At 40.2% G+C, this 72089-nt stretch overlaps 1 protein-coding gene across 4 annotated transcripts; it reads right to left on the bottom strand.

The window, feature by feature from the left end:
• Positions 1 to 29380: 29380 nt before the first annotated feature.
• OLIG3 (oligodendrocyte transcription factor 3) lies at positions 29381 to 35623 on the bottom strand. Of its 4 annotated transcripts, none has more exons than XM_064487113.1 (3): positions 35307 to 35623; positions 33749 to 33885; positions 29381 to 31270 (listed from the first exon to the last, which is right to left on the bottom strand). In XM_064487113.1, the coding sequence occupies exon 3, from the start codon at positions 31249 to 31251 to the stop codon at positions 30481 to 30483; it is 771 nt and encodes a 256-aa protein (XP_064343183.1). In that variant the 5' UTR covers positions 31252 to 31270; positions 33749 to 33885; positions 35307 to 35623; the 3' UTR covers positions 29381 to 30480. The 4 variants fall into 4 exon arrangements, with proteins under 4 accessions (XP_064343183.1, XP_031312281.1, XP_031312280.1 ...); XM_031456421.2 differs by having other exon boundaries at positions 29381 to 31267; XM_031456420.2 differs by lacking the exon at positions 33749 to 33885.
• Positions 35624 to 72089: the final 36466 nt, after the last annotated feature.

Genomic DNA, 72089 nt, shown 5'->3' with positions numbered 1-72089 from the left:
CTTGATAAAAAATAGTTCTGAAATGTCACTGCATCTGATAACTTCTTAGATATTACTGCTTAGTGAAACCAACCCATTTGTTTTTCAATCTGACCTCTTCCATAGGTTGATAGAAAGAATAAATTCTAAACACTAGTAGAGCACAAGTGAACATTTTGAGAGAAAAGTGACCGAGGAGAATAAAACTGTTGTGAAGGTGAGAGCAGTTGAAAAATACGCAGGAATTGGTGGCTCATGGAAGACCTGTGTTCCTGAAAAACTGTCAAAACCTTAGGTGGATTAAGATGACAATCTCAGAAACATATTCCTCCTGAAGGTTTTGGGGTCCTGACAGGTGATAAGTACTTGAAAATGACCACTCAAACCTCAGAGTCAGAAGTGGAAGGCCTTGAAATTATCCAGTGCAAGCTTCTACTTGCCTGTGAGTCTCCTGGATGACATTCCCAGATAAGGGAATTGTTGGATTCTGCGTCAGTGCCTCCACACATGGGTTCTGCTGTTCTGGAGAGCTGCCCTCCTCTGTGTGGTCAGTTCTGACAAGGAGATATTCGTGACGCTGCGCTGAAATCTGCCCCCTGTGAAACTCCCCCTCACTGACTATAGCGACCTGGTCTGTGTAGGTAAGTCGATCCTTCTTAAGAATTTTGAAGACAGCTTTATGCTCCCTGCTCAGATGCTCCTTCTCTCAGCACAACACCTGCAGTGGTTTCTGGTCCTTCATCTGGGGGTCTTTGGTTAGTTACCCATCCTCTCAAAGTGCGATTCCCAGAACTGAGAACTGTCTCCTAGAGTGTCTGACATATGTGCTGGGAGTGGGATTCTACCTGATTCTGGACCACACCTGGTCCAGATGATGTGATCTCAGGTCATGTTGACTCTCTCAACTTCATTGCTCTGTAGACTTACATTGGTCTAAAATCCTTAGGATTTTTTACACGTTTCTTTTATTCAGTTCTCATCACTCTGGATTTGTCCTGTCATTCCATTGTATGTTTATCCCTGTTACACGTTAACATCAGTCCATTTTAGTTTGTGGGTTAAGAACTGATTCTATGCCTTTGACTTTCTGTGGTCTCCCAATTTGACAAGGATGGCATCATTGTTTCATCTAAGTTTTTGATTAAAATGATGAAAAGGACAAAATAAAGCGAGTAGCAGAAAGTCACCTAGGTTTCTAAAATCGTAATAACTACTACTGCTGTGAATTGGACAATTCTACTTGCTAGGCATTACACTAAGTACTTTGTGCAGCTCCCATTTAGTATGCAGAAAACTCTACTTAGTATTATTAGCACCAGATTATAGATGAGAAAATTGAGACTAGGCACCTCAGAAAATAATTATGTGAAGTGAGAACTTCAACCAAGGACTAACAGATGCCTGAGCCCAACTTATTAAGCCCTTTCCTGTGTTCACTACTTCATACCTGTAAGAAAAAGGAGTCAGACCACAGGCAAAGTCTGTGACAGAAATGAGAAAGGAAATTTTCAGAACCCTTTGCCACTTAAGCCATGTTTGTTAGTTTACCACACATGCCCCTCAGGCATCAAGGGTTGAATTCATCATACTCTTCAAGTCACATTATCGTCATCTTAGGGCTCCCTCAACATTTAACTTACTTATTCTTTGAAGGAATAAAATTGCTGAGTAATATAGCAAGTGTATATTTAAACATTGTCAGAGTTTTCAATTGTAGCCATTCTAATGGGTATGTAGTGGTAACTTACGGTGGTTTTAATTTGAATTTGTCTGAAGACTAGCGATTTGGAGGTTTTTTTTTTTCATGTGATCAGTCATATATATTCTTTGTGAAATGCTTTTCAAACTCTTGCCTACTAAGAAAATTCAGTTGTTTGTCTTCTAAATTCAGTTGTTTGTCTTCTTGTAACAGAGTAGTAATAATTCTTTACATATTATGGAAATAAATACGGATATGTATTTTGTAAATATTTTCTCCCAGTATTTGGTTTGTCTTTTTGCTTTCTTAATTGTGTCTTTAGAAGAACAAATGTTTTAAATTTTGACATAGTCTAATTTATCAATGTTTTCTTTTATGATCCATGCTTTTTGTGTCCTAGCTGAGGAATAATTTAAATGAGAGATACATCGAGACCATAGACTGGAAAACTAAATATTATTAAGTGCTGATTCTGCCCAAAGTGACCAATTTCTTCATCTTTTTTTTTAAAACAAATTTATTTTTCTTTCATGTGTGTATGTACGTATGTGTGTTGTGTCTTTGGCTTAAAATAACAAACATTACGTCATTTTCTGTGAATCAGAAATTTGAGAGCTAGGTGGTCTGGCTCAGGGTCTTTCATACGTTGCAGTCAAGCTGTCAGGAGACTGCAGTCATCAGAAGGCTTGACTGGATGTAACGGAGCCTCTTCCAAACTCACTTTACATGACTATTGGAACATCAGTTTCTTACTGACTGTTAGCCAGAGGCTTTCATTCTTTCCTACATGAAGAGATTAGACTTGTAACCTAGCAGCTACATTCCCCTTGAGCAAGCAATCCAAAAGAGCAGTTTGCTTCTTTTTGAAAGATATTTTTGTTTGTATAGAATTCTAGAATGGCAAGGTTTTTCCTGTTGGCACTTTAAAGAGGTCTTTCCATTGTCTCCAGACTTCCAGAGTTCCTGATGAAGAGTCTGCATTGTCTTACTTTGCAAACTGAAGGTAATGTACCTTTTGATGCTCTGTTTATAAGATTTTCTTTTTGACGATGGTGTGCCTGTGTGTGTGTGTTTTTAAATTCATTCAGTTTGGTGCTTGTAAGCTGTTTTGTATCTGTGCATTCACTTCTTCTATCAATTTTGGAAACATCTCAGCCATTTTTTTCTTTAACTATTTCTTTGGTCCCATTCTCCCTCTTCTTTTTTATTGGAACTCCAATTACACATGTTAGACATTTTTAGCATCTCTCATGTTCCTTACACTATTTCATTTTGTTCTGTTAATTTTGTTAATGCTTTAGGTGCATAATTTCTGTTGACTATGTTCTAGTCCTTTCTGCCCTCAACTTTCTCCAGTCTACTGTTAAAGCCAAACAAAATGGTCTTCATTATAAATATTGTATTTTACATTTTGGAATGTTCATTTGATTTTTAATATCTTTAAATTTTCTATTGAAATTCTCCAACTTATTTATTTTGTCCATATTTTACTCTATTTCCTTTAACATATTAATAATAGCTATTTTGCTGTCCTTCTCTGCTAACTCCAATATCTTAATAGTGTCTGTGTCTACTCCTATTGATTTACTTTATGTCTTCATTAGTGGTAAAATTTTCTTTTCTTTACATTTTTGTATTTTTTAAATTGTATGCTAGGCAACTTGGATGATACATTGTAGAGATCTTAGATTATTTAATCTTCCTCTAAGGAGTATTAGGTTTCTTTTTTCTATTAGGTAATTAAATTGTTATTACCTTGACCTGCCAGATCTTGCTGTTAGACTTTACAAGGATGAGTCTACCTTAGTTTTACTCTCTTCCCTAGGGTGTAGCCCTTATGCTTAGAATAGGGTGTTTACCCAGGTCTCTTTCTTCTGACTGAGCCCAAATTCCAGTGTCTCCCTGCAATTCTGAAGCTTCTAAAGTTTTTGCAAAGTGCTCCAGCCTCCCATAGCTATGCTCTGCAAGGTCTCCTAGAATCTTGTTCTGGTCAAGTGCAACTTATGAGTCAGCTAAAGAAGATTTTTAGGGCATATTCTGGGACTCCTTATCCACAGTTCCCTCCTCTAAGGTACTCTGGCCCTAAATCCTAGCAGCAGCCTTGGCAACCCTGGATTCTGCTCTCTGTTTCCTCCATCCAGTGAGACTGTCACCCTATGTAGACTGTTTCCTCCACCATAGCTTGGAAACTACTCTTAGGGAGAAAGCCGGGATAAATGCTCAGCTGGCTTCAATTGTTCTCTTTCTCAAACATGGAAGCCCTGGATTCATTGCTACCAGTGCTTGCAAATAATCTATGTGATAGAATTATGAAATAATTTGTGTTAATGTTAAGAAAATCTAACTTTATAATGATAATTGACTCATCAAGTAACAAACATTATTAAAATGCAAATGCATTTAACATCAGAACGCCCATTCACAAGATTGAAGAAGGAAGACAACATTTATAGGTGTAGAGAAAACCGTTTGATAAATTTAATGTCTATACATAATTGTTAAAAATGGCAAATATTTTTCTAGATGTGAAATATTTGAAGCATTTAAAATCAGCATTAGGAAAATGATGTCTGATATCACCATTTTCATTCAACATTGAACCTTAGGTCATAGATGACATAAGAAAAAAAGTAAAAAGATATAAAGATGTGTAAAGAAAAGGTTAAGTTGTCTTAACTCACTGAATTCTATATGAATAAAGCAGTATAACCCATAGACAAATTATAAGAATTAACAGGTTAATTTAATACGAGGACTATAAGATCAATATACAAAAACCAATTGCATTTTTATGATCAGCAAAAAATAATTAGAAAATAAATTTCCAAAAATGATCCTTTTGTTATATGCATTGTGTGCACAGAGCTTTGGAAACGTTTATCAAAATGGTAATCGTGATTTTCTTTGGAATCTTGCCTGATATTTTGCTTTGTTTTAAAGAGATTTCTGTATAGCTCAATTTTCTAAATGAATGAACTTCATTTTCAGAGCTTTAAAATATTATATGTAATCAATTTTTAAAGTCACATTTTACTTCAACTATTTAGAGCTGAAGAATAAAATGTGAGCATGTATCTAGTGGTTAATGTTCATATCTATTACTGCTGAAGCTTCTAGTTGGTGGGAAAAAAGAGTCAGAATAATTACTTAATGTCATAAACTCAAACTATTGGATCAGTGATTTAATATTCAATTTTAAAAAGCTTTTTGAACTTCTTAGAATATTAGATATTCATCTAGTTATCCAATAAATGTTTGCTGATAGTCTCAATAACTTACACAAAAATAGACTTTTCATTCCTCGATTGAAATGACTAAAAGGAAAGATGGGTTTAGTCTAAGGATTTAAGCTAGCAGTTGCTTAGGAAGTATGTTTTGAGATCACTTAAGACATCGAGTGGAGTTTTATTCCCATATTTGCTTTCTTATCAGTGTTTCTCTAATGTCTACTTGTGTGTCTACTTGTATGTTTTAATTTTTAATGTTAGTATTCTAAGACCTTTTATTTCCCAATAAACAAACTGACTGATTTACATTTAAGATGGTTACTAACTCAATACTCCAACCTCAAGAATCACTTGATTGTTCTTCCTGGTATTGAACTTCTGTGAATAAGCATAACTTGAAATGCTTATAAGCAGCCAAGAACATCTGGCTTATATTCTCATAAAATAAACTTTAAGTTAAATTTTTTTTTCATGGATGCCCAGAAAAATTTAGCTTCATATGGGCCCACTTTTCTCCCCACTTATAAAAATGAAATAATTATAGGTAGGAAATTTAACTAGTTTTAAAAATTAAATACAAAAATATCCTATTTATTACAAAAAAAATATGAGAAACTAGATTAATGTAAATGGATCAGTCTAAATTTCATAGCAATGGCTTAAACTAATCAACCCTCATTTACATGAACAAGTTTTTTAATAGCTCTGTATGCTCTGCTCTGAGAATCATTCTGACTCATTATTTTCTTTCATCGGATGCTATTAAGTATCAATACTTATGCTCTTTGGCATTGCCATCAGTTTTATATCAGTCTAATTAGTATCCTTATATGTACTCATGTTAATTAGGAAGGATATCAAATCTCAAAGATGAAAGTTTTATTCTCCTTCATAGCATTTGTCCAAAGAATTGCAAATAATTATGGATAAGTGCCAAAATCTGAATTCATTCTGCTAAGAGAAGCAAATATTGGGAGGAAGCTAGTTTCTCGCAGGAGACTTTATCACTTTCTGTGTTTGAGACACACAAAATGAGGGAAATTGTGGTTGTTTTTTATTTATGTGAACAATGGATTAACTAAACCATGTAGTCCTGTCCCTAAAGTCAAGGTATGCTCTTTAACCTCAAAATATCTATGGTGTGTATTTTAAAATGAAATCAACTAAATGATTTCTGGATCTCTCCATTTGTTTTTTGTTGCACATTCATTGTTTTGTTAACTCATTCATTAGTGGATTATGGATTGATTCATTCATTTGATGACTAAATCTATAATGAATATTTACTAGAGGGATGATATTTTGAAATGGTTAAGAACATGCTCCTTTGAACCAGGCAGTCTTGGTTTACTTTCTGCCTCTACCACTTAGTAGCTTTTGCCTTGATTTTCTCATCTGTAAAATGAGTATAATAATGGGGAAAATAATAGTACTATTATCGATGAATTATTATATGTTAAGTACTTAGCCTGCCATAGCTTATCATTGTCAGCCTGTCATATTGTAAGTAATAAAATAAATATTAGCTATTATTACAAGTGCTAAATACTTTAGTTTCAGACAGTACTTTGTACTCAGTACAACAGCAATTCAAAGTTTAAAAGCTACTTTTCAGCTGCCTTGTACACCATAAACTCTATAAATATGTTACTCATTATTAATCATTCTCATGTTGTATTTCCTACATAAATTTATCTCTGAATGCACCAATATGCATGGATTTGATTTACATGATAATTTTGTTCATCATTCTTTTCTACTAGATTACAAATATCCTGAAAACAGGGAGTTTTTAAAATTCTTGAGTTAATGAAATAGATGTCTTAATCCTCTCTGTGATGTAAATGAGTAAACCAAAAATGATTTCTCAAGCCATAGGCCTAGGCTGCTGAAAGTTTGCGTCTCCTGACAGAATGGACCTTCTTTATCGCAATACAAGTATGAGGAGGCTGGAGTGACATCCCCTGCCTCAAAGGTAAGGAAGTCACCACAGGCTGTGTTGCTCTATTACACATAATTTTTAAAATTCCAGGCAGTAATTATCCACCTCTGGAACTCAGAGGTGCTCCCAGTGATAAAAATGAATGAAAAACTAGCGCCATGCAGCAAAACCATTCTGAGTTCAGATGCCTCATGAATGCAGGCCTGCATCACCACCTGGGTACAGAATCTTGCCTAGGCAGAATATTTACTGTGCACCAAAATCGTGGAATGAAGAGATCACACCAGTAAGTAGAAACAAGTCCATAAAACAATAAGATTCATGGCTCAAATAATATGCAACTGCAAGGAACCAACAGAGCTGAAACAGAGCAGCACTCTTCAAAGTGTGTTCTCCAGCCCCAAGCAGATCCATGAATGGGTGTTACCACTCTGCAAGAAAAGTATGGAAACTGAGAGTTACTGCTTGGAAACTTGTATAGCAACTTAACAGAATAACTTTACTGTTGAATTTAGAATTTTTTTTAATGAAAAGAAAAAAATAATGGACTGAGTAGTTGAAAAAGAAAGTACAAACACCAACCATGACCTTTGATATTTTGCAGAAATGAAGACTGTGGTATCTGACATTTTTCTTGCTGTGTCTGTATCAATATTTATTAATATGTATATAAATTTGATTATTTTCCTTTTCCTTCACTTTTTAACTCGATTTTATTTCTTCGTATGTTAACACTCATGAAATGTATGCAGTACATTTTTGTAGTTGACATCTCAGAAATTTGACTGCATCTTACAACTAATGGCATGTTATGGTTTAATGACAGTGTTTCTTATTTTGTTTAAGTGGAACAGCATTAATAATGATGCGTTTTACAAGTGATCAATGTCTTATATTTTCTTCAAATTCAAAAATAGGGTGCGTTGGCAGTGGTTAATCTAGTATTAAAAATTACAGAAAATTAAGATGAGATTGTGACTGTTACAGAGGTATAAACATCAGCCAGAAATACTGGAAATGGTAGATCATGAGACTAAATCTTGCCAGTTTAGAAAGAATGTGATGGAACTCTCACTTTTGAGGGATGGTTGTGCTGTATCAGGCTGGAGTGTGTAGTTGCTACTATTATTGTTTGGACGACTAAGTATAGAAGAGGAATATATGTTGTTAACAATCAACAGGTGGCCCACACTGGACATCAGTCGTATATAGCTGCCTAAAATCATCTGCCTTTACAATCACTGTGGATTCTGCCTTCTTCAGTTGAAACACCAAAACTACATTTCCCAGGCACTTGAGAGTAGACAGGTAGAAAGTACACTTTCACAAAGCAGATAAACCCAAGAGACACAGAGGCTGGAGGACAGAAAAGAAAATTTAACCAATTCATGTGGTGAGGTAGAAATACTGTAAACTACATGCAGGAAGACTTGTGTAATTGCCAAAGTCATGCTAAAGAATATAAATCCCATTTCTTCCAATGTAGGGTCATCTCAATGATCCCTTGCTTGGAATTCACATCATGGAGGCATATGATAAGGATTATTCCAAGCTGGAGGTTAATGAGATGGGAACGGCAGAAAGTCAGTAAGACAAGTCTAGGGCTTCAGGAAAGAAGTTTAAAGTATTTACTTGTAAGATCTAAGATAAAGCAATGAACTAGACAGAAATGGAATGGTGAGGTACTTAGGATAATAAGGAAACACTGAGGAAAAAAGAACAAATAGAACAAAAGCTACACACACAGAAATACAAATACTTTACAAACAGCTTGTTTTAATGACACCCCAATATTAGGAATTACCCTTTCATTACTTGTCCATCTTTGTTGCTGCTATCAGTAGGTCCTGAAAGCCACACACTCAGGGCAGGTCAGTCCTGGGAATGAAGAGAAGAAATCCAATGGCAAAATTTTCCCTTGCATTCTCATTTTCGGACTTTTCTTGTTCCTGAGGGAAAATTTTTGCCCATTGTTTTCTCATCTTTTTAAGCATTACAGTTTGAATTGAATGAAGTATCTAGAGAACATGTCCCTTATAGTAGCTGGGTTCAGCTAACAGATTCCTAGAAAAGCCCCTGAGAATCCATGTTCCAAGCTTTTGTGGTATTTACACTGAACTTAGCACTGTAAAACAGCTGAAGTACAAAGTTGTTTAAGTTAACAGAATGCCTTCCTAGAATAAGGTCAGAACAAAGCACAAAGATCTCTCGTAATTAATTTCTGCCTCCAACTGCTTTTATTCAACTGAAGTGTGGCCAGTTAAAGACAAAAAGATGCAAAGTCTTTGACACTCCTCCCATTGAGAGCTGAGGTCTTGGTCTTATTCCCTTGTATCTAAGTGGGTCGCCACTTCTTCGACCAACAAAATACAGTGGAAGTGGCAATTCGCGGCCCAAGCCTTCAGAGACTGACAGCTCTCATTTGTCTCTCTTGGAACACTTGCTCTTGGCCCCTCTTGGTCATCTGAGCCTCCAGGGAAGAAGTTCTGGTACTCTACTGGAGAAACTACATGACAAGGTCCTGACACAACATGGTGAGGGACCTCAAAGCGCCCAGTTTCCCATCCTTTTTTGGTCAAGACTCCAAGTAAGCCCGTCTTTAACCCTCTAGACAGCCCAAGCCACCAGCTAAGTGACAAAGAAAGGCCCTTAGTCAATGCCACATGGAGCAGAAGTGCCCAACCAATTAACAAATACACACTTCTATATATAAAATAGATAAGAAGACAAGGACAGTATGGTATCACTTAAAAGTGGAATCTAGAAAAATGGACACAAATGAGCTTATTTACAAAACAGAAGCAGACTCACGGAGAAAACAAACTTATGGTTACCCGGGGAGAAAAGGGGTGGGAGGGGATAAATTAAGAGTTCAAGACCTACAGACACATTCCTGTATATAAAATAGATAAACAACAAGACCTACTGTATAGCACAGGGAATTATATTCAGTATCTTGTAATAACCTATAATCCTATATAGAAGTAAGTCAGAAAAAGAATATAAATATATATATACACATATATATAACTGAATCACTTTGCTATATATCTGAAACATTATAAATCAAGTATACTTCAAATAAAAATAAATAGATAGATAGATAGATAGATAGATAGATAGATAGATAGATAGATAAAATAGAAAAAAAGTGGCGGAAAAAAGTGCCCAAACATGTTCTTCCCAAATGCCTGATATACAAAACCATGGGATATAATTAAATGGTTGTTACGTTAAGCCACCAGATTTGGGGATAGGTTGTTACTCAGTCGTAGATAGTCTGAAAAAGAAGTATGACTGCATGAAAAAGCTGCACAGAAAGAGAACTTTCAGAAGTCTCCCATAGATTTCTCCACAATTTACTTCATAATTTAGAGCTGCCTTCTGTTCTTTTTAGTGAGTGCTTTAAGTTTAAGAGCTGTTGTCCCTAAGCCCCTCTCTTCAGGAATGAATGACTTGCAAACATAAGCTTATGCTCACTTGGAAGTTCTATACTTAAAGAAGTGGTAAAATGAGTAAGTTTTTAATAAAGCACAGATCTTCCTCTTTTCTCTTGTTCTCACTCTGCTTTTAAATACTAAGCAAAACATGTAAGGAAAGCATTTACATTCCTACGTTTTATAGTTACATATATTATATATATATATATATATATACATATACACACTTATATATATATTTTTTTTTACACATTTTTAAGATAGGAGGGTAATACTCCCCACGGTGGCTGTGTTCCAAGCTTACTCTGCCAAACGCCTACAGGCAGAGTGGGTGAAGATATTTGCAGATCTGTAAAGCATTTGGGATCCTCCTGGGTGAAATGTGGTGTTGGAATTATAAAACCATTATCATTAACAATTGGCAGGAGGTTCCCCTCATTTCTCCTGGAGAGATTACAGGGGTTGAAGGATGTTCCCCTTAATCACTGTGCTGACCGCACCTGACGGGAGCTGGTGCCATTGGAAAGGCAGCCCGTTCCCCTGCTGCCTGGGGCCGGAGCACCCCCTCACCCAGAGCCACAGGGGCACAGTCTAAGGTGAAGAAACCTTTGCCAGACAAAACGGTTACGGCAGTTGGTGGCCATTACCCAGAATATTGCTTCAGAGGGAGTTAAATGTCATAGAAGAAAAAAAAGCTACATTTAGGGCTGCCTTGTCAAGCTACGTACACACCCCAGATATTCCAGTATAATGTCTATAGCCCACGTTAGAGTTGACACTTACAGTTACACAATATAAACCATTGTTTGGTTATTAAGTAAAATAACTACAGTTACAGAATACCTATTATGTGCTAGACACTCTATAAGCCTTTCTCATTTAGTCAAAATTGTTCCATAAATTGGTAAGCATTTTTCATTATATAAACGAGTGTGTTTAGTAATCTGCCTAGGATTACACAGCTAAGAATTGGCGTCCATAGGACTCAGCCTCTTTCTGATAAAAAAGTTGCTGTTTTTTTCCACACCTATACACAAAATTGATAATACAGCCTTAGTATTTTGATTTATCTGCTTAAAAAACAGACAAGAAAATAAGCAGGAGCCTGAAATGTAAGAGCATTGAAAAAAATATTTTGCTACAGAGAGGATTCTAAAAAGATTATTTACCAATTCTAAAAAGATGATTTACCAAACACTAAAATAAATACTTGAAAAACACAAAAGCAATAAAGAATAAAAACAAACACTAGTAGAGTGCTTATTACAGTCTAAGTACTGCTCCAAGTTCTTGTATATTAACATATTTCTTACTCTACAATGACTTGACGAGATAGGTATGAATAGCCCCACCTTACAAATGGGGAAACTGAGGCAGTGAGCAGTTAAGGAAGTTGCCCAAGTTTACACAGCCTATAGGTAACAAAGCTAGGTTTTAAGTCAGGAACCCAGCCCTAGAGTCTAGTCTCTTAACCTCCAATGCATTGGCCAGATTTGGAATGTTGGTTCTGTCACATTCTAGTTTTGTGGCCACAGGGAAGTTTGTCACATCCTTTCCTCATCTCTAGAGTAAGGATGATGGTACTCAATTTACGAATTTGCTTGGAGGATTACACATGTGATGCATCTCCAGCAGCAGCCTATGCCTGGCCCATAACAGATTCTCAACAAATATTAGTTTCTTCCCAATATTTGGCTAGCTCCCTTCTTGCTTCTCCCCCTCCTTTCTCTCTCATTCTTGTTTTTTTCTCTTCCCTTGTCCTCTCCTGCTTTGGTTCATCAGTGGCTGCCTCCTGGACTCTGCAGGGCTGTTTGCATCAACAAAGGCATTCAGGCGGGCACCGTGCCTTCCAGCTGGGAGTGGTGCCCAGACCCTTTACCACTCTCTGTTCTTCCTCCTGCTTCATCAGAGGTCATGCCACTCAAGGTCACAGCCCTCTGAAGTCTGACTGAAGCCCTGGAGTGAGAAAATACCTGCTGCTCTAAAGATGAGAATTAGCCCAGTGGAGAGTTCCAGCCAGTCGCTGCAGGAAATGCTGGTACCAGAACTGGGGTTGCTCCAACACCAGCTATTGGTGGCAACACCATTGTCACACAGTCTGCTTTTGGACTTGACTGCGTTGGATCCATAGAACCAGAGTGGAGGAAGCATCAGCTGGGCTGGCACAGCCCTTTTTCTTTCATATCCCCCTTGTCTACAGTTTGAAAGTGAGATGGCTAATTTTGTGCCTGACAAGAAAGGACAGATCATTTTCTCAGATGCTGTTATCAGCAGAGTCAGAGCTGGTACACTCTCCCAGGGAGTCCCTGAACCACAGGTTACTGGCAGGCAGACAAACACTCGCTGACAGCCATTTGTGACCAACTATGAAACACCATCTGCTGTGGTCGGGGGAGGAAGGGCTCCAGCAAGTGAGAGCCACTGTCGAACCCCTCCCTGTGTCAACTGAGGGTAGCCTGTAGGTAGCTCTAAAGGAAAACCAGTTTCGTATTCCTGGGTAGTACGTCTCATCCAGATTCAGACGCACATAAATTATGGAACATGGATGTTTTGCTAAAGGTGAAAAAATTTGAATCTATCTTTCTATGAAAATGCAAACATTAAGCCACTGACTCCAGCAAAACAATATTGTGAGATAAATACAGCCCAGAACTGAATAAAGTTCCTTTGGAGATTTGAGCCAGCTTATGCATAGACATCATTGAAAGGACAGCAGTGACCGAATTGATACGTCTTTGATGTTTTATTCTGGGATTTTAAAAAAATTTTATTATTCTTGCATGTTGGGGAAGGAGAGGGTGCTGACCATTTCTGGGCTGTATTCTACTTTACAATTCAAGATATAGGTCAAAAAAAGTATAGTTATTTATAATGAGTAATGGAACCCTTAGTAAGAAGAAGATGATACTTTACTGAGAGGAAAGTTTTCAGTTCTTTAAGACACTTAGAAAAAGAGTCTTGCTCATTAACCTTAATAAGGCACACAGCCAAAGGCATATGCCAACGCTCTCCCTCTCTGGTTGGAAGTCTGGATTTTTTTAGGAGTCTTAATAGTCCTATGTCTCATGATTAAGTAATGAGAGCTGGCATCAGAGAATCTGAAGTTTAGCTGACCTTGCATTTATCCTTATAGGCCAGGAGAGATCGTAAAACAAAGTATTTTAGAGCCAAATATACAAGCATAGATAGATAGATAGATAGACAGATAGATAAATAGATAGATAGATAGGCAGACAGAAAAACAGATACACACAGAAGGAAAATGCCAGTTTTTACTGACTCTGCTTAACTCAGAGGCCCTGGCAGGGGCTGCGAGGTTTGTTGGTGGGAAATATTTTTTTATAGGTGAAAATATCTGAGTTCTGTATGCTAGCTCCCAACTGAAAAGCCAATCGATAACTTAATCTTTCTACTTAAAAACTATTGGAATATCCATGATGACGTCCTTTCAAACTTCTTAAGATGGAAGAGATTTCGAAAGTGTGCCCTTGCATTTTAGTTTTCTAGAATGGAAGAGGAGCTTCTATTTGGAAACTGAAATCCAATAACCTCAAGTGAAGAATCCAGAACATCCCTGAAATCTGTGCCTTGGAAGGAGGGGAGGGCTGGGGGTAGCGTCCCAGATCTTTATGGATCCTCTTACACCAAAGTGTGGGTGTGACCTGCTCACGGGAACATAACCCAGTGGTGGTGGAGGGTAAGGAAAAAATGATTTAAATATGCTTTCACTTATGGCTGTGCAATATGAAAAACAAATCTAAACATTTGTCTGTAGAATCAGGTGATGATTGGCTGTCTGCTGTCTCAAAGGGGCAGGAAAATGGTCCATGCACCTGCCACCTAATTCAGTTTAAAACCTGACACATTTAGCAAGAGTGGGCTAGCATAATGAAGTTCATTCAGGCTGTCAGTGGAGTCAATAACTTATCCTCAACTGCTTTTGTTTCAGCAGCAGTAGTGCCTCTGATCGGCTGAGGTACTTATTCAAGTAAAATTTATTTTCAATTGCCGGCCATATTGCCATGGGCACAAGCCTGGTTTGACGGAACCTTTTGCTCAAGGCTAGACTATTGTTAAAGTTTGTGTCCATTGTCTGGGGTCTTTGATCTGTCAAAGCAGCTTAACAAGCCGGTTAAAAACTGTCTCAGATAACAGGTGTGTCCTTTGAGGGCACAGGGACATTTTTCAGCTCCTTTAAAAAGCTGGTTCGAAGATTGACCGAAATTTACAAGCTGGTTGGTGGTGATATATGTAAAGCCCTAAGCAAACAAGAAACTGAGATTTAATGTCTTTACTTCCTCGGATTTCTGCAACAAGCTATTTTTTTTAAATGAAAGATTGAAGAGATCTTGTTTTGTTGTTGTTGTTTTAATAAAGTGTTAAATTATTTGTATGTAGATTGGTGTGGAATTAGGGCTAAAGCTCAACGTGCATTCGAGGTGTGAGAGGCTTCCGCAAAACCGGAGCAAAGGCCCCCGTTGTTCCCTGTGGTGGGCTGATGGTCAGCAAATTACTTCCTAAAAATCTGGAAGTCTTTTAACTTCCAGAAAGAGCAAACTTTCTGGAAAGCAAAGGGGGGTACTTACGCTATAGAAATAGTTGAAAATGACTTTTCCTAGCTCTTGTGCCATAAAAACCAAAACTAGGTGTTATAGAGGTTCTTTTGGGAACGGGTGCAAAATATTTCTATTAGTTTCAGAAACATCCTCAAGTTTTTCTGAGGGGAAATACACCCTCAGCTGCCTCTTTTCAAGGCTGTCATGAGCTTCTCATTCCAAACTTCTTTTCCATGGCAGTAGTTTTGTTTTGGCTGAAGATTAATAGACCTAAAAAGAGGTGGAGGCTTGAGCCGGGAGGCACGACTGGGTCATTTACACTAGTCATCCACAGAAAGCTGCCTCAAGTTCACTAGACCGTCCTTGGGAAAGAGTAGAAATTAGAGTGAGTCTTAACTCTGCTTGGAAATCTTGGCAAAATACCTTCCACCACACATCTAATTATCTAGGTATTTCTAAATTGGGTCAGAAGTAGGACAGTTGAAATTCAAGAACACAACAGTATCTGTTTAGTCCAAAATCATCCTTGGAAAACAGAACCAACAAAATTTACCTAAATAATTATGTGCATTAGTTTTCTTCCTAAAGTAGTTAAGCCTGAAGGCAGTTTTTATACCTAGAAGTTACATTAAAGGTCTCAAAGAGAGGAGGTAAAAAAGGAAACAAGTAGGGAATTTTTATTAAAAAAATATTTTTAACCATGTTTTTTTTTTTTATTCCCCAGATCAGAGAACAACAAAACAAAGCAAAATAAAGCAGAAGGAGTATAGCTAATGTGCTTCCTACAAGTGCAAAATTCCGCACTCTACACAAAGTCCTCACGGCATGGAAATGCTTCCTGTGTTACAGAAACAGCCTCAATAATGAGAAAGGGAAGAGAGAACCAATACATCATTTGGGGAAGTGTGGTTAATTATAAAGGGAAAATAATCAATTTTGGTTCTCACCTGACACCGTACTCTGAAACAATTCTCAGCCTATTTAGATTGGGGCAAGATATTTGCTTCTCTAATCCTCATCCATAAATTGAAGTTCATTCATAAAATGGGGACAATTACTGTAGCTACCTGAAGAGTGTTTTAGGATTAAATATGACAATTTTTAAAAGGTTAAGTTTGGCCCTTGGTTAATAATTGTCACTGTTACCGAGTCACATTATATAATTACTAATATAAAAGATCAGTGGTTATCAATTTCTGGGTGCAGGGGCCTTGTTAAAGCATGAAAGCAATTGGAAATAAACTAATTTATGGTTATAACTACACATAGCTGTCAATTCTCTAAGCCTTAAAAAAAGTAACCAAAAGAAATTCAATACAAGAAAAAAAAGTTTAATGAACAGAAAGGAGAAAAAGACAACAAAAAGGAAAGCAACAATGACAAAGTAATCAAAATTAAAATGCAAATAAATGACAAATTAAAAAAGACTTTTTAAGAAAAGATTTTTCAGAAGAGACTTACCACCTTCTACATAGAGATCTAATTAGTAGAATACTAAGTTTCCAACACAAAATTCAGTAAGAAACATAAACCAACACTTTCCTTAAGGAAATACTATTTTATGATAATCATACCACCAAACTTATAAACTCTGGAAGACCCAGAACTTTACCAACATTGTCTACTGCGGCACCTCCAGAATCTTGGAAAGAACTTATGGCACAGCAGATATACCTGCCTCCCAAATCTTCCTTATTTCATGGAAAAATGTTCTTCTTTGCTATCAAAAAAACATAATTTTCAGCAAGTAGATAAGAAAGCAACCCTAGGCACAAAGAGAGCAGTATAAACCCAATTATTTATTCAAGGGGATTTATAATAATGAAACATTGGAGAAAGTCTTAGTAGACAAATGGAGAGAGAAGGCAAGTTTTCATCTTATAAGAGAAAAAAAACATAATCCTAATTTTTCTCTTTCCAATGTTCATTTTGAAGAGAAACAAAAAATTGTTCTGACTTAAACACAATATTTGAACATCTATAAACCAAAAGGTAAAAACACCCTGCATGCACTGCTTTGCTATTTTCATAAGAATAGGATTTAGGGTGAAACTAATGGATGTTCAGTCAGATATTCAACAGCAATTTTTTTTTTCTAATCCCTCCCTCTTCTAAGAGCATGTCAGAGCTGTTGCTCACATGTGCTCATCTTTAGAGAGCAGTAACCTGTCTTCCTCCGTGTCTAGCCCCCTCTCCATCAGTACTTCAACATCGCTACCCCCCCACTTGCCTGATATACCCTGCCCAAATTACATACATCCATACATAAAAACATATACACATACATACATAAGTTTTTATTTTAATTTTTTATTGAAGTATAGTCAGTTACAATGTGTCAATTTCTGGTGTACAGCATAAATTTTTATCTGGCTCAAACAGGGTGTATGGAATTAGTTCAGAGAAAAAGAGATAGACTTATCTACAGAAATGTGAAAGGGCTTATGACTGGGAGGGGCCACAGTCTGTGCTCTCAGGCAGCCAACATCCTCTCCTCAAGTTCTTCTCTCCTGAATTACATGGTCAATGGAGCAAGACTGGGCCCACCTGGGAGGCTAAGTGATGCTAGGAATAGTGCTGGGTGGAATAGTGTCCCCCCCAATTCATGGCTACCCCGGACCTGTGAATGGGATCTTATTTGGGAATAAGATCTTTGAAGACGTAATCAAGTTAAGGTGGAAGTCATACTGGATTAGGAGCCCCCAGTGCAATGACTGATGTCCTTATAAGAAGAGGGAAAACTAGGACACAGAAACACAGAGACACACAGAGCGAAGAAGCCCTGGTGAAAACGGAAGTAGAGATTGGAATGAGGCTGTCACAAGCCAAGGGACACTTGGGGCTGCCAGGAGGTGGAATAGGAAGCAAGGAAGGATTCTTCCCTCATGCTGCCAGAGGGAGTCTGGCCCTGCCAACACCTTGGTTGCAGACTTCTTGCCTCCAGAACTGTAAAAAAATAAATATCTGTTGTTTTAAGCCACCCAATTTTAAGACAATCAATGGAGCTCACACATGGTGGGAGACCTGGTGGAGACTAGCCTGGAGCCAAAGACCTTGCTGTGGACAATTCATTGGTCCAGATGCTCTCTGTCCACAGCCCGCCAGCCCCCAGCTGATTGTGAAGCAGCTGAAGCCTGAGATGAGGTTTGGGATTGCTAGCTATCTCTCAGTGTTGCATGAACCACAGTGACCATCTTCCGGGATCGTATTTCTGAAACTGGCTGCTCCCATTAGTAAATCAGTAGCTATCCACTTATTCTTATCTACCTTCCACTGGCTCTCAAAGAATCACAGATAATTAGAAAAGGAAAGAACCTTAAGAACATGTAATCTATCACCCTCATTTCACAGATAAAGAAATGGCTAGGAAGAGTTAAGTGTGTGAACTCAGGTCACACAGCTCTGCTGGAACAGAACTGGCACCAGAATCTTCTTCTCTTGACTCCAAACAGTATTCCCTCAGCCAGTAATTGTTCAGTGTCTCTATTGTTCAGGCCCCTGGTCCTAGTGTTTAAGGAAATGTAGAGAAGAATAAAGAGACAGTCTGATCTTGGAATTAAATTCTTAATTATGTAATCTCTCTATAAGGAAGCTTTGTTGGGGCAAGGGTTGAGTCTTCCTTTACTGATCATCAGGTATCAGTCAGGTTTCTCCAGAGAGAGAGTATATATATATATATATATATATATATATATATATATATATATATATATACTTTACATATATATATATATGTAAAGAGAGAATGAAAAAGAGAAAGAGACTTTTTTTTAAGGGATTGGCTCATGTGATTGCTGGGGCTGCTATGTCTGAAATCTGTAGGGCAGGCAGCAGGATGGAAACTCATGCAGGCTTTCTATGTTACAATCTTGATGCAGAATTCCTTCTCTAAGAAACCTCAGACTTTGCTCGTAAGGCCTTCAACTGATTAGATAAGGCCCACCCACCATGGAGCATAACCTCCTTTATTTAAAGTCAACTGACTGTAACTGTTACTCACATCTACAAAATATCTTCCCAGCAAACAGCTGGACCCAGTAGCCTCACCAGGTTGTCACATAATATTAACCATCCCACATCTCCAAATGTCCAACCCACATGTGCTTCTTGGCAACTGGCTCCTTCTTACCTCTGCAGCATCATGTCTTGCTTTACTCCACTCTAACTCCACTCACACAAAGGATTCCTACTCTCCAGTTGCACCAAAATGTCTTTCCAAGCCCTGCTGCATTTTTGCTTCTGGACATTTTTCTGTTGTTGCCTGTTGCCCTACCTCCTCATCTGGCTCACAGTTCATCTGGACTTACCCTTCCACAGGGTTAAATGCTGGGGACTGCTGTCAAACCCGCTAGCATAGTCATAAACATACTGCCTTGCTATTGGCTTTATTAGTTTCCCCACTGAGCTATAAGCTTTCTGAGTGTGGACAGCACATCCTTTTTATTCCCTACTTCACCCTCAGAACCTAGTACAGTGCCCAGAGCCAGGCAAGTTTCATTGAATGATTGAACGACAAGAGCAAAAATATTGCCAGGACCCTCTAGAAATAAGACCTTGCTATGCAGGTGGCAAAAGCTGTTAGGGAGGGTTGGACAAGAGCAGTCTTATGTAGGTTGCCATCAACAGGCTAAAGAAACAGATCAAAAGGATATTCATGAACACATAGGACAGCTTTTGGCAGCACCAGCTGTGGAATAAGACAGTACAGAGTTCTAAATGCAGCTGTATCATTTATTGACTGGACACCCTTTCCAGTTACTTAACCTAACCCTTACTCTCCTCACCTGTAGAAGGGTGCTACAACACTCTCCTGCCAGATTACTTAGAGAATTCAATGAAATAGCAATCACGTTACTCATTAAATGGAAGCAACTATTATTATAACACACAGAAATGGAGCAGTCAGGGTAGAAAGACAACTCTTAATTTTATCCAATTAAATTACAAAGTTGCTTTCCACTCCAAAAAGCATAACTGATAAAATCCCTTACCCCAATGTAGCTATAGTTTTTTTTAAATAGAAATAAATGTATGTAGACTTAAAGATCTGATTCAGACTTTGCGATTTTGTATCATATGATTGTGAAATCTCATCATTGGAAGGGCAACTGAAGTTAATCTGATACAAATACCCATCCAAATCTTAGCTCTCTTCCACAACATTTCTCGTTGATTGATGCCCCAAATGTCCTTTCTGCACACATTATATTCCAGACATTACATTGGGTGAACAGTACCATCGTGGCCCTGCCCAATAGGGTTCACATTCCAGAGAGAGGACAAGCAAATGGTTCCAGGTGGTCTGTGCTGTGAAAGGAAAGTACTTTGGGTTGTGGGAGCATGTGGGAGGGGTAGCCACCACTGGTCCAGGCTCCCCAGGGAAGCTGGGAAGTGAAAACTGAATATGAACAGCTAAGCAAGGGGGAGTGAGGGGTGCAGAGCAAGTGTTCCAGGCAATGGGGCCAGTATGTGCCCAGCTTGGAAGTTTGAAAGAGCCTGTACAAGTTTGAAAGGCTTCTATTTAGATTCAAATTCACCTGCAAAAAGGATGAGCAGGAAGTTCCTCCTTGAGAAAAATTTCTACTGCCTACTGTGTAAGACACTGGGCAGCAGGTATGTAATGATGTGCAATATATAATGGAATGACAAGCACTATCTCTGTGCCTTTATAATTAGGAGGGAACTCACTTCTAAGCCCAGAGTAATGAGGCACTAAACTGCTTCAAATAGGGAGCCAGAAAGCCTGAGAATTCCCAACCACAATTATTAGTTTTGTGGTTGAGGAAGTAGAGTGAAAGAATAAGAATATTACAATAACTCTAAGAGACCTGCATATACACATATCTCTTCTCCCTCTGACACTCCAGAACCTAAAGGAATAGGTGATAAAAAATCTTGATTTGCATCACATTTTTAAAAAATCATTATTCTATTTGGCTTAGAATGTATTCAGTTTGGAGACAAATATGACCATTTTGTGAAAAATTTATTCTCTTTGGATTCACTTTACCACATACTAAGACATAGTACTAAGTCATAATAACATAATACTAAAATCTATTAACAGTATACTGATAGTGGCAGAGAAACAGACCAATATACCAGTGGTACAGAGTAGAGAGTTCAGAAAAAGACTCATGAATATATGGGAACTTAATGTAAGATAAATTTCCACCACAAATCAACAGGGAAAGGACAGATTGTGTAGCAGACAATGCTGGGAAAATTGAGTACCTTATATAGAAAAAAGAGCATGAAACACAAAATTAAGATATTAGGCTGGGAGACAGTTGTTATAGCTAAAACTTTCAATATCTAAACTGTACAAGGAACTCTTAAAAAACAAAAAGACAGACAACCTGATAGAAAAATGAGCAAGGGATATTGGATATATATCTCCCGAGAGGAATTTGTGGACAGGTACAAGAGAAAACATATACATAAAGATTTTCATTGCACTATTATCATGGTAAGGTGCTACAGGGAAGCCAAGTTTTGTCACAAGGGAAATGAGAAATGAAATGCGATCGTCACACAGGATGGAGTCCTCAGCAGGAGTCAAAAGTAGGGAACACTACATACGTGCAACTAGTAGATAAGTAAGTCCTGGAGACCTAATACACAGTGCAGTGATTATAGACAACAAAATGGGGTATCATAAACTTGCTAAATGACTAGATCTTAATTGTTCACAACACTAGAAGAAACAATAATTATTGGACAGGCTAGAGATGTTAACTGTTGCTACAGGAGCAATCATTCTGCCCTCTTCTCCAGCCACTCTTCAGTATTGCCAGCATCAACCATGCCAGGACCAGCACTGCATTTGGTTGGGTTTAAATAAAATTGTTGCTTCCAAAAGAATATATTAATTCTCTCCATCTTAAATATATTCCAAAAAGATTTTACTGTTAGTATTTCCCTTCACATTATAGCTCCTTAGTAATTTTTTTTTACTGAGATTTAATGTTTACTGTGAAAATTAATGTGCACGTTTCTCAGTGTTTTCTATTTAAAAACTTGCCCATATCAGTAATGATGAAAAGTTACCAGTTGTAAGTCAGTGTACTCTGTGGCCCTATAGAGATCAAATGTCTCAATCAAGAGCCTGGAAAACAACACTCCACAAGTAAAGGAAATGCTAGAAAATCAACTACATAAGAGTGAAAAAAAAAAAAAAACCAAAAAACTGATCCAAAACAAAATGCCTCAGTATATTAATTTCTTCAAAGGAGAAAAAGAGGAACTAACCTACCTATTTCTGCATTGCATGGTCAGTCAGTCAGTATAATTTGTAAAACTACTTTATTCAGTCTTGGAGTCTAATTGATTCATAACATAATTCTAGTAAAAATTGGAAACAAATTGTTTCCCCTACTTCTAGTTTTCCCCAGGGACTATTAGCAAGGGGAATGGTGTCTCATTTTTCATGTTTGTCTGTTAGTTATATACTTATATACAGGAAGTCAGGACCGTGCGGACATCATTGACCAGACAGGCAAACATGGCCTTTTCTATGGGTTTTATTGAAAGGAACGACACTATTTGAGCTACTCAGGTTACACTATCTGTTACTCTGTGTCTGGATTCTGTTTCTCGTATAAACTGGGATGAACAGTCAGCAGTACACAAAACCAAAACAAAAGTTCTGCCTTGATTGGGAGTCAAGCTGAGTTTAAATGATGGATATCTTTTTGGTTTACTAGATTTTTTTTCACTTTCCCAAAAGAGAGAAAAGTGTGTCCTTGCCCTCATTCTATATGAAACACAATTACAGGTACATTTTAATGCCAATCACCTTTGAGCTAGCCTCTTCCATGATTATAATGATTAACTCATGTACCAAGCAGGGTCCAGTCAACTGTGGCAAGGAAGGCAAAGGTTGGCCTACATCAACACTTGACTCTTAAGGGTCACTTCCTTAAAAAGTGATGTTGGATGTGCCACACTATGTAGTTTGACAGACTCCTTCTATTATTGCTTAGCTCCAAACTAATTTTCAAAGCAGATCATATCCACATCTTGATCATTTTCATGATCCATCTCTTTTGATGCCATATTTAATCTTTCTGTAATGTTTCCTTTCAATGCATCCACAAAGGGTAAATGCACATCAGATTAATGTAGATGTATGACTAAAACATTATGCTATATGCCAGAAATTGATACAACATTGTAAACTGCCTATACTTCAATAAAACAAAAATAAAACAAAAGCCCAGTATTTTCCCAATTAATGTAGACCATGCGTGTTTTCTTTCTTAAAGACATGCTTTCAAATTGAATTTTTCAGCTTAACTACCTCTGGTGCCAAATTAACTGGATTATTGCTCAGTTTTGCTTGGGTTTAAGTGGAGCATTTTCACTTCTGAATTTCAGAAATATGCTTAATTGCAGGAGGGAGTTGTCACCTTACAGGTGTGAAAAAGTTACAGAGAATAATAAGCCAAATCTCTCTCCTGTATTTTGATTCTCTGCATTGCACTTTTTTACTACAATATTCAAATTTGTCTTCTTAGGTTTAAATCATTAATAAAGAAACAACTGGAAAAGACTAAGCCAAAAATGTATTAAATGATGAAACAAACTGTAATTAGTACAAAAGAAGACTGGCTCAAAGAAATACAGTCAGAGTCTCAAATAAAAAGGAAAGAAATTTGACACAGGAGGATAAGAGGACAGAACAGTCAACCAAGCTCTTTTTTTTTTTTTTTTTTTAGATATATATATAAACTTTTGTTGAAGAACCCTTGGCCTCAAGTTTTAAAGGTTGCCGGAAGCCCCAAAGGAGCCCGCTCCCGGCTTCTCTGAGGATCCAGCAAAGATTCAACAATTGTACTCTGAATCTTTGTGTTCTAGGTAGGATTATTTATCAGGGATTTTGTTTTGTCTGGGTTTTGAATGGTCCAGCCCCAGCTGTACATTTGGGGACAGACCACAACTTCAGTCAACAGAGGGTCTGCAGCAATCCTTTCGGAAGCTTCCCTCCCCCTGCGGGGATGGAGTAATTAACAGACCATTAAGTCAATTCTGCTTTATTGAGGGGGATACCGTGCAGGTCACTTCTTTGAAAACTTTTGTTCTTGAAGGAAATTACAGGATTGTTTTACGTTTAGAACACAGTCTGGTGAACTCAGGAGCTGAGAGGCAAGCTTCTGTAGCTCAGGGACCTACGGAGCCAAGGAGGATAATGTCTCTAATCCCATTAAAAAAAGATTTCTCCCAACCTCCTCCCTCTTTTATTTATTTCTTTTCTTTTAAAAACCAGTTAAAAGAAAAACGATTTGCTCATTTGGTAATAACTAATGGGGACATGAATTACAGAGATGCCCCAGACTGAAGTTTATCTCAGTATCAATAAATCTCTAAACAACTGCGATGAAACAAAGTACTGCCACCATTGCTTCTTTTTATTTCCATATTAATCAAAGGCATCTGCTCCTGTCCTCTGTCTGGTAGAGGGAATGGGCAGTGAGTTTTCCAACTTCTGAAAAAGCCTCTGGAAGGCGGGCTTGCAGCACCCATGTTTTGTGGCCAGTGGAGTTTTTACCTTAGGACGTAGATGACCTGTGTTTTCCTGCTAGGGTCTAAGGACCCTGGGGGAGGGGGAGGGGCCATTTCTTATGCATTTAAATGTCCCACTTCTCTGCCTGTTTTGTTCATTTTTCTCCGGTGTCCCTCACAGTGCCTGGCACATCGAAAGCACTCAAGAAACTGTGGTTGCTGAAGTGGAGGAAGATTAAGAGAAATTCCAAAAGAAATAATCTTAAGGCTTACATTGCTCCGAGTGCAGTAGAGCGCTGTTTATTTATGGGTTCAGAGGATGCTGCGAATTTCCTTGTCCTTTCTCAGAGTGTATGGGAGGGAAGGGGCGGTTGAATAATCAGAACTAGAAGAGAGTCTTCATAACATGTGCTTGCTCCAACCTCAGTTTCCTCCCGTGGAGCTGAATATCCTGCCTATAGTAAAAATGTGTCCTCAGCGCCGGCACCGCAGCTCAGCAGGACACGGGGGCGCGGGTGGGCGTGGGGTGGCTCTCGGAACCTAGCTTCTGGAGTTTTCCAGGTCCAAAGGGGATGAAGGATTGACAGGCCGCATCTCACACGTAAACTGTGGCGCCCCCAGGATCTGGCCCAGGCTCCTGTACTCCGAGGTGTCGGTCGCAGACCAGAGAGAAAAACCAGCATGGATCAAGTCCTGGCCAGACAGAACCCCCACATTTTCGGGGGCAGCTATCCCAGGTTGCTTCGCAGACCCTTTCGCGCCGCGCCTTCCATGCCCTCCTCAGGCAAGACACACCCAACCACTCCGCTTCCACCGGAACCCCAGGCTCCCGCCCAGAGCGCCCGGATCAGCACATCCCTCCCTCTCGGCTCCCTGGAGCATGAGCCCCAGCAGGTCCCGTTCCCCCCTTCCTCCTCGGGCGTGTAGGGCTTTCTTTCCGAGTGTCGCCTGCGGGGACGAAGTCCTCACTTTGTTGTCAGAGCCAGGGGACAAGGTCGGGTTGGATTAGAAGCAGAGGCTCCGCGCCAGAGGCTGTGGTTCGGGTCAGCCTAGGGGAGACAGGCGGCCGGGTCCTCCGTGAGGTCCTCGGCGAGAAACGCGGCTGGGGAAGCCGTAGCAGCCGGGGCCACCCTGGGCCACCCTGGCCGACACGGACCTGACCTCCTTAGCAAAGTGTCACCGCGGGGCTGGGCGTGGGGGCGCAGGGAACACAGACGAAAGAGCGCGCCCGAACGCTCGGCTCGAGTTGGGATTTGTTTGTTACTCTTGTTTTTTCTTCCACCCACTTTCCATAAACGCTTAGGTATTTCGAGGCTCTTTGCAAATGTCTGCGCTGTCTGGATTGGGCCTTGCTCCGTGATGTCCCTCTCCAGTGCATCTTCCTTTGTCGTCTGCGCCCCGGCTTCTTTGAGCCTGCGGGGAGCACAGCCAAGAGTTGGAGGTCAGGTCGAGGAGACGGAAGCTTCCCACCAGACGCAGCCAGAATCGCCGGACCCCCGGCTCCGCGCTAAACTGCAGTCTCCGCACCGACTCGCTCCGAGTTAGACCCCAGAGCCAGAGGCGAGGTGCTGGGCCAGTTTCTGCGGAGCTGGATACGGACCCGCGCCCAACTCCTCTTTCCTGACCGCCGGGTGCAGAGGATGGAAGGAGGGGCCGCGCACCCAGAGGGTGGGCACCGAAAGGAGGGCTTTGGGGCCCCGGTGATCACCAAAAGTGGCTCCCCTGCTTTTCTCCTCTTGGTTCCCCGCACCTCACCTTCTCCGGCCCCCTGGCAGCCCCGCGACCGCAGTGTCCCAGGGAAGGTTTCATTAAAAACGGACACAATTAAACAGTGACTGCAGACCCGAACCTTCAGAGTTTGCTTCTTCTCAGCTATTTATAAGGAAAGTAGGTGCATGCGAGGCTCGGAGATTCACAGGGGTGGGGAGGGAGGGGGCACTCGTTCTCCCGCAAGTTTGCCTAGAGGTGGGGATGGAAGGTGCAGGTGCATCCCGCTCGCCAAGGCCCCTCCCGTGGCCTATTTCTTTCCAAAGACACTGTTCGCGCCCTTCTGCTGCGGCAGCTCCTCTTGCTTCGCTATCTGAGCGTGAGGAGCCTGGACCAGCCAGTCCTGAAGAAGCCACGCAGGACGAAGCTGCAAGATTGCCGAGGCTCGGCAGAGTCAAGGCCCCGAGGTCTGGCCCGGCCCCACCGGCAGTCGAGCGGCAGGCGGAGCATCAGCGGGGAGACCCAAGAAGGTAGCCTCCTGCGCCCTCGAACATGGGAGACAGGCAGGGGAGACAGGAGCCCGAAGGTTCTAGAAGGGATCAGAAAAGTGCAGTTAATTCTGTTAGCTGAGCAAGGTGCTCGGAGAATCCATGGTCCTCCTTGAGGGAAGGGTTTTTTTGCATTTTCTGCTAAGGGCACTACCAGCGGAGGCGATGTAACTGTTCGACCCTGCAGCTTGTCAAAAAAAAAAAAAAAAAGTTTGAGGCCTCCTCCTCTCAGAGTTAGGGAACCTTGAGCTTCATACATAGGCCAACTCTGGCTGCCTCTCCCCGCTGTTTTTTGGGACATAAACCCAAGGCCCCAGAACCCCAGGGACAAGGGAGAGGGTCTCTAGGAGCAAAGGTCTAGAGGCCCCTGCCAAACGCCAGCCTGCGGTTCCTTTTCCAAGTGTGACTTTCCACCCCTCTTTAAGTTCAGTCGCCGGCTTCAAGGGCACCGCAAAGATTCTAGTCTAGGTTTCTCAAGATATCTTTGCCCAAGAGATTCTCACCGTCCTTTTAAATGTAAAGCCACATTTGTTATTATTCCACGTTTATTGTGAAATGAAGGGATAGTTGTCATGTTTCTAGCTTGAATTTGAAACTGCTTTAAACTTGAAAACTTTGGAGAAAGTGGCATATTTGCAATGAAAAAAAATCCGGCCAAGAATACATTCTCACTCTCACAGTCATGTACTCTTGTTTCTGGCATCAGTAAATGGAGAATTTAACTGGAAATGCAAGTAAGAGTCGCCTAGAAAGTCACATTTCCAAGTGGGACAGCCTACACCTGGGCAAGGCCCTTCTGGTGGAGGCCAGTGGGGATTGTTCCTTCCCTAATAAGTTTAGAAACTCCAGGCAACCTAGCTCCCAAATCACCTTTCCTCTGGGACGCCTGTCTTGTTCTTAAAGGAATCCTATCTCCTGGTCTGTAGGCCAAAGGAATTTTTGAGACCAGAGAAGAGACAGTCCAGTCTAGGGGACCTGCTCAAAACTGGAAACAGTGTCTCTTTTCCGCCTCAGTTGGAGAATTTGGGATAGAATTCCCTGGGCACAGTTCTCCCAGGAGAGTGAGCCACACAGCCCTTTTTATTGATGGCAGGAGGTAACTCAAGGGATTCCTCCTCTCCCAGCAGCACAACCTCAAAAGCCACCACTCCCCTGATATAAGGAGCTGGCCTTATTTCTCTCTTGCTCAATTTAAGCTCCAACTCTAGAGAAGAGATGAAGCCAGGGGTCAGGACTCCATCTTTCCCCAGGACCAGGGCTTTAAAGACAATACTGAGAAGAAGCAAGTGGCTGAGGGGAAAGCCATTTTCCTGATTGATGAAACTTCTTCCTCCCCTCCCTCTTCTAAATAATAAACTCACAGGGAAAGGCTGGAGGGCTGCCTTGTGTTGGTTTCAAATAAATCCTCAACAGCTCTTGCCTCACCCAGAGAAATGAATCACCCTTGGGAAACATGATTATTCCCCCATTTGTCTGCCTAAAACCAGGGGAAATAAGCACCCTCTGCTGTAGACCCTCCCTTAGGTCTTTCTCCCTGACAGTGGGGAAGCTGAGAGGAAAACGAGATGGAGGAGAATGAGTGAAATAGAACTAGGACCCTCAGAGATGCCCTCCCAGAGAGGGGTAGCACTGGCAGGTGGGGGGGGGGACCGAGGAAGGAGAGGGTGGATGCTTCCTAGAAGTACTGTCTATGCTGGATCCTGGAGAAAGACAGTTCTATTGCCTAGTGGTGGAAAGCCTGCCTCCCCTTCTCAAAGGGGAGCCTAAGCTTCAGCCGAAAGGAAGGTGATGTTACATTTAAAATAGAGGCAGTTTTGGGGGTGGCAGGTTCAACCAGGTTTCCATTATCCTTAATGGGAAATATGAACACGTGCTGTTGGAGATATCACTGGAGCTTGATTTCTTGTCCTCTGTAAAAGGGTAAACAAAATCTTCTTGCGGGATTACTTTTGCTTATACAAACTATTTGGAAATGTTATGGGGTGGGAAGACAGAAAAATCATCGATTAAAACAACTTCTGTTTTAGCTATCATTTATGTAGAAGGCTTTTCTCTATCCCCCCATCACATAACACTTGCAAAGAGTTTGTATTCCTCTGATGGGAGCTGCAATCTTCTAAGGGAGGAAAGAAGAGAGAATTCCCACTATAAATCTGGAGATGCTGAGATAGGTTGGTCATTGGTCTCACTCTGAGCTCATCTTAAAAAGCAAGAGGCCTCCCCTATCTCTGAGGAGCCTGCTGCCAAGGGGCATTCGATTATTATTTTAAGGTCCCCCTTTGTTGATTTTTAAAACATACATTGGATTTTAACCTGTTTTTTTTTTAAGCCACACAGTTAATTTAAAGTGAAAAGAAGTTAACTTACTGCTTCATTGTCATGTGTTGCCAACACAGCCAGAGCATTCACCACTCTGCCACTCATTTCTTGTCACTTTGGGTTTCCAGATCACTTTTTAAAAAAATCTCAATTGCTGAGTTTATGAAACTCTGATTACTGTGGAGAAATAAGGAGCTCAAGTATCACAAAACTACTAACATGGGCAAGACCCCCATTTGAAGGACTTTGAGTTGTAATAATTAACACCAATTTATCTGACCTCTTTACCTGTAAATGACCAGAGAAAACTCTTCGAGTATGCCCACCCACCTAAATCTCTCACCACTTGGGTCCGCACATTCCTTACCCACTAACCCCATCTTCAGAAATTTTAGGCAAAGGCAAAGCCAGGATTTAAAGGTTCTTTTTTATTTGAAACCTCATCCAGAAACACTGGTTATTAATAAATATATCATAGTTATCAAGAATATATAAAAAATAAAGACAGGTCTTGTCTTTGAAGCCCTAACAAAATATTTCAAGCAAATGTTCAGGAAAATTAAAAAAAAAAAAGCACCCCTCCCCAAATGAGATAAGTTTTCAAAGCTGATGCTGGAGAGAGCCAACCCCGCATGCAGATAACTGAGCAAGGTGGGGGGGGGGGGGCAAGCTAGTAGAGGGAGCCCAAGCTCTTGCAATAGCGGGCCCCTGAAACAGCCCAGGAAGGTTGGGAAGGGAGTTTGAAGGAGGTGGGGTGGGGGAGAAGCACATGTGCGTGAGTTTGGGTCTTTGCACTCTGCCCCCTTTTTCATTTCCTACAACCACAGACAGATATATGGGGTACTTCGGAGAATTCACTAATAAATCCTTGTTACAAGGAAAATGGCATTACGGCCTGCACAACATGTTTAGACGAGATTCATTTAGAAGCGTGCATGCACTCTTTCGACCTACACTGCGTCTTAAGGAAAACCCCCGTGAGAGATGTCATGCCCTGGACCGGAGGTGAAATTTAAAACGTGAGTCTTGATTCTCTCCCTCCCCGCACATTGTCTCTAGAAGAACAACCGTGGAGAGGGTAGACAATCAAAACTGCATCCATCTCAAAGAAATATTTACATTTCTCTCGACAAAAGGGATGTTGATTTTTTCTAAGGTGAGAACACAGAGCCAGAGAAAGCCAACTCTAAAGTCCCTTCGCAACTTTTTAACTACACCGACCCCGTCTTTACACAACAAATGCAGTTTTGACAAGAGCACATGGCAGTGAGAAATACTGGCGCGGCATGGAGAAAAGAAGCATGCATGCAAGACATACGACGTCTGGTTCGAGTCCCCCTTCGCTACCACTTAGAAATTGCAGTTTGATTTTAGTCCTTTCCCTCTGCGTGTCAAGTGGGGTCTGAGATCTCTCAGACGGTGTGAGAGGCCTCGGCGCCCCGCGTACCCGCTCTGCAGCCGGCCGTGCGCCCAGCCTCCCTCTTCCCTCCCGGCCCGGCACCTCTACCCCTCCCGCCGCCGCTCTCCCCTCATCCTCCGCAGCCGGGAGGGCCTGCTGCTCACTTGAGCAAGTCCTTGGACTCGGCCGACAGCCGGGCCATGTTGGCAGTGGAGAGAGCAGACAGGTGCGGTGGCGGCGGCATCTGGCAGATGGTGCAGGGGCAAGGCAGGCCGGCCCAGTGCTGGAAGCCACTGCCCAACTGCAGTGCGGGCGGAGTGGAAGGCGCTTTGAGCAGCGAGTGCGGAGGCCGGATGGTGCCGATGGCGGGCAGAGAGGCGGCGGACAGCGGTGACGAAGCATTGCCGGACGAGAGCGCGCCGCCCAGGATGGGGTGCACCGGGTGCACGGCGTTGGCGGCGTGCGCTGGATGGCCGGCCGAGTGGCCCACGCTCCCGCAATGGAAGGCCGAGTGGTGGCCCCCGTAGATCTCACCAACCAACCTCTTCATCTCCTCCAGGGAGCTGGTGAGCATGAGGATGTAGTTTCTGGCCAGCAGGAGAGTGGCGATCTTGGAGAGCTTGCGCACCGAGGGCCCGTGAGCGTAGGGCATGACCTCGCGCAGCCCGTCCATGGCGAGGTTCAGGTCGTGCATCCGCTTGCGCTCCCGTCCGTTGATCTTCAGCCGCAATTGCTGTAGGTCCTGCTCCGACAGCTGCTTCTTGATTTTGTACTTACTGCTCTCGCCCGCGGCCTTGGCACCGGCCCTCGAGAGGCTTTCCCCCGGCATCTTCTGAACCATGTCGCTCTGCGTGGACGAGACCGAGTTGAGACGGCTCTCCTGGTGGTGGTGATGGCGGTGGTGGTGGTCCCTCAGATACATCTCATCCATGTCCGGAGATGAAGCTCTGCTGGAGACAGAGCTCGAATCAGAATTCATTTTATTACAGGGGATGCGGCCCTACTGCGCGGAGGCTTTAGGCGGGAAATTAAAGAAAATCTTGAATTAAAAAAAAAAAAGGCTGCACAGCCCAGCAACCCACTTCTCAGCAGCAAGACGTGAGAAGAAAAGCTGAGGCACTGTCTTTCCCTTCCTTTCTCCCTCCTCACTCCCCTCTGTCTGGTTTGGCTGTTTCCTGGATAGCTAGATGGTGTGTGCTTGAACTAACCTCACGCTGAAAAAGAGGGGCTTTTATAGAGCTGTGGTGGAGAAAAGAGACAAAAGGAACCCTCCTATCTATCCTGAGCTGGTTAGGATGACGTGCCATCATTCAGGGCGGTGCGCTTTGCTGTCCCATTTAGCAAGGATTCCTATTCATATTCATTGTGGGGCCGCCCTGGGACACCTCTGCTCAGAACCGCTAGGAGCCCCCAGGCACAAAACCTTCTGATTGACACACTCACCGCTCCAACTCACGCCTTCTGGATTTTTTTTTTTTTTAAACTTTCCTCCACCCCATCCCCTCTTTCTAATTTCCCTAACCAAATCACACCTAAAGGAACCGAAGGATAGGAAGGAATGGGGGCCAGGCGCTTGGCGGAGATTCCTCTGGGTTTGGAAAGTCGAATTGAAACATTCTGTCTTCCCTTTCACAGCTACTCCCAAGCTTTGGAAAAAGTGGGCAAAAGAAGTCTCTATGGAATGATTTTAAGGACAGAGATGCGGATGAGGGCAGGTTCAGCGCGCGGGGGTTGGGGGTGGGGGTGGGAGGGGTTGCCTGTCCACGTGCACTGCCTGAAGTTTTTGTTTGTTTGTTTGTTTGTTTTTCATTAGGTTTCTTTTCCTAAACACTGACATTGTGTTCATTTTGTTTACTGGGCCCTCTGGTGTGATTTTAATGGGATATCCATCTCTGATGACGGGTTTACCCCTGACACGGGATGGTTCTCTTGCTTTTTATATCTACTCTTTCGCTTTGAAAAACAGATTACTGAAAGAATTTCATTTTTACCCGATTCTGTAACTTCCTACATCTAGAACTGAGGAAACAAATCCTGGTGTTACAATAAGAGCCACTTGAGAAAGAGAGCAGAGGAAAAGTAGCCGAGGAGGCGGGGAGGTAGTTAAGGCTAGAACTCCAGAGATTGTTCCTGCTCTGGCTTCCCCACAGCCCCTGGACCCTGGCGCTAGCGAAAGATGGCCAGGAGGTCCCCGCCCGGAGCTCCGCTGGAGGGACTCTGGCCCCAGTGCGTGCGCACGGTGGGGGGGAATGAACATCTGCAGCTCAGCCACCCGACTAGGGAGGGTTGGTCCCTCGGGCTGAGGCCGCCCCAGGCGGGAGGTCCGGAAAAGCCGGAGCTGGAAGTCGAATAATAAACTACGTGTGTATGTGTGTGTGTGTGTGTGTGTTTTGGCAGCGTAAGGATCTGGAGAGCCCCTTGTGAGTGCGCTCGTGGGCACTGCGGTCCAGCGCACATTTGATTCTGGGAATAAAGAGAGGCCTGGAGTTTGGAGACTTCGGTTCCAGTGCGGAGGTCGGCGCCGATCTTTCTTCCCCCTTGCTGTGTTTTTGTCGGTCGGGGCTAGCTAAAAAGAGGGCGGGAAGGCAGAAATCCCCAGAGGGAGACAGCCCCGGAGGCGGCCTCTAGAAGAACCTGGGCCAGAGGAACCCGAGACAAATGCTAGGTTGTGGTATCAGGGTATCAGTATCGGGGTAGAAAGTGCAAAACCGAAAGAGTCGCGGAACTTCGAGCAGTTAGGGCCTCAGACTGCGCGTCAGAGTCACATCAAGTCCCCAGGACTCGAGAGGTAGAGGAGGCCTCACTTTGCCTTGACACAAATCCAGGTCCGGAGTTTGAACGCTCTGCGAGGCTGTGACTCTTTGACAGTCACGCCGCGAAAGCAGCACTGGCAGTACAAGCCGGATGGGGAGACGCAACGTTGGAATGGATGCTTTTTCTATACTGAAACTTGCTTCTCGGTAAAGAAAAAGAAAAAAGAAAAAAAGAAAGAAAGAAAAACAAGGAAATAGCCAACAATTCCTCATCAAGGCCAGGACCTTAGTGTTCTTGAAGACTGGATGCAAACCTCTTATCCTATCGCCTCCATCTCCATAGAAAGAAAGTTTCTTAAAACGGAAAATCCAAGAGATTCGATTGGAAATGGAAAGACTGATGTCCAAAAGCACTTCTAAAAGGAATGTTTCATAATTCACCAGACTCGCCCATGTACGCTCAGTGACATCCCCCGAGCTGCTTCTGAGCAAAAGAGCAAAAAGATTTCAGAACATCTGCATACATTCGGACACCGTCCCAGGTGATGGACGGAAGCTGGGGGGAGAGGCATGGTCCAGACCACAGCCTTTCTCGACTTTTCCGCTGATCAAGTGTGGGGGTGGAGGGAGGGGTGGACAGAAAGCAATCTCCAGGAGCAAAAGCGGCTTCCCCACCTTTGGGACAATGCACAGGTCCGGCCCTTGTCGTCTTCCAGAACCACCTTCCTGACCCTTGGGTATCGACTTCCGTCTTTCGCATACCCAAAGTGAGAATGCCGCACCTCAGTTTTGATTTCAGGAAGTAGCAAAATCTAGTTAAAGCAGAAGGGTTTCAAATGAAGGAGTAGAAAAATAATGCTACTTAAAGATATTTTACCTTTAAAAAATACCAATTTTTCTCAATTGACAATATGAAATAAAGTGTTATTAATAGAGAAGGTAAGGTTGCAGGGGAAAGAGGGAGTGGAGGAGGAGCAGACCTCCCAGGACAAACTGAGTGACTCACTTGGGGGCTGAAAAGACAGGGACCGGGTTCTGGGAGTCGGAACCGGAAGCCTCTATTCCTCCGCAGCCTTTCGACCCAGAGGGTGACGGATGCCGGCTTCGGCCAGCTCCGAGGGGGGCAGCGCTGGGCGAAGGGGCTCGGGGGCTTCTGCCTGCACCGACGAGACGCTTTAGACCCCAAAAAGGGTTTTTAGCTCCAGTAAACTCAGCAGTGCTTGGAACGGCATATCTGCGGTGTCCTGGTGGGAGGCCCTCGGTCGCATTCCGGGGCGCGTCCTTCCCTCCCTGGTCTCCCTCTGCTTTCCCCAAGGGTCGCTTTGTGTGAGTGTGGATTAGTTCAGGGTCCAGGGCCCCAACCCGGCAAGCACTTATAGCGAGGCCTTCCAGCAGTCCCAGACTCTCCTGGGGGCTTGTTCCCCATTCCCTAGCTCTTGGAAAAGAGGGAGAGTTGAGTAAAGGAGCCACGACTTTGCTCGCCATAAAATGGGTTGATAATCGCCAGGGCTCAGAAGGCAGAGATGCCCACCAGGCAGCGCTGGCGCTGCTCCTGCGCGCTTGCTTCGGGGAGTCGCTTTGGACTCTTGAGGGTTCACCCTCCCACGCGACTCCCTCACTCCCCGGGCTCAGCCCCTCCGGATAAGCCCCGAACCCGAGAAGGCGTAGTCTCGGAGCTCACGCGGGCAGCGGATAGATTTCTTTTCGGAGGGTTGTTTTTGCCATCTCCCACCCTCCGCGAGTGCAGGGAGGGGAGAGGAAGGGAGCCGGTGTTGGGCCGAGCCTGCAGCAGATCGAAGGGGCCTTAGCGCTTTGACCTTGGCCCTGGCCGGAGGCCCATTCACAGAGCTCAGACGGGCCGGGAGCGGCGCGAGCGAGCGGGCCACACCCCGCGCCCTGGCGGCCGCGGTGGGTGGCGGCAGGAAGCGGGGGGTCGTCCTCTGGCAACAGGTGCGTCCCAAGGCCCGCGGGCTGCTTCCCGTCAAGCAGTCTTGGCTCTGGGAAGAGCCTGTGAGTTTCTTAGCCTTTGCACAACACAGGAAAAGCAGCGGGTCGGCGTGGGGACCGGGTCGGAAGAACTGCCCAGGCTTCCCCGCGCGCTCCGGACACACGGCCTCAGTTCTGCAGCCCCAGACTGGACGCAGCCCCGGCTCCCGGGCATCGCGCGCTCCAGAGGCTTTGCGGCTCTTCCCGACCCCCTCCCATCTGCAGATTACCGGAGGCCTTGCCTTACCCGATGTCCGGTGCGTGCTGCTCGGTTCCAGACACCCACTGCTCCTCGGCTCCAGCCACCGAGTTCCTCTCCAGAAGCTGCCGCTCTGCCCGAGGCCGAGGAGATTTGGGCTCAGGAGCGACCCCCCTCTACCCTCACCTCTTCGTAAGAGTCCGGGGGTAAATGTCGCGTGGCTGACCTGCCAGGAGGCTGCTGTGAGGAGCTGGTCAATCAGCAACGTCCGCGGGCTTCTCTCGCTCAAGCCTCAAACTTGACCGGCAGAAACTTTGGCCGAGACCGAACGGCAGGAGGCTGCCCTGCGGGCTTCACCTTTTAACCCAACCCTTCTTCCAAAACAAAAGGGATAAAAGGGAAACCGAAATATCTCTAAAGATGCTCCGTCATGTGCAACCGGAGGAATAGCCTAAAAACTAGTTGACCACGGAGGAACTTCTCAAAAAGTAGTTTCTTTCTTTATCTGCTGAGTAAAACATTCACTTCACAACAATAGCAGTGGGGGCCGGGTCATTGAGGCTGTTAGGTTGATCAAAGAAGCCGTTCCAAAAAAAAAAAAAAAAAAAAAAAAAGAAAGAAAGAAAGAAAGAAAGAAAGAAAAAAGAAAAAGACATGTTTTTAAAAATTAAATGTCAACATAAATCGCAGCCAAGCAGGAATTATCTCCTTTCCCAGCAGCGCTTCCCGCGTGATGAAGTGTAGCCAGGGTGCTAGACTCGCAGCCCCCGCGGTCAGAGATGCTAAAATTGAAATCCTAGCAATTAAATAGGTGCTAGAAGGGCCCAAGAGGATGGAACTGGGCCGACTGACATGTTTTAGTTTTCTCTGTTTCCCCATGTTTTACATTATATCTCAAACCCTCATCATCTGCCCAGTATTTCTCTTCATCTTTTGAAAACCTGATTTTCATACAAGAAAAATTGCAGAAGTTGAAGGACGGCAGAATTTTATGAGGCGGCAGTAGCTGCTTTTCGCAATGTTGGATGTGAAATTGGAGGATGAGAGGAAGTCCCAGAATAGCAGAAAATGATGAAGTGCTAATTACATAAATATATAGACAAGTTAATACACTGGCAGAAGTAGAAGTTTGATTTTAATGATACATAAGCAGCAAGCCTGGCTAGAACTTACAGACTCATTATAATTATTTAAAGACCGACAAAAGTCAAAGGAGATATGAACTTCTGGGGCTTATTCGTAGGATTTTGCTCAATTAGTGAGCATACTTCAGTACTGCCTTTCTTTTTTCCCTCCTCTCTGGAAACACCTGCTCAATTGCCAAAACCTCTACTGAGTTTTCCTCCTAAAGAAAGCCTATAAATTGAAAACATTTTTCCTCAAGATTGGAACATTTAGGTTGATTTAAATATCACTGGTGATCAATCATGTAAACTGATGAGTTATATTAAAATTTGCATACTTATACACACATTCTTGGCATGTGTCCTGACGTGTTGGATTTGTGGCTCCATTAATACCAATACTTTAACAACCACTAAGTACATGATTTCTTATTAGTATTTTATTGTTATTAATTCACTTCTTTTATGATTTTATGGTTAAAGCCACTGTATGCAATTTGATACCTTTATAAAATAGCACAGAATATTAAATTCTGCTTTTTGTTTTGGAGGCTGTCGTATCATCATAACATACTCAATTAGATAGCTAAATTTAACACATACTGCTGTGTTCCTTGCTAAGATGCTTAAGGAATTTAGTTTCATAAATATTTCTTTTAGAGACAAATATCTTGTGTAGCATATGTATTATTTTCATTTTATATTCAGTAAATTGTATTTATTTATACACAAAGTATATAAATAAATAGATACCATAAAGAGATTAGAATATGAGAACCTACGAATACAGCAACAAGAATTAGAGAGATGTTAACCTCATGTCGTCAAGTTATTACATAGCTTTTTTATTATAGGTATTTATACGTGTTCATTCTAAAATTTACATGTATATTTGCATAAAGTTAAATACATGAAAATATTTCTTTGAAGCCTTTCAGTCCTAAATAAAAGGGAATATGTTATTTTTCAGATACTAATAAAGACCAAGGAAAACATATTACACACCTGTTCATAAGCAGCTTTGGATTTGAAATGTTATGTTGACTCTTAACAAACACAGATTTACACACATTATCTTGAGAAAATGATAACTCAGGAGTCTGCTACTGAATCTTGAAAAGTCAAAATGGCAGTTTTTGAAAATCAGCATTTCCATGGCTGATTGAGTTTTTACAGAATCTGTGCTCAGATGGGGGAGGGGGGACTCGTATTCATCATTTCTAAAAACAAATGGAAATGTCAGGTACGTTCCTTTCTCAATAGACCATTGTATTTTTCTATTTTATAGGTATGTTTTATTTTCTTTGCATAACACCAACAGTCTGAACGTAAAGTTTATAAAATCAAATTGTTACTGGCTGAATTTTCACCTTCATCTTTATATAATGTTATAATATATAATAAAATTGAAGCAATTATCTTGACAATTCAAGCCTCAAGTTTTGTTTTTCTTTTACTTTGGGGAGTGGGGTAAGAAGAGAGGAAACAGGCTGGAAACAAATTATTACTCAAAGTGTGTAGATATTTATCATTCTGTATGTTACTTGCAGACCAATCTGAGTCTCCTGCTTAACCATTGAAATGATATTCTCAACAGTACTGTCAAGAACTGGTTGTAAAAAGGTCTTGTATATTTGGGAAATGTTAATTTTTACAACATAAAATGATAATGGAGATTAATATATTTTCATAACATAACATTATTTAAGATGTTGGTGAAAGAAACAGTGATTTTTCCAAACCTTCATATTTTCCTAGTAATTTTGATTCTTTATTTTATAACCCTTGATAGTAAGAAGTAGCTGAATATTGGAGTATTTATGTTCCCAGAAGTGAGTACTTCAATTAGACACTTTAGAACTTTGTTTTTTTCTCCTTTTTATTATGGCAAGTGTAATAAATATGGCTAGACATTTAGGAAAAAACAACAACTTTGTAAGGAGGCTGGGGGTGAGGAGAGAAGGAGCATGTAGAACACACTGTGTACATGGTCTTCTTTCATAATACATAAATTTAATCCTACCCATAGGTGTATTTTAAAGAGTTGTTTGCATAAAAGTGCTCCCAACATATATGTTTATAAATATATGGAAATGCTAACATTGATTCTAATATTTTAATATATAGCCATCTGTGACTTTTCCAAAGTCAGAGGAAGAGCAAGTGTGCTGTTTCTGGTCACCATTCACACCGACTGCAACATGTTGAACCAGTCAAATTGCCTGAGATAAGCTGTAAGAATGAAAACACTGAGGACTTCTTCTTGGGATGTGACTTCTGAGTCCTGGGATGCCTCCAAAACTGCTGTCGAGGTCAAGTGGCAGAGAATGCTGTCAGACTGAAATCCTGCTAAGAAACAGAATTTTAAAAATGAATACTATAGATATCCTTCTGCTGCTGGACAGAGTTCCCAAACAAATTTTTAATTTTCTCTACTGCCAAAAAATTTTTAAAAAGCTTTCAAATTTATACTGAGGGACAACACCAGTGTTCCAACGATTGCTCATAATGCAACAAGACTTACTTAAATAAGAAGACTAGAAATTCATAGCTAGAAAAAAACAATTTTTATTTTGTTGACTTGGATTTATGAGCTTCTTTTAAAATTCTTTCCACAGTCAAAATTATTATTATTTTTTTTCTGGGAAAAGCTTTTATATGTGATTTGTTTGTATCAAAAACAAAATCAAATGCAGATGGAGGAGGGTATTTAGCTCAGTAGTAGAGTGCATGCTTAGCATGTATGAGGTCCTATGTTCAACCCCCAGCACCTCCATTAAGAAAAAAAATCAAATGCAATTATGTGTAAAATTTCCAAGTACACTTGCTGTAATTGCCCTCTCTCTTTATCAGAATTTTGCCTCCTGTGAAAATAATGCAAGGGGTAATAGCTCTTTTGCTCCCATTAGATTTATGAATTGAAGTAATTATATTAAATGGAAAAGGATGCCTTTGGGAAAACAATACCTAGAACAGACACCCAATAGAAAAATGTTCCTGAAAGAAAGGTGTGGCAGGAAAGACATGGGCCAAGCAAGAGCCTATAACCAATTCAACTTGAGTTTTAAGTAGCTGTAGAAACTGAAAACTAAAATCTGAAGGGCATATACAGCCTGCGATTGAAAATCTTTGCAAAGACAGAACTAGAGTGACAAAGGCAGAGCTCTTCTCAATGCTTGTGCTGTCCTTCATGTCCTTGGTCGAGAAGGTCATAAATAACAAGTAGAATGAAAAAAAATGTCAGCAAAGAATACAAATAAACCAAGATTATTGAGTAAAATTCTTTAATAAGTTGTCTTCTGGCAAAGCTTGCAAGCACCATGGGATCATAGGAAAGATGAGGTCTTAGAGAGATATAAACTACTTTTTTTTTTTGATAACTCTTATGCTGTAAACATAGAGATACCCCTTCCTCATTGATGAGAGTGTCCTCCTTATGAAGACAGGAGGAAGTATTACACAAAAAGACTTCACAACCCATCAAATTTCCTGGATAGGATTTGCTGCTTACCAGCTGTGCACACTTAACACAAGTTTCATACCATTTCTGAACTTCCACTTTGTCATCTGCACAATGAAAATAGTAATACTCATAAAATATGCCATTATGAGGATGAAAGAATAGTTTTCGCAAACGTTTTAAAATTGTGCAGGATTATGCTTTTGAAATAAAATAGTTTCTCACTTTGTCTCTGTGTGTATTTTTACCAGCCAAAAATATTTGCTCAGTTTTATTCTATAGTTTGTCTTGTAAAAATTTAATCCTAGTATTCTTTTAAGAATTTCTCACATCTATCCTCACTATTAAGTCAGGAAACATCCTTTCCTATGAACCTCCACTCCTTGGCAAGTTGAGAATTAGTAATATAAGGCACACCAAAGTACCTTTCAGATGTTGGAGCCGGTACTTGGAAAGTGTTATGACTTTAAGGAATGAAATTGAGGTACAGAATCCACTAGCTTTAGAAGACACTATGGTAAGTCCTCAGTCCCTCTAAACAACATGGTGGGAAGGTACCTGATTGTTTATTAAAAGAAAGAAAGATTGTTGGGAGAAAAATGATTTAAATTTTGTTTTTCTCTTAGAGAAATCCCTGGAAACCAACAGGCTTATTTGAATTCTGAGTCCCAAACAAAATTTTACAGGCCAGTCTTTGTATTGTACCCCGTAATCACACACCCATCCCTGACACTCAGAACTCAGGGTGGGGTTCTTAGACCAGGATTGGCCTCATATGGAGAAGCAGGTGTGTGATACTTGCACTTTGGGATTTGGAAGCCCTGCCAAACTTTTTCCTAAAAGACCTTCTCACGGCTGGTACTGACTAAATCCTATTCTGACCTAACCATAGACTCTTACCACTGATATCATGAAAAATCCACAGAGCATTGTTTTCATTCATTCATGCATTCAGCATTTCTTGTGTGCCTCCTGTGCAGCAGCACAATTAAAGGTTCTAGAGAATCAAAACCAAGTAAAACATGCCTCTGTGTACTTACGGTGTTGCAGTATAGGTGCTAAAAAATGAAAAAGCCAATAACCTCCAAAAGGGCTCAGTGAATGTGACTTTCAGGTTTCTGCTATAAATATTGGTCATTTTCACAAATTAGGTACTTGTCCCAGAAGCACAGAGAATAGACTTTGAGAACATGAAGTATATTATCTTGTCTTAGCCTGGTTTCCCTTTGTGCAGGACATTTATTTGGAAAATGATCCCAGAGATCAGGGGTCAGGATATGGGGGAAAGAGAAACAAAGATGGAGGCACAGTCAATGAAATGGTGCTTCGTCAAGTTGATCACTGCTGTGGACAGCTGGGACTTGATTTCTCTGGGTCCTTCTCATGAGTGTATAGAAGACATCTTCAATGTGTTCACCCAAGGGATGAAATAGAGAAGCATTTAGCCATTGTTTCCAATGGCTAAACTGGCATTCCTACCCCTGCAATGGTGTGGGCTGTTCATGGACCATTAGATACTTCCACAACTCTGGGCCACCCATATGAGAGTGACAAGGCTGTCCCCATTGGTTCTCCACATCATTGCGTCAGAGGCATGCAGTGCGACTGAGACCAGAAACAGCTGGAATAAAAAGGTGGGCCAAAAGTATGGGAAGTAGAGGAAAACAAAAACCTGCTAACTTCCCAATGGAGGAAGGTGATGGAGCAGACAGCAGGATAAGAAACATCTCTGTGGTAGGAGGTGGTGCAAAGGGAGTTTCCAGCCCCAGTGGAGCTGTGGACAGGTCTGCAGTAATGGACATTTGGAGAGGATGTTTAAGGAGCCAATGCAAGAATTGAGGGGAGCTAAATAAACATGTAATTTGTTCAGGCTAGTCCCAGATAGGACTCTTGGAGAATGTTTCAGATGTAGAGTACTTCTTAAATAGGGAGATTCCACAGAAAATACCTCATTAGCCTCTGTGGCACTTTGGCTTTCCTATCCTAGGCACTGCTGGGATTCCTTCATATGACTTTTAATGTAATTAGAAAAACTAATGCTCAAATTCATAAGTGCATTTTTGACATGAAGGAAATCTACCATAATGGAAAACCCTAATGCCATAATGCCTATGTATTTCTCTTCTTATGTGTTCTTGACTATTGCATACTTTTAAAAATTAAAATATCTTAAAACTCTTTTTAAATTGGGTAAACTGAAAACAGAAACAAGAAGGTCATGTACTAAAATGGAAAGTTGTTTCTTGTTTGTAATGGTAATCTCACAGTGCCTCTCCTGTCACATGAGTGTACTCATTAAAATTTCCAGATTAGACATTTGTGAATGTCTAATGCTTTCTAACAATGCAGAAACTGTATAAAATGCCTTGCCAGTCATGAATTCTTTGAATATTTCCAATATAACGTATAAACTTTACAATGTTAAACCTTGTTATCCATAAATACTTTATAACTCTCCATTAATTTCATCTTTTAAAATACATTCAATGAAATTTTACACTTTCCTATAAAGGGTTCACATATCTTTAGTCAGTGTCAATTCTCCTCAAATTTATCTATCATTTCAATAAAATTTAAAATAAAATACCAATAGAATGTTTCATACAATTTTTAATGAGCTAATTCTAAAAATATGTATATTGAAAAGTAAAGGACCAAGAATAGTCAAGGAATTTCTGATGAAGTAAGTATAGATGAAATAATTTCAATATCTAATTTCAAGGCTTATTTTAAAACAAAATAAATAATGGCAGTGCAGAATGATTACAGTTGGCCAATAGAATAGAATAGAAAGAAGAGAAAGAGATCTGCACATGTATCAACCACTGAAATACGACAAAGGGTGTATGGTCTATCAGTTGGGGAAAATGTTGGAAAAGATAGAAAGATGTGAGGGGGTAGTGGAAAAAAAACTAATTATTTACATAAGAATATGAAACTAGATCCTTACCTCAAACCATAAACAAAAATAAACTCCAGATTGGTCATACTTAAATTTTAAGAGCAAATCTTTAAAACATTTAATAAAAAAGACAAGTTTGTGATCTTGAAATAGAGATACATTTTTAAAATAGACAAGAATGGAAAGAAAGAAAGCAGTTGATAAATGTGATTCCATTAAAACTGTGACCCGCCTTTAATCAAACTCACCTTCATGGATGTGAAAAGACTATTTTTAAACTGAGAAAAGACCTTTGCAATATGCAAGACCAATAAAACACTAGTATCGTAAATATACAAAGAACAATGACAAATCAATATGAAACTGATAATAGGAAAACAGGAAAAATGAGCAAAAGACAAACAGAAATATTACAAGGGAGAAAATTCATATGACCAATAAACTTATGAAAAGATTTTCAACTTCAATTAAGTAGTCAAGAAAATGAAATAAATACAAAGAGATGGCATTTTATACCTATTCAAATGCCAAATATTAAGATTTGATTATACCAAGTACTGAAGGCAGTATAGTTCAACAGGACTTTTTGGTGAGAGTATACATTGATAAAGCCACCTTGAAAAACAGTTTGGTATTATCTTGTAAAGCTGAACATTCATAAATCCCATGAACCAGCAATTCTACTCCTAGATTATATGTCTCCACTCAAAAGTCTTGAACCGGTACACATAAAGACGTTCTGCACTAGGATACTCACAGCATCACTGCCCACAAGAGCACATAGCTATTAATAGGAAAATAGATAAATAAATTAGGGTACATGCAAAGAATTATTCTATAGTTTAAATAAACTATAGCTACATGCAAAAATATAAATAAATCCTATCAACATAAAATTAAGAGAAATAATGACGGTTCCAAAAGATTACATGGAGAATAATAGCATCTTTGCAAAGTTAAACAAACTAAAACAAAAAAACGTACTTATTAAGAATATACAGGGAAATGAAAAAAAAACTTTTTTTTTTAAAAAGAAAAGAATGAAAGTAAGAGAAGGATCAACTCAGATTCAGGGCAGTAGATACTTCAGGGGAAGGAGGGAACAGTATGGGATGGGAGAGGACCATAGAATTACAGAAGATATTGTCAATGTTTCAGTTTCTGTTTTGGGATGAGTGTTCACAGGTGTTTATTATATTATTCAAAATAAACACAAACAAACATTCATGGACCAATGATGGGGATGCACTATGAACAAAGAGGAATAACTAATCTAATTTTTTGTAACTGTGGCCTAAAAAAACAAAACAAATAATAAAAATATACTCTGAAATAGATGCCTTGTAGCTATTAGAAATCTACAAACGGATATGTATATAGCCCTCATGCAATGGAACTCATGATATCTCTTCAATGGTCGTAGTAGTAGTAGGTACCCAGAATATATCCTGAATCACAGATACACCCTTCCCTTCCTCCATTATTTTGCAACAAGACTGTTTCCTCTCAATAATCAGTATAGCAATAACTTCAGCCAGCATAGTAACAGACTGTTTTCTCCCTGCAGTTAAAGGATGTGAAAAACCCTAAAGGACAAAGTGGTAGTCTCAACTTCACATCACTAGAAATAATTATGTGTGTTCTTGTGGAAGCTTTCCTTCCTTGGTAACTAGCACTGTTAAATCAGTGGAGCCCAAAGTAATGAGGTTAGTGTGACAGAGACAGCCAACAGTACACTAAACCTATTCTCTGACTAGCTTAAAGACATCCTTAATCTTGAGTTGCTATGTGACCAAGTTATCACCAATGGAATATGAGAAGTGAGAAGATGCAAGACTGGGAGTCAAGACATTGAACATGCCCCTTCTACTTTTGCCTCTTTCTGTCTACTTTCTGACCACAGTTGAACCATGCAGATGGTGAAAATGCCCTATGTATGTATAAAGAGTAACTTAGAAAAAAAGAAAATCCATTCCCAAATTATACTGCAGAGCAGAACTTCCCTAAGGACCTGGACCATTCATATTGGAACTATGACATGAACAAGAAATAAACTTCTCTGTTCTCTAAGTCATTTAATTTTGGCTCTCTTTGTTAGTGTGATCTTGCCTAACTTGATCTTATGTAAAAAGAAACCAAACATTTGGCAAGTGGGTTACTAGATACAGTAGTAAGAGGTGCTAGATGGATGAAATTATGTCAGAGGACAAAGGGGCTGACCTAGATCTGAAGTAACAGCACAAATGTAGACTGCTACCTCTTCTAGATGAAAGTAAACTGTGTTCTCTGATTGGTTAGACAGAAAAAAATTTTACAAGATTGGTAACCATTACCAGGGCTAGGGGAGAGGCCACATGGGAATGCTAATGTAAGATGTACAACACATGGGAACAGCTCTACTTCTAAGGAGATTGGTGTGGTCATTTTTATCCCAAGTGTGAAGTAGTCTGCAGATATCTGGGTGTGAAGCCTGCCAAGAGTAATCACCTTGACATAAAACACTGGTAGAATTTACCCTTAACTACAATCAGTTTAAGTGATGTATTACCAACATAGCTCAGCAGAAGGCTCCTGGCTGAGGGATGTTTAGAGAACATGGCTTCTTTTCTCTCTTCCCAGGTCTTTGTGGATGACATGCTTGGATTGGTGGTGATGATATTCAGCCTGTACAGGGAAAGGTCTCGGCCACGGCTCGGAAAGGCTCAAGTTGAGGTCTACCCAGCCTCAACCCTCCAATCACAGCACCCAAAAACTCCAAGATGTTTACCTAACATGAACTGTATCATCTGCACCTAGTGTCTAGGTTTTCAGTTCAGTTTCTTATTGCACCACCAGTATCTTTTTGTTATAAGTTTTCCAGGTTATTTCATTAAAGGCTTGAAATGCTTCATTCATTGAGAAGTATTTATTAAGCAACTCAAAGTGCCAGATACTAGTCTAGGCATAGCTAATTCCCAAATAAACAAAACAACCCATCCTTCAATTGCCTTAAACTATAAAGGGAACACATAAATAAGTAAAATATGCATTATATGAGATGGCGACAATTGCTATGGAAAAAAACAACAAACAGGGACGGAAGTGGGAGATGGAACAAAGGGAGAAGGGGTAGGAAACAGTGATTATAATTGTAAATAATGTCAGGAAAGAACTCTGAGAAGTTTACACTTGAGCAAACCCCGGAGGAGACAAAAGACCAAGTCATTTAAATATTTGGGAGGAAGTATTCCTGGCAGAGGTATCAACATATATGATGAGGCTCCGAGGCAGGAACAAGCTGTCATGTTTGAAAAATAGCAAATGTAAGGGAAGCAGGATGGGGGGAAAGATGGTTAAAAGTGATGTCAGAGAGACCCCTCTCTGGGGTGGAGGGTTAGCAGCTGAGGATGCAGAGTGTATAGAGATTAGTAAAGAATTTTAAGTTCTACTCATAACTGAAAATCTTGGCTTTTACTCTAAGTATGAAGTATGAGAGAGTTTTCAGCAGAGGAGTGACTTGAACCTACTTAATATTTTGAAAGTCTCACTCTGCTCTATTAAGAATAGATAGAGAGGGGTAAGGCCAAAAGCAGGAAGCCCAGTTAGGAGGTGACTGGGCAGGAAACTATGGTGGCCAGTACCACTCATGTGGTGGATGTCTTGAGAGAGGGTCAGATTCTGGGTATCATCTGAAGGCTGAGCCAACTGATTGGCTGAGAGATTGGATATGAAGTGTGAGAAAAAAAGAGATTAAAAATGAACTCAAACATTTTTAGCCCTCTAAAAAAAATGCAAAAAAAATAAATGCAATCCACTGTGATAGAAGGAAATCATGAAGGACTTTGAAATGGGGAGGGCGGAGTGATGAAAAGATCAGTGAGTGTCCTAAGTCACTCATTCAGGTCATGTCTGCCTTCCATTGTTTTTAAGATGTATCATAGCTTTGTAAATTGTAGAAAACTGACAATAATGTAAGCTACTCTTGCCCAAAAAAAAAACATTGATTGTTTTTAGTAGAATGCAACAGACTATTTTTTGCAGATAGACCCATTTTGCATGGATTTCAGAATTTTTTATCCTTTTTTACATCTTTGCTCTTGGAATGCTTCTTTAAACTGATTGTAACCATCTTACTGGTTTGCCTCATAAATTAATGAGTTAAATAAAGCCTTTGACATGAGTTCATTTTATATCTTTCTGGGAGTTATGGTGGGGTTTTTTTTGTTTTTTGTTTTGGTCATTTTTTGACAATTCTCTCAACAAATGAGATGGGAAAGACTGAGAAAGGAGATATTTTGGATACGTGAAGTTTGAGATACTGATCCAAATGGAAACATTAAGCAGGCAGTTGTATAAGCATGTCTACCCTTCAGGGAAAGACATGCGATTAGATAAGATCACCACAGGGTTTGAATGCAGATAAAGAGGAGAACATTCCAAGAACTGAGTCTTAGTGCACCTCCGGGAAAGAGGCAAGAAAAGGAGGAAGCAACAAAGGAGACAGAGAAGGGGCAGCCACTAGGGTAGGAGGACAGCCCAGAGAGGATGGTGTCCTGGAAGCCAAGTGAAAACAGAGTTTTAAGGAGGCAGTAACATCAGTGTCACTCTCTTGACAGTTCTGATGAGACGAAGACTGAGATTTCACCTTGTGGATCTATCAAGATGGAAGTCATTGACAACCTAGACCACAGCAGTGTCGATGGTACAGTTGAGGCAGAAGTCAGAATGGAGAAAGTTCCAGAAAATGTGGGAAGGGAGAAAATGGAGAATGTTACTATGAAAACTCAGTCAAACAGTTTTGCTCAGAAGAGAAGCAGAAAAATGGTACAATGATTGGAGCAGTATTTCCTTTTCAAGATGGGAGAAACGACAGCATGCTTGTATGTTTCTGAGAATGATCTAGCAGTGGGAGGAAACTGATGACACAGGGAGGGGCGCGACAGCGGGGTCTCTGCCTGTGAAGAGGTGAGAAGGGAAGGGCTTACGAGAAGTTAATTTCTAGGGCATCCAGGGCCAGGGGAAAGATGTCAAAATGCTGCCCAAATACATCAAAATAGAACCTTATAATCAAGGATGCCTGTTGCTAAGTAAAACACAAAATATGATCTAATCTAGAGCAAAACATTTCTTACATATTAGCTAATGGGAGTCATGGAATCGGTGGTGATACAATATAACCTAAAAAAGAGGTAGTTGTTTTCTCTGGCTATTTTGCTCCTCTGTAAAGGAAAATAGGTCTTTCTAGGAATGGGAGGTTGAGGGGGAAAACAGTGGGCTCTTCCGCGACCTGAAAACAGAAGTGAGTGATAAGAAAATGAGTTCTGCTGCATGAGTGAGGAGGGGTATCGCCTGCTGTCTCCCACACAAAGTGTAAGAAACAAAGTCACTATTTCAAAAACTGTTTTTCAGATTTCAAGTGTAATTCTATTATCTATTACACCCCTGAACCCCCCACCACCAATAAATGAAAAGAAATCAAACCTCCGCTATAAATCATTGTGAAGAAGCTGAGTTTCACCGTCAGGCCCCTGCAAACAGTTAGGAATATTTTCAAGGGAGATCTTGCAGGAATGCCTGGATATAAAACAGTCAATCACAACCGGGAAAGGAACTTGCTGAAAACATATGCCCTGTGGCGTGTTACTCAGATCACTAATAACCACCGAAATGCAGAAATTGGTGATTTTAGAGCCGGGCAGCACTGCTATTTGGGTCCCCAGATGAGAGGCCAGGGTATGCTGGACTGGATTAAACCGAGGAGGAATCTGTTTATCCCCTCCGCTTTAAACACCAATCAAAAGCACTGTTCCTCTCTTGAAGGTGCTAAAATGCAAAGCAAGCTCCCTGCCCTTTTTCTCTCTCTTGGTGGCATTTGAAAGTGTAAAGCTTTGAATACCAATTGCTTGAACTGGACATATGTGAATCTCTCCTAATCCTACTAATCCTGTCCCCAAGTGCTTCTTTGTATGTGCAGGCAGCACACATAGATCTAAGTAAAAGTGGCCGTAATCCTGGAAATGTGGAAAAATGCCCCAGTGTGAGAGATGCGAGACGGAGCGCTCCCTGGCAGAGGGACTGCTGAAGAAACCATTGTGTCGGTTCAAGGAAAAGAGAAGATGTGAAGGAGCCCTCTCACCTTCGCTGAGCTCCTGGGAGGAGAGCAAACCCACTCAGCAGGTGTCCGCCCTTGCAAACAGCCTTCGTACACTTGAGCAAACTCCCAGAGCTGAGACAGTTTCCAAAAGGCTGAGAAAGTACCGCCGGCAGCCGCTTTCAGTGTCTTGAACCCAGCAGGCCAGGCCGCCACGATGTGTAGACTTCATTGTGCCCCAGCATTTTCTTTAAGACAGCCGGCGTGTTTACAGATTTCTGAGCTAGTGCTCCTGCTGCCAAGACGGGGGGAGGGGAGGAAATCTCTGTTAAAAATCCAAGAAATAAAATCATCCTATGGACACCACCTTGTCCAGACTTTTCCAATAGAAGCAGTCGACAGACAGAAAGTTTCTAAATAACTGTTTTGCCGAGACAACTAGTGAATCTTCTCTGATTGTCCGGCCAGCAATTGTCAGCAAGGAGGCACGGTAGCTTTTGAACTTTCTAAAGGAAATGTGGCTGCATTCCCACCCTCATGAAGAATGAGCGAATCCATCCATTCACAAATAATAACTTCTGCAAACAGACTATTTTAAAGTCGGTGGCATATCTGATTACTGAGTTTTGAATCCAGTAACACGAGTATAGTGCTGATTAACAATGAAAGTGTTGCATTTTTCAAAAATGAAACTTTCAATTTTACAAATCTTGTGAGAAAGATGATGTAGATATTGCGATTTCCACCTGATGGAAAAAATATCATAATTATGTCAAATACAGCTCATTTATCTGAAGGGATACTTGTTTTCAGCTTAAGTGAGCCCGAAATCTTTTAAAATATTTTAAAAGAACCATCAACACGATAACCCATCCAGGTGGTTATTGCAATTTAAAGTTGTATCAGGAGACACAATTGAAATGTCTTTATTTCTTTGTCAGATTTATTTTTGTTGTTGCTGTTCATTTGTTATTTCTAATTGCTATTAAAACTATGTGAAAAATTTTAAGTCGACAAGATTTTTAAAACCCAGGACCTGGTAGGGAAATGATCTTACTATATTTTATATTGAAAGAGAAAGTTATACCATAAATAAGTACAACAGAGTATAAAATATAAACTAAATATATGTAATAAAAAAGGCAACTACAGAGATGTCCAACTTCTACACCTGAGAGAAGAAAGTTGAGATAGTTTTGAATTAAAAAAATTAGCATTGATGATGATGTTGTTTTAAAAAAAGAACCAAAGACAAACACTCATACAAAATCTCTCCCCCAAAGAGGCTGACTTCAAAGGTGTTCATTATTTTAACAAAACTTATTATGACTCAGGCACTAATCTAAGGGACTAACAAATATTAACTCATGGAAGCATCATAATAGCCCCATGGGGTGGTACTGCCATTGTCCCCATTTTACAGAGGAGGAAACTGGGGCAGAGAGGGAGGTGCAGGATGACTTGCTCCCAGACAGGCTGGTGCCTGGTTCCTCCCCAGCTGCCCCTGCTTCCAACACACCTGTTTTGAACAGACAGCTGTCTGTGCTGCTGGATCTCAAATCCACAACAACAACAACAAAACGTAAACATTCCAAGGGTGTTAAGTTGCGAGATAAAGAAAAGCAGAATCGAGACAATGATAACCGCATCTCCTGGTAACAAGTTCCAGTGCAGATGTGAATCTCAGCAAGCTAACACCTGCATGATTGGCAGAACCAAACCCTCAGACAGTGCCTAATGAAGGTGCCGGCATTCGCATTCTGTATGATGTGTGTCCTAGAGCCCTGAGAAATATTTCTCAAAGGTGCAGTTGAAAAGACTTCCACAAAGTGCAGTAGAAAACTGAGGCAGTTATTTAGACTAACTTTGTGATCTTGGGAGAAATGTTTCCCCCGTTTGCGCCTCAGGTTTCTTATCTCGAATATCTCAAAGGTCCAGTCTCTCTCTTAATATTTGGGATTCATAACTTCTGAAAATTTAGACAATAACAACAATAAACCCAGTAGTACAAAAATAGAAGACTCACAAGGTTAGTAAACTACAAGTGAAATATGACTTGGCCTTGGGATTCGGTTACCTGCACTGAGTACCTCTTGTCCCCGGCCTCACATCCTCTTAGCCCACCTATTCTTTTTTTTTTCCTTTTAATTGAAGTTTTGTTGATTTACAATATTGTGTTAGTTTCTGGTTTACAGCATAGTGATTCAGTTTTATATATATATACTTTTTTCATATTCTTTTTCATTACAAGATACTAAATGTAGCTCCCTATGCTAAACATTAGGACCTTGTTGTTTATCTATTTTATATGTAGTAGTTTGTATCTGCTAATCCCAAACTTCTAATCTGTCCATCTCCCCCTTTCCCCTTTGGTAACCATAGTTTGTTTTCTATGTCTGTGAGTCTGTTTCTGTTTTGTAAATAAGTTCATTTGTATAATTTTTTTAGATTCCACATATAAGTGATATTATATATTTTTCTTCGTCTGACTTTTTCACTTAGTATGATAATCTTTAGGTCCACTCGTGTTGCTGTAGATGACATGATTTTATTCTTTTTTATGGCTGAGAAATATTCCGTTATATATATACACCGCATCTTCTTTATCATGTCAATGGACACTTTAGTTGTTTCCATGTCTTGGCTATTGTAAATAGTTCTGCTGTGAACATTGGGGTGCATGTCCACCTGCTATTCTTAAAGCCAATGCTGTTGGTAAGCAGCTTCACACATGGGCCCTTCACACCCTTCATGTATTGTCATGATTAGAATTGGCCTTGTACATGTACAGACCAGTAAGGGGGAGGGACCTGACAGCCCATGATCAGTGATACCCCATGACCTGGGATCAATGAGGAAGGGGAGCCAGTGGACACGTGCTATTCCTCTATTCCCTAGCAGATAATTCTAAGCTGCATTCTCTTTAGCTTTTCAGAGGGTACCGGCTGGACAGATTCTCCAGTCACCCACAGTGGTGACCAGCTGCCTTTACCCTGTTCAGTTTTATTCTTTTCATTCCCTATTCTCATTTACTGGTTCTGCTTCCCCAACTACACTATTTGAACACAAGCTTTTATCTGCATAGAGTTCTGATCTCAGGATCTGTGTTCTGAACAATTATGGCTAAGATATGCCCTAAAATAAATTCATTCGGACTCTATGAATAGGTATATGGATCCCAGAGCTAGAGAGGAGATAGTACCTTCCTTCATATACTGGTCAGTCCTCGTATATTTCTCTGTGTTTAGTGTTGCCACTGCATCTGCAGAAGACACTGACTGGCAGAACTTGCCCAGGAGGAAGCAGCCAGAAGATAAAAGGAACTGAATTCTGTGTCAGGAAGCCCTGAAGTTTGAGTCTGAAGAATAGTATTTATCAGAGGGTATAATTTGTATCATTAAATCTTAGAAGAATTTTTCCACGGTCAATGGGTGGAAGCAACAGATAGGCAATTGTAAAAGAAATGTTTAACAGTTAGAAGCTTAAAATATTAAAGGGAAATTACCATGTAGCATGTTTCCCAATCAGAATGAACTTATCACCCCTCTGTAAGGAGGGCACAAAGGGAATTCTGAGGAGGAGACGGCACTAAAGGAACTCGGGATAAAGTACATAGTAGCTTGCATTTGAAACTTGACTTTGCTGATACACATCTGTCCTGGGCTCTAACATTCTTCCACAGAATTTATATGAAATTTGTAACATTGTAGGAAATTCCAACCATGAAACTAAATGAGAAAAATTAATTTCTGAATGAGTTAAATTCACACTTGCAACAAATACTGGAAATGTCAAGAATGGTCAAACACAAATTAGTAAGAGAATTGATGAAGAAGTTAAGTTATTTGCCAAGTACCAGACTAGAACTGAAACTTAGCTGACTGCACTGAGTGGAATTTTGAATAGAATTCTGGAATATAGTGGGGGTGCTTTGAGAATTAAAGCACAGGAAGGAACTCTCTGGAATCTACCTTGCCATCTTTTCCTCACACTTGCAGGGCTATGAGCTGCAGGGTTATTCCGGGAAAATGGCCGTGTTCCAGGTCTTGGACAAGTTGCCGGGACACATCCCACCAAGTGAGGGTCCTTGGCATCACGTAAAAAAAAACTCAAGAGTGAGCCATAGTAGAGTGAAAGCAGATTTATTCAGGGAGAGGCACACTCCTTAGACAGAGTGTGAGTCATCTCAGAAGGCTAGGGAGGCAGCCCCAGGAGATGGGGTCTTCTTGGGCAGTGAGAGCAGCCCTAACAAGTACACATTCCGTAGGCAGAACATGGGCCATCTTAAAAGGTAAGAGGCCTTGGGGTATGGGGTTGGTTATTTTTTATGGATTCAGTAATTTCATATGCTAACAAGTGCGAGGATTATTCTGTTTTGGGGAAAGGGCAGGGATTTCCAGAAATTAGGTCCCGCCCACTTTTTGGCCTTTTATGGTCAGCCTAATGACTGTCAAGTCACCTGTGGGTGTATCATTTAGCATGCTAATGTATTACAGTGAGCATATAATGAGGCTCAAGGTCTACTGGAAGTCAAGTCTTCTGCCACTTTGGACCTAGTTGGTTCTAACCAGTTTATGTCCTATCCTCAATTGCTGTGTCATTCTTTTAATGGCTGTGCCCTGCCCCCTTCCCTCCTGTCTCAGGGTGAGTTGATGAAGGAAGGGATTTAGCTCTACAGTTCCATCCTTAACTTAATTGGTGGCAGCCTTTTCCTAAGCTGAAGTTCATTCTGCCTTCATGTTAAAAGAAACGTGATAATCCTACTTTAAAAATATACTTCAATAAAAAATATATACAAAAATATTTCTAACGTAAAACACTGTTTAATGAGGCACAGCACAGCCTTGGAAAAATGTAATAAGTGGGAACGTGATATTGATTTTTTTTATTATCACCTTGTCAATTTTGATGTATTAAAACTGAAGCAGCCTTTCAGCTGCAATGTCTAATGAATTCCAAGATCAAACAAGATCTTATTACTTATTAAGTTAATGAGCACAAGTTCACAAGGAGAGTCATGTTCATAATTACATGTTTCAAAACATCTTGAAGTAAAATAAGATCCCTAATATGTAACTCTATTACTATATATACTTGGCCTTTCTTCCTTTAGAATACATCAAGGAAGCACATTTTGTGTGCTGCATACTACTAATAATACAAAATTTAGGCAACACTATCTTTTAGCAAATTAAAAGGTTTGTTACAAGTCACCCAAAACAGAAAACTCAGCCTATCATTGCTTAGGTAAAGCAGTAGTAGAAAAATAGGTTTAAAAGTAATAATAAATGCTGGACAGGGTGTGGAGAAAAGGGAATCCTCCTACACTATTGGTGGGAATGTATTTTGGTGCTGCCATTATGGGAAACAGTATGGAGATTCTAAAAATAGACTTAACATGATCCAGCAATCACATATGTATGTATGTATGTATACACACACACACACACATATATATATATATATATATACATATACATATATATGTATATGTATATATATATATACAAATATATATATATATATATATACAAATATATATATACAAATATATATATATATTCATTCAAGGGAATATTATTTAGTCATAAAAAAGAATATATATATATATATATTCGTTCAAGGGAATATTATTTAGTCATAAAAAAGAATAAAATAATGCCATTAGCAGCAACATGGATGGACCTAGAGACTGTAAATCTTAAACTAACAGAACATTGTAAATCAACTATATCTTAATAAAAATATAAAAGAATAGGTTTGAAGGAAGAAGAATATGATATCTAGTAAAGGACTTGGGATTCAAAGTCAATGGACGCTGGTTTTCCTTCATCTATGCTTCTTATGTGTAGACAGGAAAATGAGCTCGGAGAGAAGTTGAAGCTCCCCCATCTCTGTTACTCCCTTTCCTACATTTTCTTTTGGTCTCTCCTGTAAGAATGGGAGATCATGAAACCCCAGCCAAGAAACTCAGTTGCTTTTATTCCTCCAAAGCAAAAACTTACAACATTCTGGAATAGTTTATTTCCCTATTTTGGTGTTATTTGGGTATTTCTCAAAAATTCTAATGAACAATTCGATTTGGCACTTTAGACAAACACAATCTGGTGGTGTTATTTGGGTATTATTTTCAATTGATGTTCTGGCTTTGATATGCCAGAGCCCAACCCCCAGTGTAGTGGGGGGCTGGGCTGAAAAGCTAGTAACTAGCTCACCATAGGTGAAACTTGTCAGTTTATCAGCTTGAGGTTTATACTGGAGGCTGCATAGACACCACCTACTCAACACAGGACTACATGGAACCAAGCAAACTCCAGCCACCTCCATCAGCACCACCATTGTGATGGTGGTATGACAGCATTTACCAGGTGTTCATTGTGTGGGGTGCTGTGTTAAATGCAAGGTTACCAGGCAAGGTAAACAGACACTGTCCTTGACCTTCTGAGGTTGTATAACCTAAAAGGCTAGGAGCAGCAAAGATAAACATATTAATGATTAAACACAGATATATTGTGTTCACTCTTCTTCCCATGCTCAGCAGACAGAGATGCAGGAGAAATACTTTTAACATTCACTGAGCACCTGAAGATGGTTTCCACCTTTATTTTATTTTTGTATAGGAAAAAGACAACAAGCAAGCCTATGTCTCCCCTCCCTCTGTTTTCTACATGAAAATTGGAACTTTATCAATTGTCTTTGGTTAATTCCAGGGAATGTAGGTTCCAAGATCACAGTTTCGTCTAGATGAAGCCAGAAATCAAGGACTATATACATTGATATCACAGTGTGGCTGTTTTACCATTAGTTTTGCTTTAAAGGCTGTGTTGTCCTGATCTTTTTACTTTCTCAGAGCAACACCCCATGCCTCTCCACTCTACGCTGTTGCTGTTATTTTTCTGTCTGAGAAGAAACCTTTGGGGAAATGTGGAGCTTGCAGACATTATACCTCAATGGTACTTTTGTGCTTTGGGCATTTGTTGTCAGGAAATTATTCTGAATTATTCTAGGGAAATTATAGCTCTGGAAGGGTCAGCTGATCCTAGACACCCTCCCCCCATCTTCAATGGGGGTGGGAGTGGAGGGCTCAGTGTTCTCAGATGTAGAGGAAACAGCAGGGGGTTAATCCCGTCTACAAACATTATATCCTCTTCTGACCCATGTATGCATTGGAATCAAGTATAAGAAGTTTCTTTTGAAGCTTTCCATTTCTTCTTTATTTGTGTATCTCAGAATGTAGGCTAACCTCAGCTTTGCCATGAGGATTGCCAGTGTGGCCAACAGGGAAGATGCTCAGTGATTCTAGCAGTTTCTGTACCAGTTCTCTCCAGCCAATAAGGGAGTATCATTTATGTGTGAGTTTATAAGAACCAAGAGCCTTAAGCCTGACATGCATAATTTTTCCTTTTTTTTTTAAGACTTTGGCATAAATGAAATTGGCATCTGGTCTAAATAATATTAAGTTATATTAATGAACATATTAAACAAATACATAATACTCTGAGATAACTTGTAGAGATAATTCTTTCATATCAGGTATATTATAATATTAAGTTATTGAACCCTTAAAAAAATTTATCACAGAGTCCTTTGATTGGGACAGTGAGCACAAAACCCTCTTAAGTATTTTGAGTTTAATAAACCTCATCACCAGTGGCATGACTATTATCAATTATTCCAAAGCAGATCGGTAAATTCTGGTGGCTAGTCATTTTCCAAAATTTGATCACAACACTTTCAAGTGAAAAAAAGGTGCTTTATCTCCAAAGACATTTGATTTTCACCATACAGTACAATTTACTTATGATGTGGTTCAAGTGTTCATATAACACAAACTCCATAGTAATTTACTTATAATGTGTGAACCATAAACAGGCTGCTGACAGCAACTTTTGCAGCACTAGATATGTGAAACATATATCATGTTATATCATATAGATTATTTATGTATATAAAAGTTGGAGATATTAACCATTATTTAAGCTGGAGTAAAAAATTATGTTGATTTCAATGTCATCATATACCATAATGGTAATTTGAATCTACTGTTAAAATAATGTGAATTTCTTGTGATGAACATGAACAGCTTTTCATCAACTCAGTTTCAGATGAAGAAACTGTAGTCCAAAGAAGTTTAAGCAAGTTACTTAGTGCAGAGAAAGAAGAGCACCCACTCTGTCAGAAATGAAATTTAGACTAAATTTCAATCAAATAGAGTCAGATAGAGAACCAACATTTATATCTTGACCATATAAATCTCTGCTGAGCCCTGGTGTTAAAAAAAGATTTAGAGCAAATAGCACATATTACTCCATTCTTCTGGATTAGTCTTCACAGCTTTTCTTTATCTTAGGAAAAGATGTAACAATATTTTGCATTTGTGTAACACTCCCTAAGTCCTTTTTGAGTATTATTAATCTCACTTTATAGATAAAACAGCAGGCATTCAGAGCAAGGTGTTCCCTGAAATTTCCACAACTGGTAGAGACGACCCCCAGCATCACCGCCATGTTTAGTTATGATTAAAAGGAGGCTGCTGATTTTCCTTATACTGCTATTTCAAGTAGGGGCATTTGCTGGTGGCGTAAAGCCACTTAAGACAATTAATGGCCGTAGAATTTGAAGGGATTCCTATCTGCCACTTTGCATAAAAATTTCTGAACGTTTCTTCAGTTGTAGAATATCAAGAAGTCACCCAAGTGAACAGTCTCAATCCAGTTATAAAATAAATTAGAACATGGATCATCCTTCAGCTCTACTGGAGAACCAGATAGTCATAGTGACCCATTTATATTATTTTCTGATGATTTGTTCACTTCAAAATAAAAATATTTAAACTGGAGAAAATATATGCACTACTGAGTGGACTATCATGTAAGATATTACAACTCTTCCAGTACCATTTGGTATAGTATCTAATGTTTATTGAGATTCACTCCGTGCAGGTCAAGAGTCAAAAAGATAGCTTTCAATAATCACAGCTGGAGGATTGTAACTGACCATACGTTCTAGATATAGCAGTTGATCCCTTTTCTTTTCATGTAGTTCCCTCAGTGTTTTCCAAATGAAAACAGGTTCATTTGACTTGTCTGTTACAAAAGTTACAGGATTTGGCCTTAAAAAAGTATTGACCTTTCAAAGACTATCAGTCAAGAACTTTTAGGAAATAATTGCGTATATTCTGAAATAATCCAGATCTCAAGCATATTTAAAAGAAACAGTGCACACAGGCTGAGATAGCAAACCTTCTCACGTAGTTGAGGAAAGCACTAATTCAGATGCATTCCAGAGAGGATGCCCACCAAGACACCTCCTTTCCAAATCTGCTGAGTCTGTTCACAGTTCTTCAAGGGGCTCAAAAATGATTTTGTCATCTAGTCACTGGAGTTACCAGTCACTGCTGGAACTCCAGGTCTAATCAGAGTAAATTCAGAAGGAAGAGTTCTGCAGGGCCAAGTGACAACGAGGGCGTGTAGGGGACCATAAGCACTTGCAGTGGCACATTGGTATCACAATAGGGAAACTGCATTAGAACAGCAACGTAGCCCCAGCCGTTGGTCTACATTTGGAATCTGCCCACATCAGTCTTAATTTTATTCTGTTCATCTTTTTAAATCACATGGATGTTGAAGTGTTTTTCCTTCTATTATTTCTTTTTTTTTTTTTTGGCTCTTTCCTAGACGCCTTTTCAGCTCCGCCCCCATCCAGAGCTGATACTTTTGGGTGTCTGGTTCACCCTCTCCTTCCCCAGTAAGCTCCAATGATGTATAAAAAAGGGAAGATCTATAGAGAACAAACTAGTGGTTACCAGTGGGGAGAGGGAAGTAGGGAGAGTCCACATAGGTGTAGGGGACTAGGAGGTACAAACTATTAGGTATGAAATAAAGTGCAAGGATATATTGTACAACACTTGGAACAGAGCCAATATTTTATCATTATAAATGGAGTATCACCTTTAAATATTGTGAATCACTACGTTGTACACTTGTAACCTGTATAATATTGTACTGCAACTATACTTCAATAAAAGAAAAAAAAGAGATGAACTGTAATTGTTATGTGGGGTTCTTTTCCTCCTCCTCTCTCTTTTTTTTTTCTTTGTCATTCTTTCCCCTCAAGGAGATAGAGGAAGAAGAGAGAGAGAGAGTGAAAAAAGATTAAGGTGTAAGCTGGCTAGATAAGCCTGTGATTGGTTTTATTACCAGCTCTGAATGAGGGAACAAGGAACTGAAGGCAGCCCTGCTTTATTGGAACCAGAGGGGGATTTGTGGGGGAGCCTGTATGATTGTGTGCTACTCCAAGAAAGTGTGTTTCATTAATTACACATTAACTATGTGTACTGAGTAGGGGGTAGTAGATAAAAATGCAGATGTTACTGCAACCCAGTAAAATGAGAACCACTCTTGATCCTGTCCAAAGAACATTTTAAATCAGAGGAGCTTCACGGGAGTAAAAGAAAGAGTTTTGTGGTTGAGCCCCATGATGTGGCCTTTTAATCATTAAACCCTTTTGTAGAGGTGAAATGAGCATCCATTGTCACAGCCACACCACTGAAGCCATCCAACCCGGAGAAAAGGGAGGTCTTTGCTCTGGGGGAGGACACTAAAAGAAGGGGACCGACAGGCAACCGTGTGGCCTTCACCAGTAACAGCAGCAGTACATCACAAAGAGAGAAAAGACAGCTCAGGTTCGTGTGTTCAAGATGCTCTCCGAGGCACCTCCCTCTGGCCATCCAACTCGCCTGCACAATGGACTCAGTGTTTTACAGACGGCCACTGCTCCTCTTCCGTTTCCACACCGGGTTTTACTGGCTCAGTTTAATTTTTACTGTTGTTTAAGTGCAGGTTACTTAGGAAGGTTGATTGGAAATGACATTTTGTTCTCAGCCACTTTCCCACAGCTGTGGTAGAGCCATTAGCACTGCCGAAGGACGGACTTGCATCTCCTGCAGTTTGCTTCGCTCTCCAGTCTGTGGCAGGATCGGAGATTCACGGAAGACACTGTGTTAACTCCACTCTTGTAGAGGAAACTGCATTTTGGCTGACGTCATCATTATAGGCTCTCAACCATTTTTTTTCCCTTAACATTTCCCATGACTTAATTCCACTAATTTTCCTCCTACAATTTTCTATTAAGAGAAACACTAGATCCTCTCATATAATTTTTTTTTCTGTCTCAGCTTCCCTAACTGAAACACTGCACCTACAAAACACTAACTCCCTATTCACACCAACTCCCCGTTCTCCCCCTCCACCAGCCCCTGGCAACCACTATTCTACTTTCTGTCTCTATGAATTTGACAACCCTAGAAACTTCATGTAAGTAAAATCATACCATATTTATCTCTTTGTCAGTGGCCTATTTTACTTGGCATGATATCCTTAAGGTTCATTCATGTTGTAACGTCTCTCCAAATTTCCTTTAAGGCTGAACACAATTTCATTGTATGTAGATACCACATGTTTATCCATTCATCCACTGTTGGGCACTTGGCTGTTGTGAATAATGTTGCTATGAACACAGGTACACAAATGTCTCAAGTCCCTGCTTTCAATTCTTTTGGGTATATATCCAGAAAAGAATGGCTGGATCATCTAGTAATTCTGTTTATCTTTTTGAGGAACCATAATATTGTTTTCCACAGCGACTGTACCATTTTACATTCCCACCAGGAGCACTCAAGGATTCCAAATTCTTCATATCCTGGCCAACACAAGTTATTTTCTGTTTTATTTGTTTGTTTGCTTGTTTGTTTTTTGATGATAGCCATCCTAATGGGTGGGAAGTGGTATCTCAATTGTGGTTTTAAGATGCTTTTCCCTAATGATTAGTCATATTAAGCATGTGACTAATGGAGTAATGTACTCGCATTTAAAAACAATATTAACACTTTTTGGCTAGTAAGTAAAATAAATTATTCTTTCATTGTAATAAATTGATATATTTAAAATTATATGAAGAAAGTCAATGCAACTACTAAAATTATTAGCATGCTAAAGGATTGATTAACTTAATCGGAAAATTAATTTCACAGCTGACATAGTTTTGCACATATACACACTGAATTTTAAAACCAATAAAGATTATACTTTTCCTATATTGATCTATCTTTTATATAAAATTTAACATGAAAATATTAAAATATACCTTAAATTTATTCTCTCCATATATGTTCTTTGAATGCTCGTGATGCTGTTAGAATTCACTGGGGCCCAGAGATTTGTGTCAAGGCAGCTGAAATTCTATGAGAAAGTCATATTAAACAATACAGATAATTAAAGAGGAATTGTTTATGTGTGCTGCAAACATTCACGGGATGGTCATCGACCCTATTTACATTATATGATCCCAAATCGCATTTCTGTATTAGGACACTTAGACTGGGAATATGTCAAGAAAACTTATGAAAATAAATCATGATTTCTATAAAATTAAAGCAGAGCCATTGCTAACTCACTGAGAAATTTGGTATGAATTAGTAAAAGGAATTTCTTCCACACGATGCATTATTTCCATCTATTGGAAAACCATCATGATATCCAATTTGTTAGAAAGGACACTTCAGATAGAAAATTATAATAAATAAACAAATTGATATTTCTACAATGTAGTCAGGGTCCTCTTTAACTTGCAGCCCTGTGCAGTGCACAACCTGTGCAACTGTACCAAGATAACTCTATTCTTTGGGCTTTTACAATGCAAAACTCTTGGAATCACCCATGACTTCTTTCTTTTATTCATGTCCTAAATGTAATCTATTTTCAAATCCTGTCATTGTTACTTCAGAAAGTACCCAGGATCCAACCACATCTCATCACCTCTATAGAAGCCATCCTGTTCCAAGCTGTCATCACCTGGATCAAGGATATGCAAACTATAGCCAGGAAAATGGGAGGGCCAAATCTGGCCACGTCCACTTGTTCACCTATTGCCTCTAGCTGCTTCCCCACTACAGTCACAGAGTGAAGTAGTTGCCACAGAGATCATATGGTCTGCAGAGCCTAACGTATTTCCTAGCTGGCTCTTTTCTTTTTTTAAATTAAAGTACAGTCAGTTACAGTTTGTCCATTTCTAGTGTACAGCACAATGTCTCAGTCATGCATATACATACATATATTTGTTTTCATATTCTTTTACACTAAAGGTTATTACAAGATATTAAATATAATTCCTTGTGTTGTACAGAAGAAACTCATTTTTGTTTTTTAATCTATTTTTATATATAGTGGCTAACATTTGCAAATCTCAGACTCCCAAATGTATCCCTCCCCACTCCTTTCCTCAATAATCGTAAGATTGTTTACTATGTCTGCTAGTCTGTTTCTGTTTTGTAGATGAGTTCATAGTGTCCTTTTTTCCCCTTTTTTTAGATTCCACATATGAGTGATATCATATAGTATTTTTATTTCTCTTTCTGGCTTACTTCACTTAGAATGATGATCTCTAGGTCCATCCATGTTACTGCAAATGATATTATTTTTAATGGCTGAGTAGTATTCCATTGTATAAATGTACCACCACTTCTTTATCCAGTCATCTGTTGATGGACATTAGGTTGCTTCCATGTCTTGGCTATTGTATATAGTGCTGCTATGAACATTGGGGTGCATGTATCTTTTTGATTTATAGTTCCCTCTGGATATATACCCAAGAGTGGGATTGCTGGATCATATGGTAAGTCTATTTTTAGTTTTTTAAGGAATCTCTATACTGTTTTCCATAATGGCTGCACCAAATTACATTCCCACCAACAGTATAGGAGGGTTCCCTTTTCCCCACATCCTCTCTAGCATTTATCGTTCATGAACTTTTGAATGATGGCCGATGGCCACAGTTGTTGAGGTGATACCTCATTGTAGTTTTGATATGCATTTCTCTGATAATTAGTGATATTGAGCTTTTTTTCATGTGCCTATTGGCCATTTGTATGTCTTCATTGGAGAATAGCTTGTTTAGGTCTTCTGTCTATTTTTGGATTGGGTTATTTGGGGTTTTTTTGTTATTAAGTTGTATGAGCTGTTTATATATTCTGGAAATTAAGCCTTTGTCAGTTACATCACTTGCAAATATTTTTTCCCATTCCGTAGGTTGTCGTTTTGTTTTGCTTATGGTTTCCTTTGCTGTGCAAAAGCTTATAAGATTAACTAGGTCCCATTTGTTTATTTTTGCTCTTATTTTTATTTCCTGGGTAGACTGCCCTAGGAGAACTTTGCTAAGATTTATGTCAGAGAATGTTTTCTTCTAGGAGATTTATCATGTCTTATCTTATATTTAAATCTTTAAAGCATTTTGAGTTTATTCTTGTGTATGGTGTGAGGGAGTGTTCTAACTTCATTGAATTACACGAGGCTATCCAGTTTTCCCAACACCACTTGCTGAAGAGACTGTGTTTTCTCTATTGTATATTCTTGCCTCCTTTGTCAAAGATTAATTGACCTAGGTCTGTGGGTTTATTTCTGGGTTCTCTATTCTGTTTCTAGCTGACTCTTTAAAGAAAGGTTTGCTGACCTCTGACCTAGATCCTTGCATTGCACTGTCATAAATTTGTCTTCTTGCTTCCACCCTTGCTCCTTACAGTCTCTTCACAGAGCAGTGGGCATTATTCTCTGCTCAAGCCTTCCAAAGACGTCCCTTCTCGTGAGTAAACAGCATGGTTCTTGCTCAGGCCCTACCTGATCTTCACTAGCTCCTCTCCCTCCACTGCCTACCTGAGTCCTCCCACCTCATTCTTCACCCCTCACCCCCTTTCTATCTGCTCTCAAGACAGTTCTTGGAAACATGCCCAGCATGCTTCTTTTTCACTTGCTAATTTATCTGCTCAGGAACAGTCTTGTCTCCAGGTAATTGCTGTGGCCTGGTCTATTCCAAAGTCACCTCTGCAGAGAACATCTCTGACCACCCTCCCTCCATCTTGTCCATCCGTCTTTTCTACCTCACTTTCCTCCCCTGTGCTTATCACCAGTTGACATATTATTCTGCTGGTTTATTCTCTGGGCTCTGCTACTAGGTGAATGCATGGCTGCTATCTCTCTGCCTTTTCCTTATTTGTCAGTTCTTCATATTGACAGCTCAGACCTGGCTTTCTACTTGAATTCCTTCTCGCCTTCTCTGATTGGTAGGCCCGGCTTTTCCTTCTCTGCAGTTTTGTGAAATTTTCTTGTCCAGGGAAGATGCCATATGAGCACAGAGTCTCTTCCAGGCCTTGGCTCATTCTTCCAAGCCACTTGGCTCTGGTGTCTTTACTCTGAGACAGAAGGAAGGAGCCAGAGACAGAGAAAACCCAGGCTGTTCACTTTCCTGGTTTCATCTCTCCCTCCCCAACCACCATCTCTCCTTCCCAACCCCAAGAAGAGATGCAGAAAAAGGCATTTTTCTTGGCCTCTGTTAGTATCCACACCACAGGGACTTTTCCCTTATTTTGCTCTTTTTGGCTAAATTTCTACTTATTGCCCAAAGAGTTAGTAATATTTACCCTCTGCTCACCCAACACAAAAACACCAAAATGTTAAGCTACTCTGTTGCTTAAAACATTTTTTTCTTTTTCTTTCTCTGAGGAGCCATCAAGGTGAATGAGTAGAGGATTCTATACATGTGCTAGTAATTTCTAAACATTTTCCATCGACCTTTTTTTTTCTTCTTTCCTCTCTGTAGTTTCAGATTGTTAGTAAGATTTTTCTAGATTAAAAAAAAAAATCAGCACGCCTTACCTTAATCCTTCTGAAGGGTACAATTTGTTGCTACACGAAATTGTAATACGCCTAGTTGGGTAGACTTTGGAAACTCCTATTTCACTATTGTGATGACCAAGGGCTTCCTTTAGTTCGATTTCTGATGGTGTATTTTTCTATGGCTTTTTTTTTCTATTTTTAAAATTTATATCATTAAGGTTTGTGAGAGGAGATATTTAGGATTTAGTTTACTCTACCTTCTTAATTTAAGGGATCTTTTTGAATTGAATTTTTACAATATGTTTACTCTCTTTAAGGGATCTTTTTGAATTGAATATTTACAATATGTTTACTCTCTTTTTACTTTTACATGTTATTTTCATGTATTTGCACATAAGTCAACTTCATTGCAAGCATTTAAGGGCAAGAATTCTTGCCTCATGCACCTTTAGGTCCCTTGTGTTGTTCAGCACATTGCTTTAGACATTATGCTAAGTATAAAATGTTTTTGGACAAGTGACCGGTTCAAATGTCCATGATTTCAATGTACTTAAAATACAAATAGGATCCTGATACTTTATAGCTGAAAGATACTGTAACTTACCATGTGTTTTGTTCTATAGAAAAGAACTTCATTAGCCACATTTGGTTTTATATTTTCCTAACACTGCTTAAATGTAACTTTGAAATGTATGAGAAAATAAAATAAAAACTAGACATCAGCCTTACACGCTGGGAACTATTTCCAGCAAAACATTCTTCAACTCTTCTGCTAGGGTAAAAATCAAGTACCAGTAAGATTTTCTACCATTTTAATTCCCCAAAGTCTAAGTAACATTCACCAGAACTGTGAGAACGGATCACTCTAGTTATCTATTTACATGAAAAATAGAGAAAATACTAAGCATATTTAGGGAGAGGAAGTGTTCAACTGGTACATCTGTACTTGTTGAAGATGAGGTGAAATATATGCCACATAACACACACTTTTATATGTGGAAATTAACGTGAAGAACTTGGAAAGAAAACCATGGCCCTAATTTGTGCCTCTGTAGCATCCTTTGTGCTGACACAGGACTAGTAAAGCCAAAAGCTCAGGATAATCTGTCTGTTTTGTAGATCTCCAAATCCCAAGACTGAGCAAAAACAGAGCTGTGCTGGACTGAGCCAAAGGCAAGACACTAAATGTAAGTAAGCAGGGTGATGCGAGAACCACATCCCAGAGCATCCAGACATCAGAACAGGCTGGGCTCAGGAAGAGGGGCACCCAGAGGAACCACAGTAGTGTGTCAGGATAAACCAAAGGGAAGAGTGCTGCACACCAGAGATCCACTGCTCCAAGAAAGAGCATTCGTCCAGGTCGTAAAGGGGCAAAATACTGAATGTTAAGTCACCAGTTGACATGCTAAAATCAGAACACTTCCAATCAAAGCCCTGCCATAGCCACTCAAAGTCTAAGTCCTCATGAAGGCCATGAGACCTGAACTGGCGGGCCCCCTTTACCCCTTCACCCTGCCCCTGCTCTTCTGCCTCCTCGCTGCTCTGTGAACATGGCAGCACGCTCCGACCCCAGGGTTTGCTCTAGTGGGTCCCTCCTCATCTGCTCCAAGCTCTAAATTCCAGGTTTTCAGTGAAGCCCACCTTGCCCGCCACCCCCAGCCCCCAGACACCCCCGACCTCTCCTAACTGGATCTGTATTTCCTCTTTTCCAAAGGCACCCATCACAGGCCATCTAGTTTAAATATAATGATTATTATGTCTCTGTTCTGTTTTTGCTGCTAGAATATCAGCTCCTTGAGGGCAGGAATGTTTCCTTGCTCATTGACACATTCCAAGCGCTTAGAACAGAGCTTGGTACTTAGTATGCAGTTAGTAAATAGTTGTTGAATGAATGGATGAATAAAGGAATGAATGAGAAACACATGTCATATTTCATAGACTCTGAGATGCCTTTTGAGTTGAGATCAATCTGAAAGTCACTCTTGTAAGCAGAAATAAGCCAAATAAATAGATAGTAAAATAAATAGAATGCTGATGTTGGTGTTGTTTGACTTGGAAAAATGATAGATTGAGAAACTGAGAGACAGAGATGGAGAGAGACAGAGACAGAGAGAGAGAACACCAGGAGATGTTAGACGTTGAATGGAAAACTGAGATCCCTCACCAGCCTTCCGGATATGAACCAGTTCTCAGAACTAGACTGTATCAATTTGAAAGGAGTTTGGGTCCCTTTAAGAAGGGCTTTGCTATTCTACTCCAACAGCAATGTTGCTCTAGTCTTTTGTCAGAATAACTGGGTATTGGGGAAAAAGGGAATATCCACATTTTCAAAGATTTCAGATTAGCGAGCTGAGCTGACATGAGTTCCAGAAAACCTGAAGTCTACACTGGTCCACCAGCCAGAGGGATGGAGGCCAGGCCCCGATCACTTCATGTAAGTTCTAACTCATGGGAAGAGGCTGCTACTGCAACACATACAAATGCCTAAATATGTGGACATTGCACTGCAATTGGACAATGAGTAGGACCTGGAAGGATCTTGAGAAGCATGATAGATAAGGTTTAGGTTGCCCTGAAGATACTGTGGGTAAAAATATAGATGTTTAAGATGCTTCTGGTGAAGGATCAGAAGGAATAAAAACATATTCTTGGAAACTGGAGGAAAGGCAACCCTTGTTATACTGTGGCAGAAAACATAGCTGAATTGTGACTTACAGTTATATGGAAGTCAGATTTCGTACATGACAAACTTGTATTTTTAGCTGAGGAACATCCCAAGCAAAATGTTGAAGGTACAGCCCTATTTCTTCTTGATGCTTATAATAAGGTAACAAAGGAAAGAGATAGATCGAGGAAGGACCTATTTGACAAGAAGAGGCAAGGTCTTGATGATATGGGAAATTCTCAGCCTCTCCCTATTATAGAAGATGTTAAAATAAGGAAAGTCACTGTTAGGAAAGCAGGCTCTAAAGAGAAGGTGAAGGGTGGTGTTGGACACTCGTTGGCTAGTACTTTGAAGGGATGGAAAGATCAGGTATTCTTTCTCAAACAGGGTCCTTTGAAGAGATTAAGCATTGGATGCAAGGATCCACCCAACCATCTCAGCAGAAGCCAAAAATAGAGGTGAGATTATCCAGGAAGACTTGTGAAGGACCCTCTGTCTAATAGTGTGAATCCTAGTGACGTACAGGGAGGACCCAAAAGGTTTTTGAGAATGTTATGTCACAGAAACACTGCCAGCTTAGATAGAATGAGATGAAACAAAAGGAGAATGACTCTAAAGGCAGATCCATGGGGCCAGAGGGTGAATCCTCAGGTACAGAGACTAGAACTGTGGGCATAGAAGATAATCTGTGGGCACATAGCATTATCCTCAGGCCATGAAACTGAGTGGAATTTGCCCTGCTGGATTTCAAAATTTCTTGGGACCAGTGACTTCCTCATTCCTATCATTTTCTCCTGTTTAGAATGAGAATGTCTATGCCTGTTATCCTGTGCTGGTCCCACCATTGTATTTCGGAGGCAGATTACTTGTTTTCCAGTTTCACAGGTCCACAGATGAAGAGAAGTGTTACCCCAGGGTGCATCATACCCAGGCTCTCACCTATGTCTGATATAGATTATTAGATTTGGGATTTTCAAGGTGATGATATTTAGATGAACCTTTTGGCTTGAGTTGATGCTGTAATGGGTTGAGATTTTGATGCATTTGGGGATGGCATAAATGTATTTTTCACGAGGTCTATGAATCTTTGTGGGCCAGAGGGCAGAGGCTGAATAGTGAGCACCCAAAGAAGGTGATCAAGTCCTAATCTCTGGAACCTGTAAATATTCTCTTATAAGGAAAAGAGATCTTTGCAGATGTGATTAAGTTAAGGATCTTGACATGGGAAGATTATCCTGGATTATTTGGGTAGCCCCTAAATCCAATCACAAGTGTCTATATAAAAGAAAGGCAGGGGGAGATTACACTCAGAAAAGAGGAAGACGATGTGATCACAGAGACAGGGACTGGAATGATGCAGACACAGGTCAAAGGATGCTTACAGCCACCCTGTCCTCTTCAAAAATGAGATAGCTCATAGCAAATGACCAAGGATTACTTTGGGTAATGAAGGAAGAATGACTTCATCCTTGGTAGCTCCAACTGCAGCTGCCATTCCAGATATAATGTTTTCACAGCTACAGGTCAACACAGCTTGTGATCTGCTGAATGCATTTTTTTTTTATTCTATCAGTAGAGAGAATCAAAAGTAGTTGGCCCTTTCCTGCCAATGACAGCAGTATGCATTGACCCTCTTTTTCCAGGGTTATGTTAATTCTCCTGCTTGCTGTCACAATGTAGTCTTCAGGGACCCTAATACTTCACAGTCCACATAATATCATGCCAGCACATTATATTGGTGATATATTGCAAATTGGACCTGTTAAAGAAAGAAGTGGCTAATGCCACTCAAATGTTAGTAAAGTGTTACAGGGTAAAAACTAAATCCAGTGAAGATTCAGAGACCTGACACGTGATGTAACATTTAGTGGTCCACAGGTCATGGACATGCTGGGACAACTGATGAGCTGTTGTACTGCATATCTCCTACCACTAAGAAAGAGACCGTACTTACTTGCTGTACCTCTTCTAATTTTCGAGGGAGCAAGTCCCATTTGGGGGACATAGTTAGCCCATGTTAAATTTTCTCATATTAAAATTGCTTCTTGCAAAAAATAAAAAAGATCTGACAATACCTCATTGTGGAGAGGATGTGAGATATACGTCTCTCAGACATCATGAGTGACAGCATAAGTCAATAGGCAACTTGGAAACAGTCAATAACTGTTTGCCATTATTTTATAAAATTGAAATTCACCTACCCTTTGACTTGGCATTTTCTCTTTCAGTAAGGTGTTATGCACATCTGAAAACATACAGAAAATGTTTGTAGTGCTATTCATAAAAGCAAAGCATATAAATTCATCGTGGCATATTTATACAATGTAAATTGTATGTCAAATGAATGAATTACAGCATTGGGGCACTATAGATAAATCTTAGCAGGATAATGTTCAATGAAAAAGCAGGTTCCAGAGATGACATACAGAGTTATAAAGTTTAAAAAAATGAGCACTATACTTGTTAGGAATACATACAGATACGATAAGATTATTAAAATCACCCAACAAAATTCAGGAGAGTGGTTGACATGGCTTGAGGGAGGCAGGAGGGTGGGCTGTGAAAGAACTACATTGAAATGATTTTGAGCAAGTATTAGGTGTCTCTAAATTTGACTTACAACATTAGGAAAGAAAATAGATGAAAGTAATATATTCCAAGGAGAAAATATTACCCAAGTTTTTTGACGATAATTTTTCTCTTCTTTGCCTCTGAAAGATGAAGGAAAACATTTATGTATTTATCTCCTGAACTTTAATTTAAATAATTATTCCTAAAATCGTTACAGAAAAATCCTACTGGGACAAATTTTCTTTTCAGTTGTTGTCTCCACAAAATTAATATTCCATCCTTGATGCCAGAGACTTTCTTGTGAGTACTTTTATTCTTTCTTTTCATGTATTATTCAAAGTTAGGAAATAGATTACTCCCCAATAAGCAGATTGTGGAGAATCAAATCACCATAAAACATAAGGATTTTGTTTTCCCCATACCAAACAGAAGATTGGAAGAATTACATACAATTTTAAAAGAACAAAAGCCAAGCATACAAAATAAAACAAACAACAAAAAAGCACTCCATCAAAATATGTTGTTTTGAAACAACAGTCTTAGATCATATTCACTTTAAAGAAGTAGAAATGTCAGTGTAGGTTAAAGAATAGTCTGTTATGTTTGGGTCCTGTTTATAACAATCGTGATTTTTATGAAGCCTTTGAGAATTTGGCTTCTGTTTGCAGCAAGACTGTGTGTCAAGTATAATGTTTCTCTTAGACCTGTAGGAATGCCAACAAAAGGGTGAAATCCCTTCACTTGTACTTTATTCTCTTGTCACAGTTAAAGCAATATTTATTTTCCTTCTCCCTGCTTCTTACAGGCCTATAGTAAATCAAAAAAGTAAACTCTCAGGTTCATTGTATAAGGGGCTTACTTCTAGGCCTCGACAGTTGCCACAGTAACTAATTAGAAATTTGCATCTCTAAGAGAATTATTTAATGCTGATGTGTAAGCCCTTTCATTCTTTGGAGCTTGGCCTTTTGCTCGGAAGCTCCTGGTAGATGTTGGGCCTCGAGGTCATACTGTACAAGCTCTGAATGTAGGTGGCCCTGGTTTCCCCTTTTTATCTGGATGATTCATACCCAGTGAAGAAAATGTCTTGCCAGGTCTTTGTTGAATGGCGGGCATCTGAATGGCCACACTGATTCATTTAGGCGCCATTTGTTTTAACCTGTAACTTCTTCCCCATTGCTCATTAGCTAACTCTTGTGTAATTGAGTCATGCGTGTTAAACTAGTAGAGTTGAGTTATGCCAACCAGCTCACCGACAGAAGCCCCTCATTAGACTTGTCGTGAAGCCTAAGAAGACAACGTTGCTAAAATGCAAAACTTGGACACTGTGCAATAGAAACACAAGGATGAACATTGTCCCTGAAGAACTGTTTTTTTTCCTAAGGTTTAAGCCTGATGTTCCCCAGTGTAGAAAAAAGATAGACGCCCTCCTGTGGTGCAAAGACAAAGACAAAAGAGAAGGGGCTGGGGACTCAGAGCAGCTTGTCCTGAATCTGAGAAGGTGCTAACTGAATTCTGAGCCACCATTCTGTGCTACTCACACGTGTGGAAGATAAGATGAGGACATAAAGGTGGAGAAATGGGTTTAGTCCTTCTCTGCCCCCAACCATTTACTCTTTCCAAAGTGGAGGAGCTCTTGAGTTCACTGTAGCCAAAGGGCAAGACAAACATATGTCCCAAGACAATAATCAAACCTACAATCAAAAGGAGATTCAGCAGTATTATTTGCAATAAGCAAGGGGTGAAAGCAACCCAAGTTTCCATTGATGGATGAATAAGGAAACAAAATGTGAAAGGAAGGAAATTCTGACACCTGCTACAACATGGACAAACCTTGAGGTTATTTGCTAAGAAAAATAAGCCAACCACAAAAGGACAAATACCGTATGATTCCACTTATACGAGGTAGCTAAATGCTATAGACTGAATGTTTGTGTTCCCCCAAATTCGTATGTTGAAATCTAATTCCCAATGTGATGATATTTGGAAGCAAGGCTTTTGGGAGATAATTAGGTCATGAGGGTGGAACCCTCATGAATGGGAGTAGTGCCCTTATAAAAGAAACCCTAGAGAGATCCCTTCTACCATGTGAGGACACAGAGAGAAGTTGGTCATCTATGAACCAGGGAGCAGGCTCTCACCAGACATGGAATCTGTCTTGATCTCAGACTTCCTAATCTCTATAACTGTGAGAAATAAATTTCTGTTGTTTATAAGCCACTCAGTCTGTTATTTGTTATAGCAGCCCAAACTGGTTGACACTAAAGTAGTGAAATTCATAGAAACAGAAAGTAGAATGGTGGTTGCCAGAAGCTGAGAGTGGGGAAAGAAAGGGAAGCTGTTGTTTAATGGGTCTACAGTTTCAATTTTGCAAGAT

Source organism: Camelus dromedarius, chromosome 6 (genome assembly GCF_036321535.1).
Source record: "Camelus dromedarius isolate mCamDro1 chromosome 6, mCamDro1.pat, whole genome shotgun sequence".
Classification (NCBI taxonomy): Eukaryota; Metazoa; Chordata; class Mammalia; order Artiodactyla; family Camelidae; genus Camelus; species Camelus dromedarius.
The sequence above is the reverse complement of the archived record's forward strand: the minus strand, read 5'-3'. Positions and strand labels throughout refer to the sequence as shown.

Excerpts from the sequence above, each read along its gene's own strand:
- OLIG3 (XM_064487113.1), bottom strand. The coding sequence starts at position 31,251 with ATGGATGAGATGTATCTGAGGGACCACCACCACCGCCATCACCACCAC.